Source organism: Cibotium barometz, chromosome 28, assembly GCF_041138505.1.
Source record: "Cibotium barometz isolate CiBa-2024 chromosome 28, ASM4113850v1, whole genome shotgun sequence".
Taxonomy (NCBI): Eukaryota; Viridiplantae; Streptophyta; class Polypodiopsida; order Cyatheales; family Cibotiaceae; genus Cibotium; species Cibotium barometz.
Window position 1 is genome coordinate 37,372,015 of NC_141073.1, and position 72,089 is coordinate 37,444,103.

General features: G+C 41.2%; 1 protein-coding gene across 1 annotated transcript; it reads right to left on the reverse strand.

Moving 5' to 3' along the window:
• Positions 1–13,108: 13,108 nt before the first annotated feature.
• Positions 13,109–31,192, reverse strand: LOC147622801 (agmatine coumaroyltransferase-2-like). The gene is made up of 2 exons (XM_086822446.1): positions 30,566–31,192; positions 13,109–14,337 (listed from the first exon to the last, which is right to left on the reverse strand). The coding sequence occupies exons 1-2, from the start codon at positions 30,959–30,961 to the stop codon at positions 13,435–13,437; spliced, it is 1,299 nt and encodes a 432-aa protein (XP_086678572.1). The 5' UTR covers positions 30,962–31,192; the 3' UTR covers positions 13,109–13,434.
• Positions 31,193–72,089: the final 40,897 nt, after the last annotated feature.

The following is a 72,089-nucleotide window of genomic DNA, read 5'->3' on the forward strand; positions in this document are numbered from 1 at the left end:
TTTCAAAAAGGGAAAATTTGAAATTCAAATGGGGGGAGCGGAGCGCTGGTGATGGCGAGAGGGGGAAATTTGAAATTCAAATTTCAAATGGGGGGTCTAGCGAGAGGGAGAGGGGGGGCTGGCGAGTCTGAGAGGCAGGGGGGTTGGCGATGGCGTGGAGACGAGAGGGGGGTGGGCATGGCTGCGAGAGGGAGAGGGGGGGTCTGGGCGTGGAGATGGCAATGGCGATGGCGTGGAGACGAGGGGGGGTCTGGGCGTGGCTGCGAGAGGCAGAGGGGGGGTGGGCGTGGGTGCGAGAGACGAGGGGGAGAGGGGGGTCTGGGCATCGCTGCGAGAGGCAAAGGGGGGGTGGGCGTGGCTGCGAGAGGGAGAGAGGGGGTCTGGGCATGGAGATGGCAATGGCGATGGCGTGGAGACGAGGGGGGGTCTGGGCGTGGCTACGAGAGGCAGAGGGGGGGTGGGCATGGTTGCGAGAGGGAGAGGGGGGGTCTGGGCGTGGTGGGCATGGCTGCGAGAGGGAGAGGGGGGGTCTGGGCGTGGAGATGGCAATGGCGATGGCGTGGAGACGAGGGGGGGTCTGGGCGTGGCTGCGAGAGGCAGAGGGGGGGTCTGGGCGTGGAGATGGCAATGGCAACCTGCGAGAGGGAGAGGGGGGGTCTGGGCGTGGCTGCGAGAGGGGTTTGGGCCTGGAGACGAGAGGGGGCTGGCGATGGTCTGAATTGATAGGCATAGGCTCCGATCAATTACTTCTTGGTCTGAATTAGGCTCCGATAAATTGATACTTCTTGTTCTTTGACATTCAACGGGGGCGCAGGCTTTGTCATGCATAAAGGAATTTCGATTTCGATTTCATTCCCCAAGCCCAGGCCCAGGCCCAGGCCCAGGTCTTTTGATTATAGTTAGTTTCACTTTTGTCTATATACCCTTCTTCACCCACACCCCACTTGTTCTCTGGGATTATTCTAGCTTCCCTTCTATTCCTACTTGCTTGTGTAATAGACAAGGCTCAAACTCAAGTTTGAGCCTTGAGCTTGAGCTTGAGATTTCTTCTTCTCTTCCCTCTTTCCCCATACACCCAAATATACTTTCTAGCTTCCCTCTCTATTCCTACTTGCTTGTGTAATAGACAAGGCTCAAACTCAAGTTTGAGCCTTGAGCTTGAGCTTGAGATTTCTTCTTTTCTTCCCTCTTTCCCCATACACCCAAATATACTTCCCTCTTTCCCCATACACCCAAATATACTTTCTAGCTTCCCTCTCTATTCCTACTTGCTTGTGTAATAGACAAGGCTCAAACTCAAGTTTGAGCCTTGAGCTTGAGCTTGAGATTTCTTCTTTTCTTCCCTCTTTCCCCATACACCCAAATATACTTTCAGCTTCCTACAACTTTACTTTCAGCTTCCTAGAAGCGAACTAGCATCCGCGGGTGAGGCTCAAACTTTTGTTGGAGGTGAGATTCAAACTTTGGTTAGAGCCTAAACTCATGTTGAGATTGAATTACATTTATAGTTCTGTGTACTACCGTAAAAACATCGCTTTAATCTTTCTTATTGAGATCTTGATTTTCTCAGGGATTGGAGGGTCTAAAACAAGGTGCTTCAGTGTTTCTCATTGATGGTTCTGCAAAGGAAGGCACGCGGGGTTATTCATTCCATTGATGCATCTCAAACATGACATTGTGGTTTTCAATTCATTGGTGAGACATGTGCAGCAATACATGTTCAACAAAGCTTTGATGACACATTTCTCATTCCATTTGCCACAATGGATGCAAGAACAATGTCTCAAGCAGTTGGAAGCATCATCAAATGGCCATTGGTCAACCTTGTTATGGACAAAGACATTACTAATACCAAAGAGGATAATTTTGCGGAACTTCTTGTTGATCAAGAAGATCACTTTATAGATAGGGAGAGCTGAAAAGAGAAAAGTGTCATCCTCTAGGATGACAACAGATCTACAAAACTTGGCAATGGAGTAGGTATTGCTGGTCCACCCATACGAGGCTATAAATTATAGAGAACTAGGGGAGAGTAGCTTGGGTGTCATTATAGAAGGATCTTTGCATCCCAGTTCAACTTGTGTTTCAGGTCTGAATTTGGTTAGTTTGCCGATCAGGCAACTCACATTTAAGAATGGTGAACCATTAGTGAAGGACACAGAATCTTCTTCTATTGATGAGGGTATTCAAGATCACTTCATGCAAAAAAATATTGACAGCCTAAACAATTCAAGTGATGAAAAAGAGGATGATGATGTAGAGAGCAATGATGGCGATAGTTCTGATGAGACAGACACCATGATGCCATGATCACTGACTATGATATCATTGAAGGGACAAATAAGAAAAGGAGCTATGTCCATAGGGTAAGGGTAATGAAAAATTACGATAAAACCCATGGAGCTAGCAAAAAATGTGATGTTGCAAACATTCACAATGTCGCAACCATTGATTGTTGCGAGAAGCGATGTTGTCAATTTGGAGATAGATCCAAAATCATGCAAGCTAGGGTACACTTTTGGGGACCAAAGCTATAGTACACGATACACATTTGTACAAGATTGCATGGGCATGGCCTATAGACAAGGTCAAGATGACGAGTGCTTTGAGTTCACATTTGATGGGAAGAAGGTTTGTAGTAAAGCATGGTATGTAATGCATGGCATTAGTAAGTCAACGTTCTATAGGCTCAGAAAGAAGTTCTTGAATGGTGCATGTAATGTCAGTCATGGCAACAGTGGGATAATACGGAAGGGCATGACACATGTTGAGATGGCAAAATCAATCATACAGGGCTTCATAGATAATAATGCCGATCAAATGCCACATAGGTCAAGGACAACTATGCATGGAGCTCGCGAGACCCAACGTGTTCTACCAGCAATGTACAAACAGGTGGACATATTGCGTGAAGTGAATGACACACTTGTCTCATTCGAATACCGGCCACTGTCACAACCATCATTCTCTCAAGATTGTGGAACACAGAGTTCAAGACAGTTAGTTTATCAAAAACCAGCACCTTCTCAAAATGCGACATTTGTATGGCAATCAAGGTCAAGTTGGAATCAACAAAAAATCAAGAGGAGCGTGCTAGATACATGGCACAAAGAAGGGCACACATGTTGCAGCAAATGAGTTGTAGAAATCTATACTATGCTTGGAGGAGCTCTTCCGAAATGAACCCAAATAGGTATTTGTGTATTATACATGATAAGATGGACCAGAGCACGACTGCCATACCACAAATTAAACCAGTTCCTAAATCTCTCAATGGGGTTGAGAGGCTTCCAGTATCCTTAAGAGGAATGCTCACTCATGGTGGACATGGACAAACAGCTTATGGTCACTTTGCCTTGGGGTTATGGCCAAGTGATCCCAACTTCACAATTTCATCTCTCTCAAAATGTTTAAGAAACTTAGAAAGAGGAGAGCAACACATGTATGGTGACTTGAGCTCACAAAACTCAGATGCAGAACCACGAACAGATCTTTTGTATTGTGTTTTGTCTACTATGGCCCTGTATTAGCATATGGAAGTGCTAAAGGAGAGAAACGCATATTGTAAGCAGAGCATTGAGGATGCACATGCAGAGACACATGTAGAAACAAATGTGGATACAGAGGAAAATTGTTCTTCACATATGCAGTCAGTCTTTCATATGGAAGTGCTAAAGGAGAGAAACGCATATTGCAAGCAGAGCATTGAGGATGCAGATGCAGAGACACATGTAGAAACAAATGTGGATACAGAGGAAAATTGTTCTTCACATATGCAATCAATCTTTCATATGGAAGTGCTAAAGGAGAGAAACGCATATTGCAAGCAGAGCATTAAGGATGTAGATGCAGAGACACATGTAGAAACAAATGTGGATACAGAGGGAAATTGTTCTTCACATATGCAGTCAGTCTTTCATATGGAAGTGCTAAAGGAGAGAAACGCATATTGCAGGCAGAGCATTAAGGATGCAAATGCAGAGACACATGTAGAAACAAATGTGGATACAGAGGGAAATTGTTCTTCACATATGCAGTCAGTCTTTCGTACTAACACACATGTGCAGGATAGGGGCAATGTCAATGCCTCAAGTTTAATGCCATCAAATTCAAGGACATTTTTCAAGAGATTGCCAAGGACGTTGTTGTTGCAACTTGACAATTGTGGTTCTGAAAATAAGAATCGTTATGTATTTGCCACCCTTTAAGTATGTTAAGGAAAATGAGAAGGTTGTGGAGGGCTTAAAAAACATGTCAATTGGTGAAAAGAGCACTTGCAAGAGAAAGGAGACCAAAGTGATTATGCTAAGTGGATCAATCCGGTCCTTGCCTATTGGGAGAATCTTATGCTAAACATGCAGACCCCTAGTGCAAGGGAAGACATTGGATTTCATGACTTTTGGCCAAGGAGTGTATGCAAAAAGGCTGAGCCTCTTAACCTTCAAGTGGAGGATGATGTAGATGAAAGGTTTGATGTAAATGAGGACCATTATTGTGGTCCAATGCGCAACAGACCTGCTGAAGAGTTCAACCCGACTCTTGATGTGTCTAAAGGAGATTTTGTGCTTGTACAACCTTGTGATGCAAATTACCCAATATGGTTGGGAGTGACAACAAGTGATGTTGATCAAAACAACAACTCGATAAACTACCTACAAGTTCAGATACAATATTGGGCACCAATTTCAAAGAAGAAGAATGCAAGTGATGTGGAGGTTTATAAGGATTGCTGGCAACTAGCTTCGTAATCTTTTAGCAATGTTGTATGAAGCTACCAAACTCATAGTTCAATCATTATTCAGATTGTAAGGCTTTCTTAAGCTTTTAAATTTATGGTTCACCCATTGTTCAAGAATTTTGATTCAATACAGATGGTGATCTTTTAAATTCTATCACCTAGTCTTTCTTACAACTTAAAGTTACATTGAATATCCTTTCTTTGTTAAAGTTTCTGTGTTTGATGGTCAACTGGAGGCTATGTGATATAAACAAACTTAATTCTTGGTGTGCATGTGTGTGTGTGTGTGTGTGTGCAGGCAAATTTACATCCCACCAACATTCATATATACTTGTTACAAATGTACAATAGTACATAACTCATATCGCATTATTCAAATGCTTGTTGAGAACATCCAATAATAAATCTTGCATATCGCACAGTAAACATTGTATTGGATCTAACAAAGAATTGTCCCAAAATTGTGCATATTTCCCAAAATTCCTAAATTTGAGTTCTCTATAGAACCATTCAATGGCATATACTAGTTACGTGTCTCATGTCAAACACATCATCCCTACTCACTCGCATCTCACTCATGGTGGGGTTATATGGTGGGTAATAACATCTATATCCTTTCTTCTCAAGGGAATAACTAATGCATCTTATACATTTTTTAACCTTGGGATTCAACTCACTTCTCACCTCATCCAAGCAATGCACCCAAAAACTTTCAAGTGTGCCCATGCATCATGCCCATAAACTATCTCCAGTGTGGGCGTCTTCGGAAACTTCTATAATATGCCTATTTTTCATTTCTACAATCCCATTTTTGCTATGGGATGTACCTACATGTGTTTACTACTTTTTTATCCCATGTGTTTATTGCTTCTTTATCTCACACTATCTCAAATAGTTAGTAAATTTATTGGAGAAATATTCTCCCCCACCATATTAGCTTAGATATTATATATGCATGACTTTGAATTTCTCTACCATATCTTTGAAGCCCCCTAAAAGTGATGCTCTGAAAGTGAGTAAACACTTTACTTTTCAAATAGTCACTAAATTCCTTTGGAGAAATCTTCTGCACTACCATCTTAGCTTAGGTATTTTATGTGCATGCCTTTGACTTTCTCTACCATAGCTTTTAAGTCCTGAAAGTGAGGCTCTAGAAGTGAGTAAACACTTTACTTTTTAAATAGTCACTAAATTCATCGGAGAGATGTTCTCCCCTGCCATATTAGATTAGGTACTTTATGTCCATGCCTTTGACTTTCTCTACTATATCTTTGAAGCCCTAAAAGTGAGTAAACATTTTACTTTTTAAAAAGTCACTTAATTCATTAGAGAAATATTCTCCTCCACCATCTTAACTTAGGTATTTTATATGCATGCCTTTAACTTTCTCTACCATAGCTTTGAAGCCTTGAAAGTGAGTAAGCAATTTACTTTTCTATTTCATGAAAGATAATCACACTTTCGTAGTGTGGTCACATTAATCACACTTTCCTAGTGTGGTTACACTTTGGCAAAGCCTGTAATAATACTTGGGCATGTATATTCTTCAACCATTGAATATTGACATGCCCATCATAGGATCTTTTAAGCCCATCTAAAAGTGACCAACATCAAGTCATCATTAGATGTCCAAATTTGATCATAGCCTTTTTTAAGCCCATTGAAAGTGACCGACATCAAGTCATCATTAGATGTCCAAAATTCATCATAGGAACTTTTAAGCCCATCTAAAAGTGACCAACATCAAGTCATCATTAGATGTCCAAATTTGATCATAGCCTTTTTTAAGCCCACTGAAAGTGACCAACATCAAGTCATCATTAGATGTCCAAATTTGATCATAGCCTTTTTTAAGCCCATTGAAAGTGACCGACATCAAGTCATCATTAGATGTCCAAAATTCATCATAGGATCTTTTAAGCCCATCTAAAAGTGACCAACATCAAGTCATCATTATCAACTAGTGCTACAATAGAGGGGAGGACACCTATAAGCCCTTTAATCTTCGGTGTGAGTGATCATTGATACATAGCTTATTCCTTTGCACACTATACTGTTTTGCTTTAACTGCACCTACCTAGCCTTGGAACATGTTATATAACCTAACCAAGGTATCCCATTCATCTTTAAGTTTCATTGCATTCTCTATATGACTAATCATATAATCATACACACTAATAGAGAGCTAATAGATAACCTTGCTAGCCCTCTCACGGCATGCCTTAAAGAGAGTCACAGAGCGGGCAGAACTGGGTGTGCAGGTAGAAAGAGAGCGGGCAGATCATGGTGGGCAGAGAATGCCGGAGCATACGTGGAACAGGCAGAGAATATCATGGTTAGGGGAAGAGCTGAAGAGCGTGGGCAGCAACTAGTTGATGAAGAGCAGGCAGCCTTGTTGATGAAGAGCGACTTGTGGTTAGGGGAAGGGCAGCCTTCCAAGGAGAAAGAGAGAGAGAGGCTTCTCTTTCTTGGCCTCCCTCATCTCAATCCCTTGGAAGAGCAAGGAGGAAGGGAGCTGGCTCTGATACCACATGAAGGAATAATGGAGCAAGCTAACTCTAGGTGCAGAAAGGAAAGATGGCAAACATACTGAAATGGAAATGAAAGGAAATGAAAGCAATGTAAAAGTACTCACGTGTAGACCAAGAGAGGTTGACTTGATTGATGTGACACACAAGAAAGTACATCACTCTTATAGAGTGAACACACACACACTCAAGTACCATATGCTTATGGGATAACACCCAAAGTGACACGTGGCACTCTCTCACACAAAGACTCACAAATACACACTCTTTGACTATGATTTCCTCAAATGTACAAACATATCAACTTTCACCTTAGGCATGCTTACATCCGAAGTAAACATTTTGCCCACTCTTTTGCACTTTCCAACTAAATGACATTTGTTTTTGAAGTCCTCAACATAACAGCCCTCAGGGTTGATTCATACCTACAAACCTCGCTCAACTATCTACTCAACAGAAACCAAATTCTTTATAATGTTAGGAACATGAAGTACACTAGTGAAGTACCTCATCTTGCCATCCTGGATAGCCAATGGCACATTCCCAATGTAAGTAATAGGATGAGCCATGTCATCCTCTGTCTCTACATAATCTTGTTTTTCTAAATTTTTGACAACTCTAAACCACTCACCACCATGACAAGTCATGTGGTTAGTATAAACATTCTGCCCACTCTTTTGCACTTTGCAACCAAATGACATTTGTTTTGAAAGTCCTCGACATAATAGTCCTCATGGCTAAAGCATACCTACAAACCTTGCTCAACCATTTGCTCAACCGAAACCAAATTCTTTGTAATGTTAGGCACATGAAGTACACTAGCCAAGTACCTCATCTTGCCATCCTACGTAGCCAATGGCACATTCCCAATGTAAGAAACAGGATAAGTCATGGCATCCCCTATCTCTACATAACCTCATTTTTCTAAATTTTTGACAACTCTAAATCACTCACCATGACAAGTCATGTGGTTAGAGGATTGCGAATCCACATACCATACATCATCATCATTTGTGGATACATTTGCAGTCACTGAATTTAACATGTGTTGCATAGAAAACACCTACTCACATCTATCTTCAACGTGCTTGCTTGAAGATGCATAATTGTTTTGTTGCAACTTGCCACTTCTTATGTTCTCTACTTCTTGTGACATTTTGTTGCAAAGTGATCTAGTTTGCCACAATAATAGCAATCCTTTGGACCTGATCCCAATTGATGTCTTTGCCAATTACATCAGCCTCTCCGGCTCCCCCTTGCATGAGACTGGCCCTCTTCCACTTGGTTGTGAACCATTGGACTGTTGTCCATAATTTTGATTTTTAAAACGGCCACCACCTTGGCTGCCTTGACCATAACCTCTACCTGATTTTGAGTAGAAGAACTGTTCTGAAGTGTTCTTGTTTTGAGAGAAAGAGTCTTCACCCAAAGTTTTCTCTTCTATGATTAACATAGACACTAAATCCCGAAAGTTGGGAACATTCTCTCTTACAATAATAGAGGTCTTGAATTGCTTGTATTATTTTCCAAGCCCATTCAAACAGACGCTCACCAAGTCATCGTCTTCCATTGAGACATTAATAGATCAAAGGGATTTAACAATTCCCTTAGTCTTCAATGCATACTCATTGATAGACATGTTCTTCTTCTCCACTATATATAGCTCCTATTGTAGCTACAACTTCCTTGCCTTCATGTTTGTTTGAAATATCTTTACCATGTTTTTCCATGCAACTGTTCGAGTGTTGGCATCATGTATGTGCCCTATCATATCGTCTATTATTACACAGACTGTGAAAGCCAATACATGACTTTTCTTGCACCCTTGTTCCAGTCTTAAATGTCTTTATCTCTGCAGGAGTTGTATTCGTTTCAGGAAACTCTAGAGGCTCCTCATTGTCTCCTTCAACATAGTCCCAAAATCCATTTCCCATCAAGAAATTGATCATTTTGAACTTCCACACATGAAAATTGTGCTTGTCAGGCTTCTCGTTGACATTCTGGTTAATGTTATCAAACATATTTACTTATAACAACAAAAAATCTGAAAAAAGGCAGTCTTTGTATGGCACCTCCAACACAACAGTATATGTGTTATAGCTCCTGTAGTCGTACTTCTACACAACCTATATGTCAGAACGCACATGTACATACACCCACAATTACAATACATGTGCAATCTCTATCTGGACACCCAAAATGCACTACTGCACTGTAATAACCAAATTTCAGATAAAAACAGTTCTAAACCAAAACTTCCCAAAAGTGCCCGATAACACCTTGCAGGTGGCCGAAATGCACCCAAAATGCGAATTTGGCTGTAAAACCTGAGTACAAAGTACTTTACAACACAATCACCTCCACGCCTCTGAAGATAGCTCCTCAATTGGAGATGTGTAGCTCTCATAACTACCTAGGGAGAGGGTGTCGTACCTAAACAAGAAGAGAAAGAGATGATAATGCTCTTACCCATGTATCGCTAGCTTCCTTTGCTTCCCGCTTAGCTCCTTAGCTTGAACTAGGCTCTAATACCATGAAATGATTGGGGGAGGAGAGAGAGCTTGAGCTCTTGCAAAGCATACACACACTCACCCAACAATGGATAACACACACACACAATGATAGAAGGCTGAAGTCTTCTTCTTCTTCTTCTTACTCTCAAAAGAAGGCTACAAAAGATAAGTGAAAAGCCAACATAGTACTAGAGTACTATGTACAAGTGGTCCATAATGTGAACACACTAAATAGGTGAGCTGGCAAGATAAGTACGCCATAACTCGGTTGGACTAGATAGGTGTAGTCCAACTGTAGAATCACTGGCGAAGATCCGTCGTGTCAGCTACCAAACATGCCAATGGTGTAAATGTGGAATCGCCACCCAGGCACATCATGAGTGTCAGCTCGTATTGAGCTTGATATCTCAACACAGGAATCCAGTGTTTCATGCACGGACCAAACACATAGAGGTCCATTATCACTTCTTTAGAGCGTGTGTGTACTTGTAAGAGCTCAAGCTCTCTCTCCTCTCTCAATCTTTTCATGTAAGCATAATGATGGGCTATATATCCATCATCTCTCAACTATCAATAGGGTATTTAACTCTCATAGACCTACGTATACCCGTCAATGCCAAGTGTTCTCAAAACCATCATGGTTCTCCTTGCACCAAGAGTAACCACTGACAGAATGCCAAGCTCCTTATCAAGGCTATACTCGTAGTCACTAAAGTCACCATCCATATATGAGTGACCTGCTGAAAGATTAGACACAAAAGGTTGATTCACCTTTTCCTTCCTTTTGTGTGATACATGTATATTTACATTCTATCCTCAACCTACTTAACCATGGATTAACCCTAGATCCATTGCTAGAGGACTCTCCAGGTCTATTAAGCACCTGTGATGTTGCTCTATATGTGGGATATCATCATTACGTCTTACATCTACATCTTTCGTTGTCTTTACTAGTGCATAGCAACTACTTATCTAACAACACCTTTGCTTGCTTGCATCACAAGTGCTAGGATTATAACATCTATAACATTTCTGTTTCAAAGCATAACCAATGAAGATGCACTTCTCTACCTTTGGATCTAACTTTGTTCTCACTTCATTATGAACATGCACATATGTAATACATGTAAACACTTTTAAGTGAGACATATCTGGTTTTATGCATGTGAACTTCTGCTCAAGTATTATATCATGACCAACTGTAGTAGGAATCTTGTTCATAACGTAAATAGTAGTAGTTATTACTTCTACCCGAAAATAATTTGACATATTCGTTTCAAACATCAAGGCATGTGTCACTTTTACAATGTGCCTATTTTTCTTTTCTGTAACACCATTTTGTTGCGGAGTCTTGATTCCCTGCTTTCTCAAGAAATTATTGAACTTATTAGAAAAATACTCTTCCCCACCATCCAATCTTAGGCATTTTATTTGCATATCTTTTTTCTTCTCAGCCAGGTCACTTTTCTTCTTCATGTAATAAATTCACACTGCCCTAGTGTGATCTCATAAATGAATATAACATAATACCTACACCCTGCAATTGTTGTAGTCTTAGTTGGTCCCTATACATCCAAATGTGTAACATCCAATAACCTTGCACTGACATATTTGTCATGTGGGAAAGCATGTTTGACTTATTTTACCAATCTAACATGCTTCACATACTTATGCATACCATCAACCTTAAACTTCGACAAACCTACAACAATGTTTTGGACCTACATAGACTTCAACCATTGTATATTCATATGACCAATGTCCTTGTTCCATATGTCAATATCTAATGACACATATCCTATGGACAAACAAGGCTACTTTCACCTCATACATGTTAACATTCAAAGTAAACATCCTACCATTTCTATTACCCTTTGCAACCAAACAACATTGATTTTTAAACTCTTCCACAAAACACCCTTGAAGATTGAACCTCAATTGCAGATCCTCTCAATCATTTATCCAATAGAAACCAAGTTCTTTGTAATATTTAGAACATAAAGTATATTTTCTAAGTACTTAATTTTGTTATCCTACCACATAAATAGTGGCACTTTACCAACATGTGTAATGGAATGTGAAGTATCATCACTCGTTTCCACATAACTTGGTTTTTCAATTTCCTGTATGTCTCACCTTGCAAGGCTGTGATCAAACACATCATGTTGTTATCTTGCAAAGCCTCACGAGAGAGTGACATGTCCTAGTGTGCATCTTCATGATCCCTCTCTGACGCACTATCCAACCCCAACATGGAGGACTCAACAAAGTTATTCTGGCCTAATGCATCAATCATCCTTCTGTGAAGATGACTCAACAACCTCATCACGATAACCCAATACATCATCATTTTCGAATACATTGTTTGTGGGTGATGCATGATCATGTGGCCCAACATTCTCAGCACAAGAGCGACCATGAGAGATGACTCGCCAGTCCTGGGGGAACCCTCGCTAAGAGCGAGCCTTAGGCCGTGTCACCTAAGAGTTGTGTGCACATCTCCTACAATAGGTCGATATCCATAGCAAAGTGTCCCTACTTGTGACAAACTTGACATTGGTTAGGCCTACGTTGCTTCGTCAGACCGTTAGGTCTCAAAAGCAACAGAAAGTCCTGAATAAGCTCACTGTCGAGAGCAAGCACCATGACCCTAGGAGCAACGTCTACCAACACTGCAAGTTACCCAATCACAGGCCTAGAGACGGGATGGATGTGACCGGAAGATGCTGGCAATGAGGGTCGTTTTGGTGTCTTTTTCTCAGATTCTGTAAAATTAATGGTTCGCCCGCCTATGATGCTAATCTGAGCAAAAAAAGCCCGAACACCAGGAACAAGATTCCGACGCTGAGGCTAAACGGGAAAAGAAGGGGAAGGCCAGGCAGCAGGCGGAGGTAGGGCAACAAGTAGGAAGAAGAGGCGGGCAAGGCGCAACAGAGAGGGTAATGGCAAGCAGGACAAGGGGGGTTGCAGGCAGGCAACAAAGGGGGAAGCCACGGCGCACAGAGGAGGGGGGGCGGGCAGCAAAGGAGTGGAGGAGACGGGCAGAAGACAGCGCAGCAGGGCGCACGAAGGAGGGAAAGGAAAGGGCGCAGCCTCAGCAGCCGGGGAAGCTCACGACCAGCATCTGCTTTAACTCGCTTGTCACTGTTTTTGAATATTTCTAAACACCGGTCACCCTCTTCACGGGGATAAAGTTGAGAAAAAAAAATTCTGATCTCATGGCACTCATCTAGATCCAATGGCTAGGTTCACATTTATATGTACAAAGATAAAGCAATCAATGATCCCATAACAATGGATTGAAGTTGTGAACAGACTGCTAAAACCCATGAGTAAAGCATCATACCTTTCCATTCTCCATATAAGCATTATTCCTTTCCAATCTCAATGTAAGCACATCTCCAATTGGAGAACATTCTTTACATATCCAATCACCACGCATGGGTCTCTAGAAAAGAAAAATTATGCCATTCACCCAACCAGAAATCAAACCCTTCCCAATAAAGGAATGAGCATTGATATCTTTATTTTTTACAGGGATTAACTGTCTGCATAATGCGTTTCTGAAAGCTATTGCTGATCAGAAAATCTCAGCTTGAAAGGATATTCTTACACAGATCAACTATCCAAGTTAAAGCATATAGATTCGCGCAGATCAACTATCCAAGTTAAAGCATATAGATTCGAGCTTTTCCATGTCGGGGGCAAAGAGACCCAGAACAACATCGACGCTACCATCTTTCTTGTGAGTGGGGGCAAGAATCACAAGGCCTTCAAAGGGAATGAAGGGGTTTCCAGCAAACACGGGGGTGCCCCACCCAAAGTCTAGATTGTATAAAGGCAGCGTCACCCAGCTAGTCACACTCAAATTCGGCGTCAACACTGTCCTATTGGTTCTAGCTATTTGCACAGGATTCTTCTGCTGGAGTTCGATGAAGTCCAGGGCAGAGCGAACATAATCACTGCTTACATTTTTTATGGCATCATGCACAAGGGTGGCAGCAAACGAGAGAGGTTTATCTAATAAACCCTTGATTGTGGTATGGGGGCATGTATGGCACATCACATTACCAAAATACCCTTTAGGGAGTGGAGGATTGAGCCGTTTTCTTGCGTTCACGGCCACAAGAGCCCTTGTTTCTCCCTCTTCATTTTCTAGTCCCCGAGCTCTTGTGATGCACTTCCATAAATGTGCCAGCAGGCTCTCAAAAGTCGTGTAGACTACACCTTCTGCAGCACCCTTCACAGCTTCTGCCTTGATCTTCTTGAGTAGCTCAGCACTGAAATGCAGCTTCTTTATAGCCAAATCTGGGTATTCTGTGGTTATTGATCCATCTGGCTTTGGAGGTGGCTTCTTGTATTCGATGTGATCAAATACAGGCTGTGGAGGATCCCTTGCCATTAAGGCAGAGCGATCATGCAAGGGAGAGAATGGTATTGGCAGCCCTCGCACAGTCAGGGCCCAAGCATCCATGAATTCACTTGCAGCTTCTCCATCTGCCACCTGGTGATGCCGTGCTACACCCAAGGTCATTCCCCCGCATGTAAATCTTGTCAACTGCAAAAGGCAAAATAAATGTGAATCTCCTCTACTGCAAAAGACCAAACTACCAGACATTCTCAATGATATCACGCATAAAAAAGAACAATACAGATAAAGGCATTTTGCTCCCAAAATGGCCATATTGCTGACCTATACAAGCATAAACAACTCTACAACAAAACACAACTTCTTGTACCAACTGTGTACAGGCTGAAAAAATCATGTCAACAGGGACTCAACAACTCAAACCTCTCTTATGAGGCTCCTCCCAATAGCAAGGAAATAGGATGCTTGCTGCTCCGGGTGTGCTTGAAGCTGAAAAGACTGAGTGCTACAATGAAGACTGGGATCACGTTTTATAGATGTGCTTTTCTAGCTGATTTCCCCACACTGTCTTGGACTGATGCCTTTCAAATTAACTTTGTGGGATTCAAAGACTATTTGCACTTTAATTTTGAGAATGTCAGCAGCCATGACATGGCAACGTACCAGAAAGACTATTAGTTAATAGGGCTAGCCGAATTACTAAAGATATCACAGTCGAATGAAACAGATCACAGAGAGGATCGTTTTCTAATCCAATTCTGCTTGATTCTGACGAGTGTGGACCCAAAAAACAACACAAAATGCACAAACAAGAATAAAAGAAAAAGAGGAAAGCAAGGCCAAAATTATTATGACGTGCACTAGTAGATGGAGACGTTTTTGTAACATCTAGATGAGTTGATCACAAGAGTTCTCGGTAAAATGTTTTATTATGAGTGCTTATGCAAGAGGGATATCATGTGGTTTGTACTTCATCCGGAGGTGCTAGACCAATGACACATACTGCATTATGAGGTGCTTGGTCTGAAGGTGTTTTTTAGCATGAAAAGACAAAGGGTGTAATGTTAGCTTCAAAACATGACCCAGATCTTCATTAAAATTCTCAAGGTACAAGTCAGAGCTACCTTCAGTTTGTCAATTCTTTTGTACAATACACATTTGGAAGTTGTACAACTGTTCAAGGGGCCTCAGGACTCTTCAAGCATTATAAGCCCCAAGTGTGGCTCCTCCCCCTTTCTCCCTCGATGTAGTCTCCCTCCAAGAGTGGCCAGCCAAGGAGAAAGCTCCCCTCTTTGTTTCATGTTTTTTGATTTTGTATAAGGGTTTCTCAATTTCTTGACCTCCTTTGAGGGTTGCAGTCTGTGTAGAGAAGATGCCTTTTTCCAACTAATAGGACCTTTTCTTGAGAAAAAAAAGATCTACAACCGAGGACAACTGCAGTCTTAGAGAGGGAGAGTATACTGCACCTTCACAATACAATCAGAATTAGTACAGCCCATGGCCATGATTAGGCAGCCTCCAAGGAAAGAGCCGGAAAGGGCATGTTACGTACCTAGTGCTAATCCTCGAGATTAGTAGCCTAATCCGGAAGGGTTAGGGGAGCCCTACAATTAGGAGAACGCAAGCTAATACAGGTGGCTAGGGTTATTATTAATAAATCCATGTGTACTAGCAATTTATAGCAAGATGGTTATTTATAGCAGCAGTGGGCACTATATAAGTGAAACATAGATTACTGTTGTCATAACCTCACTATTGTTAGAGTTCGACCAAGACTCCAGCCACGCAAAAGTGGCAGAGCATAGATTGGCATGCCGAAGGCCTCTATGGGGTAGACTGGCATGGATCTGTGGGAGTCAGATCTTAGCGGTGGCTCGAAGCATAGAACCTGTAGTTGGGAGGTAAGCTAGCCTGCACCCCTCTTAGGGGATTTGTACTAATCACTTATGTTTTGTGTTTACGAGATCCATGGGGTTGGAACACTTGGTATCAGAGTGATCTACGTGCGGAAGGTATCGCGACGCACGAAAGGAGGTCTCAGTAAGCTTTTCTGTTTCGCTATCCATGGATTCACAAGAACCAAGTATTCTCTACACTTTTGTGCTAAGGTTGATTTGATGCATACTTGTTGAAGGTATATCTCTCTACGCTATGCGTAAGTTTTCATCTCAAGAATTTTTAGGGTTCTGCTGACATGTTTGGTTGTGGAGTGGGGGAAGATGTGAGAATCGCATGTTTAGATGTCCAAAGAATCCATACGAAGCCCTAATTTCTCTCGGGTTTAACTCCCATATGGGTTGTGTTTTTTGCTTAGCTATCTATCCTTGACACGTACTATCTACATGGGCCAAGGGGCTGAGTTTAGTGTCCTGAAACTGTGGTTACAACCTGCACACAATGGTTATGTGTGCAGCAGACTGGTATGATGTGAAAAACATGACATGCCAGCTTCCTACAGGGCAGCAATAGGGCAGATGATGCACGGTAGAGAGTCAGAGAGTTTGAGACCACGGCGGCCAGCAAAGAGAGCGGTCAAATCAGGTGTGCACATGTACATGGGCACGTGGACTGCAGAGAGCTGTTAGAACAGGTCGCCAAGGAGAGGAAAGTACGAGTTGCTAAGTTTGATGCAGTTTCTAAAACTGAAAGCATGTGTGCTGTTTTTTTACAAAAACCTTCTAAATAGAGCATGTACATGTGCACGTGGACTGCAGAGCTGTTAGAACATGCCTCCAGGGAGAGGAAAGCACGAGTTCCTAAGTTTGATGCGATTTCTAAAACCGAAAGCATGAGTGCTGTTTTTTTTAGAAAAAACCTTCTAAATAGAGCAACTTTTGCCATTTTTGGGGTTCTAGAAGGGAGACGCCTGTTTTTTTAAAAGAGAAAAGTAATACGAGCTTCTTCTTTTTTTTTTCAAGCTAGAGGTTGACTCCTTTGTTCAAGCATGGAACAAACATGCTGGGAGGCAGATTTCGCAACCCTCCTTTTGTACACGGAATAGGGGTAAGTTTTTCCTCACCACTATTTTCATATTTTCACGCGTAAAGTGTGTTTGTTCCTCCTCCTTTTTAGTGATTCCCAGATTCAGCACGTATTTTATTATGACATAGCAGTAGAAAGACCCCTTTTGAGAATAAGATAGGCACTTGGGTTCATCAATTTTGGATACGACTGGAGCACTTGTTTACTATGGCAACTTCTTTCACCTCTCAGGCATCTGTGTGAGAGAAGGAACAAACACACAAGGGGAAAGCAAGCATTGGTAGACATTATGTTTTTATAGCATAGGCCAATGGGGTTTGCTTCTAGAGAATATAGTGTGTTTCCCTGCCCCACCGGCTTCCTACCCCATCGCGCAAGGCGTTAATCCTTCGCCGTTGTACTTTGTGGGGTCATGGTTTGGGGAGTGACTTGATCCAAGTAGAGTTCGTTTTTTGGAGTGGAACAGTTTAAGTCTTCCTTGATGATTCCTTCCAGAAACCTCTGGGCTGTTTTCCCTCGTCACGGGGTTCTATGGGCTATACACACCCACGACGGGCAGCCATAGGTGGAAGGACAGTTGTTTGAGCATGTAGCTAAAAGTCGATTTCTTGATAGCTTCTTGATTTGTATGCACTCGTAATGCCTTAGCTAAACAACTTGGACCAGAATTCTCCTTGGTTACCTGGACTCATGGTAGACCAATCTCAAGGAGTAGATCAGACCATTGCAGGGGCGATCTGAGGGAGGGGACCCTGCAGGATGCTAACACGACAACAGCACACAAAAATGCAGGCAACAGTATGGGCAGCAAGGCCAAGACCAATGTTTGGGAAAGGGTAACCTTAGCTTATCCTTCAGCCGGTTGAAAATCCAAAAATGGCCAATTGAGAGCTGCTTCAAAAAGAATGAGCTGGTACAAAAATAACGTAAATTTTTTACAAGTAATTTTCCGGCTTGATGAGTAATGAAGAGGAAACGTGTATGTTTACTAAGAAAATGTTAGTGGGTGGACACTGTGGACAATGGGCAGACAGCTATCGGGTTGGGCAGGCAGATCTGTGTACTCACCAATATGGAAGGCCAACAGCAGCTGAAGAGCCTAAAGCAGCTGAACAGCCCACAGCAGCTGAATGGCAAACACTGAAAAGTCATGAGGGCTGTGGGCTGTAAATAGGCTCGTCAAACCCTAATTGAGAATCAATTAATCAATCATGAAGCCTCCTACAAGAGTTCTAGTAGCCAGAGTGGGCCTATGCATGGGTTGAAGGCAGGATCGGGCAGAAGATAGCAATGTTTGGTGAACGCAGGACATCCTAGGACAAAGGATCCCTTTTTTGATGGGCCTCGAGCATATTGTGAGCCCTAGTCCAAGAGACGAGTCACCACACACCATCTAGGTTAATAGGGTTACGTCCAGTCGCACCTGTGGCACAAGTCTATGTAACCCTCTTTGCAAGATGTAATGTTTGTACACGTCAAACAAAACACTTATTAGACCCATGGTCAAGTGTCTGGGAAGGCTAGGTAAGGTGTAAAGTCCTTGTCCAAGTCCCGGGCAAATGTGTCATGCCATGTGTGAAAACCATTAAGTTTAATGATGACTAACAATGATTAAAAGTGGGGCCATGGTGCTGTGACCAACCCATGGGCACCCGGCTGAAGGGACCAAGAAGGGCCATGAAGGTGTGTGCCCATTGTCACATGCACACCCAATTGGTGTACATGTGGCATGGCATTCATGGCATTCTTAGCATTAAGTGAGCATTAAGCATGGCATTCAAACATTAAGCAAGCATTGTGGGCAGCCGACTGGGCTACATACAGTCGTGGGTTTTTTACTACAGCCGACAAGGCCTATTCAGCACCCGCCCAGGGAATCCAGTGCAGCCGACTGGTATTATTCAGTCATGGGATTTCTCTAGCAGCCGACTGTTCATCAAAGGTAGTCGTGGAGATATTCTGCAGGCCAACAGCCCTAGGCACAGCCCGATCGGCAGTAAATTCACAGATAAAAGCTGTTAGAAGTCATCTCCTGTCTTTATCAGACACCAGGGCCTCTGTTCTGGGTGTGCCCGCCCTGTATAGGTGTTTTCTCATTTTTCCTCACTCCCCGTATTTTTTCCCTATTTTTCCCATGGTGTGGGAGGCAGTTTTCTGCACCCCGGCTGATCCAGATGGTGGCTGACTGCTGGTCGGATGATCTGGTTGCTGGCCGACTTCCCTGTGTGGTCCCCAACCTCTCCTGCATACTGGCCGACTATGCGCAGCTGGCCGACTGCTGGAGGGCTGGTCGTGGACATGTAGGCCAAGTCGGCTGTTTTTTGCACAGGCCGACTGCATGTATGGGGCCATATAAAATGGCCCCATGGCCCCCACATCATTGTATCCACTTTTCAGATTCGGGATCTTGTGTATAGAGGAGAGTTACATGCCTATCTCTCTCCTTCTCTTGTGCTGTCTATTTTCTGCACTCTACTTGCTCTTGTGGTCTCACATTTGGTTATCATCTCCGCTGCGTATTTTGACATGGTATCAGAGCCCTAGGCTCTTGAAAGATCTTGGGAGTTTTCTGAGCAAGAGGGGGATTGTTGCGTTGCTGATTGGTGAACTGTTAGGGACTGTTCGGGAAGAGAAGTAGCAAGAGGAAGGCGGGCTAAGTTGCTGGACAGCCACTTGCAGGTTTAAAGTTTTTTTTCCCCACCCACCCACCCTTTTCAATTACATCCCCGCGATGGCAGATTTGTTAAAGCTGGCTGAGAAGCATGTGAAGATCCCATCTCTCCCCACGTTCCCAGTGGACTGTTAGTTGGACGAGAACAATTACGGCATCTGGAAGGTTATGATGGAGTCTGTGCTGGAGTCATATAACCTTGCTGATTTCATCGTTATCGGGGTTCCACGGCCAGAAGTAGAGGAAGGGGAGTTACTGTCAAACGAAGAAGGACCGTGAGGCACAGACACAGATGTGGGATCGTGTCAACGCCAAGGTCCGGTCATTTATCTTCCTCAACTGCACACCGCAAGTAATCAATCACGTTAAGCATATGACGCTGGCCAGAGACATATGGCAGCACTTGGCTACTCTTTATAACAAGGTATCACCCATGAAGAGGATTTCCTTGGAAGTGCAGATGCGGGTTATGAACCCTGCAAAGTCCTCAACGATCCCGGAGCACATTAACAAGCTGCAGGCCCTTCAACAGGAAGTCCTCCAGGCTGGGAAGGAGATATAATCAGAAGATATGGCCATTACTTTGCTGTCCCACTTGCCTGCTCAGTATTCCGCTTTCTACTCCTCTTTGATTACTAGTGGCAGACTGTCACGTGCATCCCGCACTTGGATGCCACGTGGACATTCTGTACAGAAGGTGCAGGACCTGGGATGGTGAACTGGTCCCATGTGAGCCCAGTCCGGGACGAGTCAGCCAGGGATCCATCTCAGTCGTCCGAGGTCAGGTGTGCATTGTCCTGCACATGAGTCCAAGGTCAGGTGTGCATTGTCCTGCACATGAAGCAGTGCCAGTCCGCGCTGTGAGTCTCCCTCTGGAATGATGTCAGATGTGCTGAGTATCTGGTTTGCAACTGGATGCCAGGCCTCTGTAGGCATGTAGTTTGCATGTAGAGATGGGGCCAGCCCATAGGGCTACCCCAGTGTAGGTATTTGCATGTGCATACTTAGATGGGCATGGAGGAGGTGTAGAACCACCCCCAAGGGGCCAGGAGGGCCCAAGACTTTGCCCACCAGCCAAGGCAAGGGCTGGAGGGGCAGTCGGCCAGCTCCAGAGCCTCTGGACAGGCAGCCGACAGAGGGTAAAAGCCCTAGACAGTAGGCAGCCAGGTGTAGGGGCAGTCCCCACACCTATGCGCAGCCTGCCCAGCAGCCAGGAGGCTGTCCCAGAGTCAGGCGCAGGCTGGACAGCCATCAGACAAGTGTGAAAACACTTTATTAAAGTGTGACCACAATTATTACAAGACTCAGTCGTGGGCTGTCCTGAAGCCAGCCGACTGGATGCAAGAGGGGGTATAAATACCCCAGCCCATAATCCCATTAATCATCTCACAATTCACCAAGAGCCTCAAGCATTCAAGGGCCAGGACAGCCAAGGGTTTGCTAAAGCTAAGGGGTGAAGGACTGAAGGTCAAGGGCAGGTTTTCCAGCCAAGAAAAGGTCAAGTACTTTGTATTTGTTTCAGATTTACATCATTCTAATAAAGCAAATACACCATCCGTGGTGGGGGCCCTACAGAGGGTAATTGGGACCCAATACTGTGTCCTTCTCCATCTCCCCCTTCTCTCTCTATTTTTCTGCACATCGTCTTTCAGTTGTGCGTTAATTCCGTCGCGAAAAGAGTGCTGTTTTCTGAGTTTTGAAGTACCGATCCTTCTCCGAAGCTTCCGCATATTACAGTGGTATCAGAGCCTACTTCAAGGACGAAGATTCAGCAAAGAAAACCAGAAAATTTTTCGCTCGTGTAGTTGGTTTTTAGACACCGGTGGACTACCCCTTTCGGAGTGACTCCTGTCCCTCGAAGGACGGTTGGTTTTTAGCCTCCGGAAGCCTCCGGAAGTCTCCCACACAGATAGTGGATGGTCAGATTGCGTTCCGGAAAGGAACTGCATATTCCCGCTATGGCGAGCTTTGGCGACGAGAGAGAACCAAAACCATGGGACCAGAGTGCACCAGGCAGCCCAGCTAGGGCACCCGGCTTGAGTGTACAAGACATGTTCCAGCAGATGATGCGAGCAATCGCAGACCAGACAACCAAGTTGGACGAGCAGAAGGCGCGGATTTTGGCTCTGGAGGAGCGTTCTCGCTCTCCAGCGTCGCGTTTTCCATCTCCTCCTCCCTCTCCTTCCGTAGCCCAGATACCAGATCCTCGTCACAGGGACCCTCTCGAGGGGTCACAGCCGCAGTCAAGCTCCTTGCTTGAGAGGCAGATACGGGCATTGGAGATTCGACAACGAGAAGACGAAGCCATGCGACGAGTGGAACACGAGCATTACCTCCGAGCTTTGGACGCCAGATTGACACCGGCGGCGCCCTCGAATCATTTTCCCGAGAAAATGAACTTCAGTAAGTATAATGGTAAACTCGATCCCACTACTCTGTATTCATGGTTACATCAATTTGAAGCTTACTTTGCCGCAGTTAGGAAATCAGATATTGACAAAGTGATCTTAGCCAGTTGGTATTTGGAAGGTGAGGCCATTCCTTGGTGGACTCAGTGGGCTCACGCCCACACCAGATCAGGTATGGCAACTTATGGGTGGGACGAGTTCGTCCGTGACCTTAAGCAGCGGTTTTTACCGCCCCACTACCTTGAGCGACTCGAAGACGAGTTCAGGGGAGCGCGTCAGAACGCGCAACCAGTCCTTCAGTTTGCCAATAGAATTTCGACCTTGTGTCTACAATTAGGCTTATCTGATGCGGACAAGAAAGGGCAGTTTTTGTATGGCCTGGACACGCACATCCAATGGGAGGTGCGTATGTTTAGACCAGCCACCTTTGAGAACGCACTCTCGCTTGCGCAGAGTGCAGAAATGAAACACAATGGTGGCAAGCCCAAGACTTCCCAGCCGGCTTCTCCCAAGGCTAACACCTCGGGGGGCAAAAGCCAGAACCAGACGGGATCTTCCCCAGGACAGAGCCCGGGAGCCTCTGGCTCCAAGAACTCGAACAATGCGTCCAAGCTTACTCCAGACCAGAAAGCGGAGGCAGGCAAGACAGGTGGCAAGTTGAGTGCTGAGGAGCTTGCTCAGTACAGGAAGGAGGGTAGATGTTACTGTTGTCACACAAAAGGACATACTTCTCGGGATTGTCCGAAGAAGCCTCCAAAGCCCGCCGCCGCCTCCACAGCTTCCGTGGTGAGCACAGCTCCCACACAGACCCCAGCGGCTACCCCTAGTTCTTCAACCCCCGGTGCTTCAGTTGGAGCAATTATTAGCCGGGAGCTCGAAGATAAGCAGAAGGGCGCCCATGACCAGGAGTATGAACGCAACGAATTGCTCAAGTCCTTTGGCTACATAGGTGGCCAGAGAGTCGTTGTCTTGTTTGACAGCGGCAGTACGGAGGATGTGATCACGGAAGAGGCCGCTAGGCGTGCCCGTTTCGAGCTGACTCCGGTGGACAAACAAGTTGAGGGATTTAGCACAGGTATGACAACGAGCGTCAAGTATGAAGCTCTAGGTGCTAAGTTAGTCATTCAGGGCATAGAGTTTGTGCGTGACTTTATGGTTGCCCCTCTTGTAGGAGCAGACATAATTTTGGGTATCCAGTGGTTTCACAAGTTCCTTCCTGATGTCAAGTGGGACAAGCACACGTTCCAGATTGATCGGAATGTGTCAAACACCCCTGTGACCATTAAGTGTGAGCCAGGTATTCCAAACTTTCCGCTCATAAGCCACTTGCAGGCTAAGCGAGCAGTCAGGAAAGGCGCACAATGTGCGATGATTTACGTCCAGACAGCCCAGACGGTGGCCAGTGCTTCCGAGAAGTACTCGGTTCTCCATGAAAAGTTCCAGAAGATTTTTCTTCGGGACAGTCTCCCTCCCCAGCTTCCCCCGTCCAGACCGGAGGATCACAAGATTGATCTCCTCCCAGGCTCGGAACCCCCGAGCAAGTTTCCGTATCGCCTTTCTAAGGCAATGGAATCGGAGTTGGACCGCCAACTCCAAGAATTGTTGCAAGCTGGCTTCATCCGCCCCAGCGTGTCGCCGTTTGCAGCACCGATCTTATTTGTCAAGAAGAAAGATGGGTCTTCTCGGTTGTGTGTCGATTATCGTGCACTCAACAAGCTGACGATCAAGAGCAGATTCCCGATGCCTCGAATTGACTATATTCTCGAGAGGCTGAATGGAGCTAAGGTATTCTCTAAATTGGATTTAAAGAGTGGGTACCACCAGGTTCGGATTGTTGAGGGGGACATCCCCAAGACAGCTTTCCGTACAGAACAGGCCCACTATGAATTTGTGGTCATGCCATTTGGTTTGACGAACGCCCCAGCTACATTTAACCGCATGATGATGCGTATTTTCCGGGAGTTGATTGGAGTGTGTGTGTTCATATTTCTGGACGACATACTCATATTTTCAGCTACAGTTGAGCAGCATGACATTGATGTGGAGAAAGTCCTTAAGTTGCTGGAAAGCAACGAGCTCTATGTCAATGAAAAGAAGTCAGAATTTTATCTGTTCCAGGTGCATTACTTGGGATATATAATCAGTGCCGAAGGCATTCGACTTGATCCGGCTAAAGTGGCCGAGATTGTTCACTGGGAAGTACCTCAGACTGCTTATGACATTAGATCATTTGTGGGTATATGCCAGGCATATTCCACCCACATTGACAAGTTTTCTGATCTCTCGGCAGACCTCACCGATCTGCTAAAGGGAGTGAAAACAAGGAGGCAAAAGATTCGAATGACTCCACGAGCGTTGGAGGCATTCCAGAACCTCAAGGTGGCTTTGTCAGAAGCGCCTTGTTTAGCCCTTGCCTCGTGGGACGAACCATTTCAGGTGATCACCGATGCGAGTAACATCGCAATTGGAGGTGTATTGCAATAGAATGGTCATCCAGTAGCTTACATGTCTCGTAAGTTACTGCCCGCCGAAAAGAATTACTCAGTCTACGATCGTGAACTCCTAGCAGTCATTCAGGCCTTGAAACATTGGAAACATTTCTTGTATGGCCGTGACTTCGAGGTTCGCACTGACCATCAGGCATTGCGCTGGATTCAGACGATGCCAAGTGCACAGTGGAGTGATCGACAGCACCGCTGGAGTCAGATATTCCAGCAGTTCGGTGGTATGATTGAGTACCTTCCAGGAAAGGCCAATCCAGTGGCCGATGCTTTGAGCAGGAAGGGACAAGTATCTGCGATTCAGACCACTAGACTGGACCTTGTTGGTACAGGACTAGAAGACATGAAGCACACGTACGCGGATTCCGAGGAATTCGGTACACAGTGGGAACAGGCATTGGATGCCACAGGACCATGCCATTTTCTGATACGCGATGGTTGGCTTTACTACAAAGGCCGACTGTGTGTCATGAAATCATTCCGGGCAGCTCTTCTCCATGATGCCCATGACGCCATTACAGGTGGTCATAGGGGCATGAATTCGACTCTGGAGAAGTTAGAACGGCAATACTATTGGCCAAAGATGAGGCGTGATGTGTTTACTTATGTACAACGCTGTGACATTTGTCAAAAGGTGAAAGCTCCTCGTGGAAAGAAGATAGGGTTGTTACAGCCTTTGCCAATTCCTGAGGGTCCTTTCCAAGACATTTCGATGGACTTTGTCACAAATCTGCCTCCCAGTCCGAGTAAGCGTAATACACAGTGTTTGACTATTGTTGACAGGTTCAGCAAATTTGTGATGCTTATTCCTTGCAGGGCCAATGTGACCGCCGAGGATGTTGCCCAGCTATTCATTTGGCATTGGTACCCAATTGGTGGGATTCCTAGGACCATAGTGTCAGACCGAGATGCCAAGTTTACCAGTCATTTTTGGAGGGCATTGTTTGATAATTTTGGTACTAAGTTGAATTTTTCCAGTGCATTCCACCCACAGACAGATGGCCAGACAGAGATATACAACCAGTTGGCCTTTGATGTGCTGAAGTGTTATGTCCACGATCAGCAAGGTAAGTGGGAATCGTTTTTGCCTTTAGTTCAAGCTGTTCTGAATGACTCTTTTTCTTCAGCTATTGGCAGGACTCCATATGAGGCAGCGTTTGGAAGGCCTTTCCAGTCGTTGTTAACCAGGACGTCGTCTTCAGTACCGGAGGCGAACAGAGTGACGGAGTCTTACCAGGAGATCCTAGAGTCCGTTAAAGACAGATTGGCTAAAGCGCAAGAGGCCTACACTCGACAGGCCAATAAAGACCGAAGGGACATGAAGTTTTCGGAAGGAGATTGGGTATATCTTCGGATTATGAAGCAAAGATTGAAGTAGGTGGGCAAGCGATGCCCAAAGTTGTCTTTCAGGAGCTTCGGACCATTCCCCATCCGGAAAAAGATTAATGAGGTGTCTATGCAGTTAAAGCTACCTCCGAGTTGGACTATGCACGATGTATTTCATGTCAGTTGGTTAAAGCCATATGCAGGTCCACCCCCTTCAGAGGTCAAAGACGAAGCGGAACCAGACATCATTGATGAAGCAGAAGTAATGGTTCCAGAACAGATCCTTCTGCACCGTTTCAAGCATGGCTCAGGCCGAAGACTACGACAGTTCCTCACGAAGTTTCAGGACCGAGGAACTCATGAAGCGGTATGGCTCGACAAGGAATTTTTCGAAGACTATCCGGCTTTATTGACGGATTATTTGGAGGCTATGCAGCTTCCGTCAAGTTAAGCAGAAGGGGATGTCACGTGCATCCCGCACTTGGATGCCACGTGGACATTCTGTACAGAAGGTGCAGGACCTGGGATGGTGAACTGGTCCCATGTGAGCCCAGTCCGGGACGAGTCAGCCAGGGATCCATCTCAGTCGTCCGAGGTCAGGTGTGCATTGTCCTGCACATGAGTCCAAGGTCAGGTGTGCATTGTCCTGCACATGAAGCAGTGCCAGTCCGCGCTGTGAGTCTCCCTCTGGAATGATGTCAGATGTGCTGAGTATCTGGTTTGCAACTGGATGCCAGGCCTCTGTAGGCATGTAGTTTGCATGTAGAGATGGGGCCAGCCCATAGGGCTACCCCAGTGTAGGTATTTGCATGTGCATACTTAGATGGGCATGGGGGAGGTGTAGAACCACCCCCAAGGGGCCAGGAGGGCCCAAGACTTTGCCCACCAGCCAAGGCAAGGGCTGGAGGGGCAGTCGGCCAGCTCCAGAGCCTCTGGACAGGCAGCCGACAGAGGGTAAAAGCCCTAGACAGTAGGCAGCCAGGTGTAGGGGCAGTCCCCACACCTATGCGCAGCCTGCCCAGCAGCCAGGAGGCTGTCCCAGAGTCAGGCGCAGGCTGGACAGCCATCAGACAAGTGTGAAAACACTTTATTAAAGTGTGACCACAATTATTACAAGACTCAGTCGTGGGCTGTCCTGAAGCCAGCCGACTGGATGCAAGAGGGGGTATAAATACCCCAGCCCATAATCCCATTAATCATCTCACAATTCACCAAGAGCCTCAAGCATTCAAGGGCCAGGACAGCCAAGGGTTTGCTAAAGCTAAGGGGTGAAGGACTGAAGGTCAAGGGCAGGTTTTCCAGCCAAGAAAAGGTCAAGTACTTTGTATTTGTTTCAGATTTACATCATTCTAATAAAGCAAATACACCATCCGTGGTGGGGGCCCTACAGAGGGTAATTGGGACCCAATACTGTGTCCTTCTCCATCTCCCCCTTCTCTCTCTATTTTTCTGCACATCGTCTTTCAGTTGTGCGTTAATTCCGTCGCGAAAAGAGTGCTGTTTTCTGAGTTTTGAAGTACCGATCCTTCTCCGAAGCTTCCGCATATTACACAGACTCAGCACCATTACCTGGGAGGAGCTTGTGCCCATGGTCTTGGACCAGGAGGAACGTTTCACGAACCCTCCTCACAGCGGAGGTTCGGAGGCCTTAACTGGCCAACGGCCGAAAGGCCGGAATAACAACAAGGACAAAGGGAAGGCTTCACCGGAGAAGTCTTCTGAGAAGAAGCCTGACACAGAACGAGAAAAACTGAAGGCCGAGCGGTCCTGCAATGATTGTGGCAAGAAAGGCCACTATTGGAGGAAGTGTCCTAAGCGGACTGGGAAGAGTGCTGATTCTTCAGCCTCAGCTGCAAAGACTCCTGCATTTGTGCACTTAGAGATGATGGACTCCGATGCTTCATCGTCTTCGAGCGAGGCGGCAATTGGCTTCACCGCGAAGGATACCCGGGAATGGATTCTTGACAGTGGTGCTTCGAGGCACATGACTCTGTCCCGTGACTTCTTTTTGGATCTGAAACGACAGTCAGGTCACATTTTCATTGGCGACAACTCCACCATTCCGATACACAGTGAGGGCCGGATGGAGATTATTTCCGACGGCAAGGGGGGCAAGCATGCCTCCCGTGTTCTTTACGTCCCTGCTCTTGGTTTTCATCTTCTATCAGTGCATGAAGTATGCAAGACTGGCTTTCGGGTGGAATTTGAGGAGCATTCAGTTGCTCTATGGGACCGTGAGACTGGCCAGGTTGTTTGGGAAGGCGGTGTGGAGAATGGTATCTACAAGCTCTCTGCACTCTCCTCATTGACAGATTCTCAGGTTGGAGATCTGTGGCACTTTCGTTTTGGCCACTTAAATGTGGATGCACTGTGGCGAGCTTTCCGGGACCAGATGGTGGTTGGCTTGCCAGATGTTGGCAGCAGGCAAGGACATTGCAGTTCTTGCATACGTGGTAAGCAGCACAGGGAATCCTTTCCGAAGCAGGCTTCCAGGCGGGCTTCAAAACCATTGGAGTTGATTCACACTGTCTTGTGTGGACCTCAACAGACACCATCATTGGGAGGATCTCTCTATTTTATGCTGCTTGTTGATGACTGTACCAGATTCACATGGGTCTACTTTCTCTCACAGAAGGACCAAGCTTTTGCACAGTTCAAGGATTGGCACATGATAGTGGAAAAAGAGTCTGGATTGCAGGTAAAGACTCTCAGGGCTGACAAATGGGGTGAATTCTCCTCGAATGTATTTCTCAGATTTTGTGCAGATCATGGCATCAAGAGGGAACTGGCCAATACAGGATCGCCTTCAAAGAATGGAGTTGTAGAACGCAAAAACAGGACCGTGGTGAAGATGGCGAGGACCGTGTTGGAGCATTGTGATCTTCCTCGTCCACTTTGGGGAGAGGCTGTGGCAACGGCTGTCCATACCCTCAACCGGTCTCCGACGACTTCAGTACCTAATATGACTCCGTTTGAGGCATACTTTGATAGGAAACCTGATGTCTCGCACTTCCGTGTTTTTGGGAGGGATGTGTATGTACATATTCCGAAGAAGCAGAGGGGGAAGCTTGACTCCAAATCCCGCAAGCTTATATTTGTGGGGTATAATTCTCTTTCCAAGGGATACAGATTGTATGATCCAGAGAGGAATGAGATTGTTGTCAGCCGGGATGTGGTCTTTGATGAGCATGTTCTAGTATCCATTGTCGAGGAGCCGCCACTTCTTGGAGATCTAGAAGAGTCTGATGATGATTCTCAGACTATTGCTCCAGTTGATCAACCTCAGTCTGTATAGAAGGTTGAGCCCGTAGCTGGAGTAGAGCCCCCGCAACGGCAAGCGGCTCCACGATCCGTTCGAGTACCCAGGTGGCTTCGGGAGTCAGGTGTCATGGAGCTACCCTGCTAGGCGAGATTGGGTTTCCGCAGAAGGAGCCCACAGTCATCCAGTGTGATAACCAGAGTTGTATAGCTATTGCTCGGAACCCGGTCTTCCATGCCCGGACCAAGCACATAGAGATACAGTATCACTTTGTACGTGAGAAGATCTTGGCTGGTGACATCTTGCTACTTTATTGTTCAACGGAGGACAATGCGGCGGACCTCTTCACGAAGTCTCTACCTCAGGCTACGCTCAGGCGGCACTCCAGCTCCCTAGGGTTGATTTCACAGCCAGGAGCTGAGAGGGGGTGTTAGAAGTCATCTCATGTCTCTAACAAACACCAAGGCCTCTGTTGTGGGTGTGCCCGCCCTGTATAGGTGTTCTCTCATTTTTCCTCACTCCCCGTATTTTTTTCCCATTTTTCCCTATTTTTCCCATGGTGTGGGAGGCAGTTTTCTGCACCCCAGCTGATCCAGATGGTGACCAACTGCTGGTCGGATGATCTGGTTGCTGGCCGACTTCCCTATGTGGTCCCCGACCTCTCCTGCATATTGACCGACTATGCGCAGCTAGCCGACTGCTGGAGTGGGCTGGTCGTGGACATGTAGGCCAAGTCGGCTGTTTTTTGCACAGCATGTATGGGGCCATATAAAATGGCCCCATGGCCCCACATCATTGTATCCAGTTTTCAGCAGCACAACAAGATTTCCGACGCTATTAGAGGTGTGCATCATGGGTGATTCACCACAGTAGGACATGCTGGACAATAGTAATGTTTGCTGCAGAAGACAGTAAGGCACTGGCTGCAATTTTTGGTTCTGTATACCATAGAGGTTATTTCTTACCTTTTTGACTCTTTCATCCACAGGACTGGATTAAGAGAGTTGGTGACCCATTTAAGTTCGTGCAATCCAGGAAATCAAGATTAAGCAGACTGTCAAGTCTGTTAAGTCTATGATCTCTTAGTTGGAATTTTCAAGCAAGGAACAAGGCGTGAGTGCTGCATGTAACTAGGTTCTAAGATGCTACATAATACAGCCTTTGCTTTGAAACTCCATGAAGCACACCTTCAGAGTGAGTTCATTGAAAGGGCTAGTAATATTGATTTTCACAGTGCAGAATATAAACACTCAATAAAAGTAACAAGTACCTGGATGAGCAATAGCTCTGGGACTCCTCTGTTGATGGGGATGAGGTCCAGGAGGAGGTGGGAAGGGTTGAAGGGCCACATATCATGTAGGGGTCCATGTGCCTGGGCTTCAATGAGGACAGCACCAGCATCGTTGAGCTCGATGGCCGGGCGCCCGGACTGATCCTTGGCAAGGCGGCCCGCCCACTCCCTGTACTCGCAAAGGATCTTGGAAAGGCCCGCTTCGAGAAGGGCGGTGGGCGGGGCGGGAGCCTGGAAGGCGTAAAGAACCTCTACATGAACGCGGGGAACCACCAGATCGGAGCTGCTGAGGGGCACTAGGACAGGAGGTCCATCGGCGGCAGGGGCAGGGGCTTCGGGCATCACTAGGCGTGTCGAGACGCGCTCGATCTTCATGGTTGGGTGCGGGCGGAAAAGCAAAGCGAGAGGGCAAAGGGGTGGGCGGAAAAGCAGAATACATGTCGTGAATATGTAGGTTTATCTGTGCAGGAGTTTGGTGGGGGAGCTTACCTACTCCTGCGTGTCGGCCACACTTCTGACTTGCCAACCGACGAACCATTTTGGTGCCGGGTCGGGCCTTTCTACCCACTACAACGCGGCCACGACCACGACACCCGACCCATCCTCATTCCTCAACTTTGAAAAATCACACATTTATTTTTAACCTTTGAAATTCTAGAAACCCCCTTTCCTTTTCTTCTTAAAAATCATCTTAATTAAGAATAAAAAAGGAAAGGGGGTCTCTAGAATTTCTCTCTCACATCTACTTTTTTTCTCTCTCATTACCCTCTCTTGCAACACCTGTAAGCTATACACAATTTCAATCCTACTTCTTTTTGTGAGAGTTTGTACTAAATTTTCTCTCTCTCATTACCCTCTCTTGCCACACCTGTAAGCTATACACAATTTCAATCCTACTTCTTTCTGTGAGAGTTTGTACTAAATTTGAGCTGCCACTCAAGTCGATACCGGCTCCGGGTTCAATCCCACGTCCTCTTTTTCCTACATCACCTTGACCTAACACATGCACCCTATTCAACGTTCACAGAAAACCTACAAACTATTGACAATGGACCCATAACATTTTTGTTTTCACCTCTAAATTTTATTTTCTCAAATTTTTAAAAAAAATACAAAATTGCAACGTCTCTAAATTTAGTGTCCAGGCATTACTTGTGGAGTGCTCCCTCCACCAAACGTCCTTCCTCTACTAGCTTGCCCTTTCAACCACATCATGAATATGCTCCATTACAATTAAAGCCAACTTTAAGACTCTTACTAGTGTATGTAAGGCCCTTTACACATGGCTTTTGCTACATCAATGATCACATGGATTTGACATGTAGGCCCTGCACAAAGTTCGAAGCAGTGTTCATGAAAGGTGTGCCTTACCTTCAGTTGATTAAAACTAAAAATGGCCGATTGAGATCTTTCGTAAATGGATTTGAATCGATTAAAAAAGATGCAATTATAAATTTTTCAAAAGTATGGCTAGTTTATTCAAATTTTAGCTTGGTGAAAATGGAAAAAAGTGTTTATATTTCATTAAAAAATGTTTCTCAAACACTACTTTGAAGCCCACATTTAATTGAGACTATGTATGACCAAAGTTGCACAACTTCTTTAATCATTGTATGTTTATTATTTCTCCTACATAATTATAAATCTATATCTATCTATACTACTATAAAGGAAATAGTAATATTGTCTAATGTAAGTGATATTATGAAAATTTATATCTATCTATAGTACTATAATGGAAATAGTGATATTATCTAATATAAGTGGGTGAGTTGAGTGATTTTTAAAGGGTTGGTGATGTCACACGTGTCATCTTATCCTACTATATATAATAAAAAAGTAAAAGTGTGGTCATGGATTCAATCTACACCATGATTTCAAGATTGAAAGAAAATGTTACTTTTATTTTTTGTGGTGACCATGTATTCAATTTACACAAAGAAATCTTACTCTTTCTTTTATTTTGTGGTGACCATGTATTCAATTTACACAAAGAAAATCTTACACTTTCTACGGTGCCTTTTTCCCGCTGTCACTTTTAATTTCTTTTTTTGGATTAGACTTGGTCATGGACCCCCCAGTTAGGTGAGCATAAAGAAAAACCTTACGTTTGTGAGTTTGTTGGATTTGTTGGAGCCTTTAAAATGTAACGTGTTTAGGGTTTTATCTCTCTAACTTTGTTTAAATTAGGGGTGGGGACACCAATGCTAGAGCTAGGACCTCTACCCATAGGGACATATTTTTGAATTGAGCTCATTCCTCTCCCCACTCCACCAAGGGGTGGGTTAAAAGGGTGTGTGAGTAAAAAATCATCGCAAAAGAAAAAAAGAACTCAATCATAAGTGGTAGTCCTAGTGGGTGAGATATTCTCAATTGTTGTGTGCACACTCTAAGGGCTACACAATGTGGATGAGTGTCTCTACTCATTTTTGAAATATTCATAAGTGTAACCACAACCCCGTAAATAAAGGGCCTATTTAGTGGCACTTACATGAAAACCAATGTTGGCCTCGTTTTAAAAACTTTTTTACATTAGATTGATAGGAAAAGTATGGCAAAGATTGTTATTCCCTCAGAACTCCAAGCTTTTGCATTTAGACCTTTCAAGGAATGACCAATTTTGTGATGGAGGGAGGAGTAGGGAGAAGCAAGACCTATGCATAAGAACTTGCTTTATAAAGTCTTGTAGGTGTATGTCAATAAAAATGTGCCACTTTGGATGAATCCCTCTACCCCATAACCCATCCTAGCATCAAACTCATGGCCCAGCACTACTCATGAAGGTATTTGATGCTCATTTGGAATGGTTTAAGTTGTTATCTTTTACACATTATGTGCATTTTTAAATACATGAGAGAATATTCCATTGGACTTCATAAAATTTCAAGCAAAACACACTTCTTCAAGTAGCATATGTGCTCTTCTTAGGGTCTTGCATTTTGAGGGGTTGAATATCTTAGTATATCTTTAAGGTACTCTTCTATGAGATAAACTTGTGATTGAAAAGTCTCTCTCTCTCTCTCTCTCTCTCTCTCTCTCAAACTCATGGCCCAGCACTACTCATGAAGGTATTTGATGCTCATTTGGAATGGTTTAAGTTGTTATCTTTTACACATTATGTGCATTTTTAAATACATGAGAGAATATTCCATTGGACTTTATAAAATTTCAAGCAAAACACACTTCTTCAAGTAGCATATGTGCTCTTCTTAGGGTCTTGCATTTTGAGGGGTTGAATATCTTAGTATATCTTTAAGGTACTCTTCTATGAGATAAACTTGTGATTGAAAAGTCTCTCTCTCTCTCTCTCTCTCTCTCTCTCTCTCTCTCTCTCTCTCTCTCTCTCTCCACCCAAACTTATGTTGGACATTGCATGATTTCATGAACAAGTGAAATACCATATTTGTATGGGAGATATTCTCTCCAAGATGCCTCGTAAGAACATTGGGGTGAAACCCTCTTTCACACACTCTTTTAGGTATTTGCATTGGTAGACTCGAATCCATGCACTTGATTTTGCATAATAAGTAAATATTTATAGGGCATGGTCGGTTCAATTTTTCATACATAGTGGGTTTATGATTAATGTACAAAAGAGACCAAAATCGTCATCTCTATGTTGGTGCTCTACCAAAAGTAGCCCATAAAAGTGATCAACACCTTCAAATATGCATCAAGATACCCTTGAGCCACGAATGGCAATTGCGTGTAGTCCCTTGGATAGAGGTATACAAGCATGCCATGTGTTATGGAATCTATGCAATGCAGGCCAAGTTCTCTTGACCTAGTATGTGGGAAACAAAGTAACATGCTCTTTTAGAACACGTATCTTATGTTACTATCCACACATGTTCCCTTCAAATATTTAAAGCATGTCAAAGAATCCACATTTTTCTCTCACAAAAGGGGAGAACCATTAAATTTTCCAACTTTATTATACAGGTGCTATACCATTGTTCAAGTCGCGATCTTACCTTAGCCTTTACTGAATCATGTGTGGTTGGATCTTGCCTTCGAGCTGCATTGCAACTCCCGAATGTGGGTGCACTAGCTCATCTGTTGGCGTATCCTCACTCCATTGTTGAAGGAAATCAATGTGGGAAGAGATTTGAGCCACTCATAATATGAGAAATCATTGCATTGCTTCATTACCAAATGTGAGTGCTACATGGGCTTATATAGCCTTTGGATCCAATCTTGGATGACATCACTGATGATGTAGATGAGCTAGATGCTTCTCCTAAAGATGCTCCATGACTCCTTTGATGTAGGGATGCCCCTTGACATGTGGAGTGATGCTACCCACTTTGATTTTATCTTAAGCTAACATTTTATCCTATGCACATTTGATTTATGGCTAAGGGACAAGTTGGGCTTATATTTCTAACACCCCGAGTCCCTTAAGCCAAACTTGGCACTCTAGTAAAAATTTTAAGCCTAACAACATCCCCCCTTGATACATTAGAGTCTCAACCATACAATAACAAGGTTTGAGTACTCTTTACAAACAACAAGGGAAAGAAAACAACTAAGGCTTTTTGACCATACAAGAATGGACAATGACAACCTTTTTACAAAGAATAGGAATCATCATCATCTCTAGGTCCAACAAAACCGGAGACTTCTACAAAGTGATTTTCTTCAACAGTCAAAACTTAGCTGAGGGAAAACATCCATTTAGGAGCTACTATCATTTCTACCAGTATATGCAAACACGAAGTCATACTATTAGCTCAAAAGGAAACATGGCCTAGCAGAAAGATCATTCCAATCCTGCTATCATGCAGAGCATAATGTTAAATAGTATATCAATAGGCATAGTCTTTAGAGAGCCTCCCATGCAAACAGATTAAAGGCAAAGTATCATATAACCCAATGGCAAAAAACAATCTAGACAAAGGTAGAGCTAGAAATCTATCAAGAAAGTAGTAAACCAAAGCTGAAAATAGGATAAAAGTCATATGTCCCAAAACAATACCCAAGTTGTAACAGGAGAGGAGACTCAAAATCTCACAGTTAGATAGACCAGAGGAGAACTCAATCTTCCTCCTAGAAACTGCGCAGAGTTGAAAACATTAAAAGTATAATGCCAACATGTCAAGTAGCAAAAATGCTACAAGATGTATTCGGCTAGGACTAATGCACATCAAGTTTGAGCAGAAGGATAGGCAATCCAAACACCCAAAGCTTATAGGTGTATATTTTTGTTTAGCAGCTAAAAAGATCACTTTAGATGCACTGTAGTAGTAGCAAAAAAACTAGCTAGGCTAAGCAAAGTTATAAGGGATCTAAGAGTGAATGCTGTAAATAGGTATACCAAATCAATCGTATTAACCAACATAAGATTGATGTTGCTAACAAACCTCAAAAACCAAGAGTTCACAGTGTAACTGAGCAACTAGAGCATAGCAGTTTTATGTTACCTAGGGAAAGAGAAAAAATGGCATTTCACCAAGAGAGATGCAATACCCCAAGTAAAAGCCACCGTATTAGGCCAAGAGGTATGAACAGAAGTTATCAAAACCCAGCTTGTATGAGCAGCTAATAGTAAACCCAGTAAATTTTAGAACCAACACAGCTAGTAGACAAAGTACATCAAGCCCCTGCACTAAACCAGCCTCTGACATGCTTTTATCAGACCCAGAGGATGAGTCAGCAATCATATTTATCTGCATAATATTGCACCAACCAGCAACTTGGAGAGTAGTCTACTTAGTGTATCATTACAAGATACACATTTATAAAAACATGGTGAATTAACAAATGAAGCCAGGTTGGCTTGCAGAAGATCAAGATCTTACATCATTAAAATCATGTAGTGAAAAGTGTAAGCAACATATGTGCAGCCTAAGAAGTTTATCCCTTCATTAGGATAGAAGATTCTAACTAACAACATTTGCAAAAAAGTGTTGAGCCCCCAATTTAGCAAATCACTATCAAGAAAATAAAATCCCTGTCCAATCAAGAGATATATATCCATATATCCAGATGGGATATATTCAGTTTTTTTTAAAACCCATATTTTCATTATTTCAGAGAACTAGAAATAACATAACTGTATGTGCATCAGATGCTGGTTCCAAAGGAATAGGTGCAGAGAACCATTTAACATGGAAGCAAAATTATATGAGAAAAAAAACAGGCACCTGGTTAAAAGGTCTCCCACACCGGATGCAAGAAGGAGAGTCATGACACAAAGCAAGGACCAGACTAAGTGAGTGAACAGGTCACTCACCTTTCTCTATATATGGGAAGAGGAGCTCTTGGGAGGTTGCCCCCACTAATTGCGCCGGTCCACAACCACCATGACCTCCACAAAGAGCCAAATCTCCAAATAAAGAGCCTCAGCACCATAGCGGTGAAGTGCAAGACTCCAAGCAGAGCCCCTATCATGGCTAGGGCCCCCGCAGAAATCATGGTACATAACCCCGACTTTAATCAAGAAAGAAACAAAGCCCATTGTCATTTACTGCAAGCCACAAAAGAGGTTTCATAGTGCCAAAAGAGTCCACATTATTTTTGTCCTCCCTAGCAAGGCAGTCAATGCTATAGTACTCCCCTTATTTTTTTAAAAAAAATCATTAGGAGAGCTCATCCATCCAAAAAGAAATTTTTTATTTGGTAAAATTAAGTGAGAAAGATATTCCATAAGAGATGTGTGTGTGTGTGTGTGTGTGTATGAGAGAGAGAGAGAAAGTTGTATATTAACATCTTTAAAAGACCAAAATGACCTATGAGACTAACATTTACATCATGTCCACCGAATACATCATTATGTACTGAAAATAAAACTAAAATAAAATATCTATGAAAAAAATAACAAAGAGCCTCAAGCTCTCACATCAATCAAGAATATGGGTGGTTGGAGGATCAGGATGCCCAGTTTTGTCCACTCAGGCACCCTGTAAAATAGTGAAAAAACGGGCATTTGTTTACCTTTAGCTAACAAAGGAATTTCCTTCAATTTCTTTTGTTGGAACATCACATGCAAAATTGGGAATATATTTGCATAATCTGATTAAGCATTTTGATAGTCAAAAGTCCTCATTTCCTTAGGTACAAAGTCAATGTATACACATTGTCCCAAATTTGGACTGATTCCATAAAATGTTAATATCTTCTATATATAAACTCATATGAGATTTCCACTTTGGGCCTTAGATCTTCACATAATATAGTGCTTAACTTGCTTTTTTGAGAAAATTTTAAGCTATTTGTCTATTTTCTTTAAATATTTCAATGTCTTTAAAGTGTTATTATATATGCCACTTTTTGCACCCACAATAACTACCACTTAAAATCTCAATCTTGTAGATGACTAGTCAGACATTAGTAGAATGTGGTAGTTTGTTAAAATTACAAATCCAATGGTAGATGACTAGTCAGACATTAGTAGAATGTGGTAGTTTGTTAAAATTACAAATCCAATGGTTGGATTTTTAATGATCTCTTTTCTAAAATTCTTCTAGGCTACCAAAGGCCTCCAAATATTTATAATCCAATTAGTAAAATTACATTTTTGATGTAAATCATCTAAAACCTATAGGAACTAGTGTACTTGTAATGGTGCATCTATGAAAAAAAATTAGATTACTCTAAGTATAAAAAGATCAATTTTTAATCATTTCATCATATTTTTTTAATTAATTAGACTAATTTATATTAATTTAAGTTATATTGGGTTAATTTGTGTGCATGTGTATTTTCTATTAGTTGATTAATCTCATTTGATGTACCTTGCCTCCCTAAATCTTCTCTTCAAGCATTGTCCTAGTCCAAATTAAACTGGACAAAACTGGACACCCTGATCTTGCAACAACCCATATCTTGCATAGGGCGCTGCAACATGGTACCCAATGTAGGGAGGTTGAAAGGGCGGGAGAAATTCCTTTAGTGATGGGAAATGATGGCTTTGATCCTTTGAGATGACGTGAAAGTGGGTAGCTAGTATGTTGAGGGCATTGGGCTTTGCATAGCTCGATGTCTCTATTTGATGTCACTCCTCTCTACCAGGCTTCTACATCAATATGGAAGTCAGGAGAGAGAGAGAGAGAGAGAGAGAGAGAGAGAGAGAGAGAGAGAGAGAGAGAGAGAAAGAGCTATTAATTCACCTCCATAGCCATAGCATAACTTGGTAAATAAAATAAGAAGAACATCAAAAGCAAACTATGCATGACATAAGAGTGGTTTCAATATCCCTCCATGCATGAGTGGGCACGCTTCCTCATGCATGTATTTATTTATTAGCAAAAAGAAACTACTCAAAAATAGCTTGATACATTCCACTTTGGGCTATTAATATCAAAAAGTAACTTGGTCTCCAAGCTTGGCTATTTACATTCAAATTATAGCAATTTAATTAAATGAAACTAGGGGCAGGCAACCATCGACGCACACCAAAACCCGACGGCCACGCACCGACCAAAATCCATTGCACCCATGCTACTTCGTGCAGTGATCTGCTCACCAAAAACACAAGACACCTTAAATCTCACTTATCCACCCATCATGATGCGACCACTGCTCCGTGCTATCGTGCGTAGCCAGTCACGAATGTGAAACGAATGAGTGTACCATAAATACCACATAAAATATCAAATAACTCCATAATTAACTCCACAATTCACATTTCCATAACATACCATGGGGTTAAAAAGAAACTGTCCTCAGTTTTGTGAAATAAACAAAAGTAAGGGTGGCCAACCTCATGCTATAGTGTTGCCTCAGTCGGCGAATAGGCACTAAATCAATGTGTTACCTTAGTTGGCAAATTGGCACTAAACTAACATGTTTCCTCAATCGGTGAATTTGCACTAAATGAATGTGCTGCCTTAGTCGAAAAATCGGCACTAAATGAATGTTCTGCCTCAGCAACGAATTAGCACCAAAACATATGGAAGAACTATGACACTGCCTCAGTCGGCGAATCAGTGTCCATAAAAGAATCAATGTGAAAGTGAGTGGTATGCTAGAATAAAGTTTTGGTAGTGTGAGGTAAGTGATGTTTCAAGAATCCACTATTATTCTTCAATAAAATGATTCTTATACTTCACCTACACAATGCAGTGTATGGGTGGTTGTTTGGTCATGGTGGTCAATAATACTTTCAGGTACTAGAATTTCAAAGTCAGCATCAAGGAGAGGAGTGTCATCAATAACAGGGTTAATAGGAGTGGGGTCTTTAAAGGGTCTCAATAAACTAATGTGGAATGAGTTATGTATCTTCCAGTGAGTGGGAATGCCCAAGCAGAATGCATTTTCATTGATTTGTCAGATAATCGTGAACGGTCCATAAAATCTAGGAGCTAACTTGATCTTAGGATGCTTGGCAATATTCTTTAAGCATATTTTCTCTATACGAAGCCAAACTAGATCATTTTCTTTGAATTTCATTGCTTGTCATTTCTTGTTGGCTTAAGCGGTGTATTTCAATTATGCTTGCTTAATAGATTTAGTGACTTCAGCTAGAATAGTAGCGTGGTCAGCTAAAGTGTCAGATAGAACATCACTAGTTATGGTAAGTTTCTTACCATAGACAATTTCAAAGGGAGCTTGACCAGTAGCCGAATGGGGGGTATTGTTGTAAGCAAATCGAAGTAAAGGAAAATATTGATCCCAATTAGAGGGTCGGTCAATAGTGTTGTATCGAAGAAGATCCATAATAGTGTTGTTGATAGATTTAGTCTGGCTATTGCTTTCTGGATGGAAAGCGGATGTAAAGTCCATTTTAGAACCTAAGTTTTTGAATAAAGCAACCCAAAAATGATTGCCAAAATGGCCATCTTGATCAGAGAGAATGACTTTGGGAAAGCCATGGTGAGGGAAGATAATCTTAATGAATAGCTTAGCAGCCTGAGGGGCAGACATGGTCTTCTTGCAAGGCACAAAGTATGCTTGTTTGCTAAATCTATCAAACTATGGTCCATATCATGTCATTATGACAGGACGTAGTCGGCAAACCAGTAATAAAGTTCATTGAAATCTCTTCCTAGATCTTTGGGAATAGGTAGGGGCATTAAAATAACCAAAGATTTACCATGATGGCATTTAATTCTTTAACAAACAATACAATCAGACACAAATTTTTCGATTCCATGTTTCATGTCAGGCCAAAAGAAATATCCTTTACATGTAACTAATGTGGATTGAATTCCTCTATGTCCCATATATGTAGGAGCATGCATCTCAATTATGGCTAGTTCTCTAAATGGTGCAGTGATGCAAAGTCTCTTTTGAAAGAACAAAAATCCATTTGCATAAGAGTAATCATTTAGTTGCAAAGAATTGTTAGCATGTATGGCATTCCATACAGGTGAAAAAATTAGGATCATCAACATATGAGTCAATCATAGCATCGAAAGATTGCACTTGAATAGCAGACACATTATGCAAATAAGCATGCTTAAGCTCATCAAATGAGTTAGAATTGCAAATAGAACTTTGGTTATCATAAGAGGTTTGCGACTTAGAGTATCTGCAACTACATTAATGCAGTCTGGTTGATATTGGAACATAGGATGAAAATTTTGGATAAAAGAAGCCCATTTAATGTCGCGATCCAATATTAAAGATTGGGTCAACAAGTGCTTGATAGCCTATTGATCCATCTTTATTAGTACCTTAGATCCCATGAGATAATGCTTCCAAATGTTGAGGGCATGGTCAACAGCCAAAAGTTCCTTGTCATAAGTACTATACTTGGCCTCATTGGGTTTGAGCTTGCGGCTCTCATAAGCTATGGGATGTTCATCTTGCATGAGGACTATGCCTATGCCAGATCCACTAGCATCTGTGACAACTAAAAAGAAAGGACGATTAAAGTCTGGGAGTTGTAGGATAGGTGCATGGGTTAATAAGTACTTCAAAGTTTTGAAGGACTTCCACTAACTGTCACCCCTTCAAAGTTTTGAAGGACTTCCACTAACTGTCACCCCATCAAAAAATTATCTTCTTACGAAGCAAGATAGTCAATAGGAGAGCAATGAGAGAGAAATTCTTTACGAACTTGTGGTAAAAAACTGCTAGACCCAGAAAAGATCTAACTTCATGGGCGTTTTTAGGAGTAGGCTAGTCTTGAATGGTCTAGACTTTCTTAGGGTCTATTTGAATACTACTGGCCGATACAATATGGCCTAGATATTCTATCTCGGTTTGAAAGAAAGAACATTTGTTAGGGTTAGCATATAATTGATTTTCCCGTAACAAATCAAAGATAATACGTAAGTGATCTTTATGTTCTTTTTCAGAGTGACTGTAAACTAGAACATTATCAAAGAAAACAATCACAAAGTTTTGATAATCTATAAAAATTTTCTTCATCATGTGTGCACATGTGGTAGGAGCATTAGTGAGATCGAAGGGCATGACAACAAACTCATAATGTCCTGATTGTGTACGGAAAGCAATCTTGAAGATATCAGCAGGATCCATACGGATTTGATGATACCCAAACTTTAAGTTAATTTTACTAAATACACTTGCACCTTTCAATTTATCTAATAGGTCATCAATTCTAGGGATTGGGCAGTGGTTCTTAATAGTCACTTTATTTAGTGCTCTATAGTCTTTGCACATTCTAAAGGTTTTATTATTTTTCTGCACAAGCCAGACAAGCGCACCAAACGGGGAGCTACTAGGGCGAATGAGACCTTTGTCAAGCAATTCAACTACTTGATGTTGCACTTCTTGTTGGTGCAAAGGGCCGTGCCTATATGGTGCTTTGTGAGGCGGTTGAATGCCTGGAAGAAGTTCTACGATATGATCTAAGTCACCACGAGAAGGGGGTAGATGGGGAGGATAGTCATCCGCAAAACAATTGTTAAATGAAGTAAGAAATCTTTGTTGTTGTGGTGGTGAGAGAGAAGTTTCTTTCTTTTCCACTTCATTAACATAAATCATCTATGCTGTCTCATGTTTCCTTAATGCACGATGTGCTTGTGTGTGAGAGATGAGTGGAAACATTTCAAGAGAAGAGTGACTAGATAAAGAAAAACATTGATTATTGAAATTGAAAGCCATAGTGTGTATGATCATCAATCTGTGGATTGTGTTGGTGTCTAAATGGAATACCAACAAATGATATCTGTGGAGTGCAGAGGTGCAATAAGGAAAATTTTATTTTCCTTATAAGGACCAATAGAAATTTCAAGATCTTTTATTTCACGTGTGCCATTGTACTTGGTTCCTTGAAAAGCAGATTTAACTTTATAAGCAGAAGGAGAAGTTTCAAGTTAGAGTTTCCTAACAAGTTTTTCAGAGATGAAGTCATGTGAACTACCATCGTCGTGTAAAACACATACTTCATAACCATTTATATGACCTTTCATTCACAATAAAGCATGTAGCGAGGGAGGCATACCTGGTTCAATAGATTCTGTGTTGCTCACCTCGGATTGAAGAGCGTCTTCACTCCAATTTGGAGCGAAATCGAGATCATAAATAGCGCTATCCTCTTCAATATAGTGGAGTTTTGCCGATGAAGGGTTGTCCTTTGGAAGCTTAGCATGACACTGAGACTGTTTATGGCATTTATAACAAAATATGGGGTATTTGTTCTACGAATCAACATGTGGTGCGTGCATACTATTGTGGCTAAGTTGGGGCTTTGAATTTACATCATTTGGCTTGGAATTAGCCACATTAGATACATTTTTATTTGGAAAAGTGGGTGCACAAGTGTTGTTAAAAGTGTTAGTGCGTGGAGTAACAAAAGATTTACGAGTGTTTGTTACCCAAGAAGATTGTTTATTTTGAATTGCTGGTTGTGTGGTTGGCAAAATTGAGTAGCCTTTTGAGAGGAGCAAATCATTTGGGCAATAGATTGAAACTCTTTCTCCACTTCGTGAGCAAAAGAAATTGCTTCGTCAAGCAAAGAGGGCTTCAAAGTGTTGATTTTTACTTGTATACCACGTTCAAGACCATCTTCGTATTTGCGTTGAAGTGAATCTTCACGCACGTCTTCGAGCATGCGAAGGAGTAAGAGACATTGCCAAAAACGCTTAATATATTAATGCACATTTTCACCTTCAATCCATGAGAAATTTGACCATGCGTGGCACACGTGAAGATGAAACTGAAGTGGTAAGAATGATTCTTTGCATTCATGTGGTTGGTGGCGCACTTGATTTTGTCAGCTCAAAAAATTTTTCTTCGGCAAAGTAGTCATCAAATTAACTCAACCATGAAAAAATGTTTTTTCCATCTTTGCGACCATTGAAGCGAGAAAAAGTAAAAGAGCGACGACTTATCTTTTGTTCTTTGCAGGTTTGTTGAGCGCGTCGAACGCAGCTCACAAAATTTTAGCAATTCGGTCGTCCTCTGTGTCCGTATCCCACAGAGTCGCTTGTCGCGGTCTTGTAATTAGCGTTTAACATCTTGAAGTTGTTGTTGCAACAAATAAATTTGTTGTTCCAGAGTAGCATCAGGCAAAGGGGTATCCATGTCGGAGTTGTGTTGCAACGAGTCGTTGCTTTGATGACGGCATGTGGGTGCAAGCGTTAGATGAGGTGCTCCTCGTTCTCCAATTTTCTTTCAAATAGAGAGAGAGAGAGAGAGAGAGAGAGAGAGAGAGAGAGAGAGAGAGAGAGAGAGATAATATACCTCTCCTTTCCAAAGTTGTATAGAGAAGATAGAGATATATACTTCTCTGGGCATTTTTTTAAAGAATATATATATATATATATATATATATATATACACATTTTTTTCTCTCAAAAAATTTGTTTGACGGCTATGTTGCTTTTGCAAAAAATGGCACAAAACACCGGCTGCTGCTGTCGTCGGTGTCCTATGACGTTGGTGTGGTTGCTGTTGATGTGATATCTTGAAGAAGAGAAAGAGAGTTTGCGTGCTGATGTTGACGCTCTCCTTCAAACTGCTGCCCGCACTGTTTGTTGCTGATTGGCCTGTGCACCGGTGATGGTATGATGCTGAGTGAACTGCCTCCTGTCTGTGCATAGCCCTCGTTGGGCTCACGTTAAATATTGAGGTGCCTACATATATGGCACCCTTGCGGGCTCGGTCACCCTTGCGGGCTCGGTCACCCGGTCAATGGACGGTGATGGGCCCATTTGTAGACATACGTCCATAAGGTGTTATGGACATGTGTGTATATCACAAGTGTGCGCGCGATGTAGTGGATAGGAGCTTCCCCTCCCTTGGCAGGGACCTGGGTTCGAATCCCACCAAATACATTAACATAGGGACAGTTTTGAAACAATATGATACTAGTGTTCAACCAATAAGATATCGGTTGGTGAACCAGGTGCATACACCTAGGAACCTATAACTACAAATCAGTTTCAAACCAAATATTTAACTTTCTACGATGGTTTTGTATTTCAAGTTGAACTATATTTGTTGTTTAAGGAAATGCATCCATAGGTACCAGTTCATCAACGAGCTTTCGAGAAATTAAAGCCATACTTTGTGTGCAAGCTTACGGATCGATACACTTGCTGCATAACACATGTTCAGATGTCATTCTTAATAGATGCCTTGAACCACATTAGAGGATATACTTTTGGGTTGCATGGCAAAGCATGTCAATGTGATTGTCATTTGTAATGTGGGTTCTCAGCCTAGGTGGGTACAAGGCTATAGAGAAGTCCTACAAGAGCATCACAATTGCATGGGAGTCCATCCTATGTCCCAAAGTTGAAGGTACTATTTTTCATGCTTTGAAGTGTCTAATGGAGAGTTGCACTATTTGTGGTCCTTCAAAACATAGTAGTTTGTCTAACAGCTTAATCTGCATATGTTGGTCGGCTTGTCACCGTGAAGATCTTTCAGGACATAGAATGTGAAACCACTAATGATGGCAAGACAAAGAAGAGGAAAGAGTTAATACAGAAGGAAATGTCATGCAAGGCATTGAATAAAATGTTCAATGATTAGATTGGAAAGTTTATCAAACATAATTTTGTGTACAGGTGGCAAGCTGAGTAATACAAAGAATGCTTGTCCAATTTTTTTGAAGATGTGGTAATATCTATTGTAGACTTTGGTGAGAATTACTATTTTAAGGAGCAAAATGAGATACAACCGATGCACTGGTGTTCAAGCCAAGTGTCCATATTTGTGCATATTGCATACTTTCGCATTGCAGGTGACATCCACAAAACAATACACTTTTATATCTCTGATGATAAGAAGCATGATACCCATTTTGTGCAACATTGTTTCATGCTATGACATCATTGGGTTTAGTCTGATGGTGCTTTGTCTCAATTCAAAGCAAAAAGGCCTTTGTACTTTGTATCCAGGTACACTGTCATCATAGGGTTGCAAATGACTTGGAATTACTTTGGCTCTGGTCATGGAAAGGGAGAGCACGATGGTGCAGGGGATGTGGTGAAGAGAGCACTAACTTATGAACAACTCAAGCCTAATGGTTCTAAGCTCCAATGTACAGTTGATGTCGTAAAGTTTTTTCAAGAAATGCTCACCATTGGAGCCGAGTCCACAAATGCATCACAAGCTCGGTATGTTAGTAGGGTCTTTTGGGAGATCAAGTTGGGTGATATAGATAGAGACGAGGCATGGAATGTCAAGGCTATAACAAACACAAGATCCCTACATTCAGTCTTTGCATACTCTCAGCACGATTCAAAAGCATTGAGTTATTATGTTATTGTAGTAGTTGTATGGAATGCTTATGACATAGATGCAGTAATTGTAGTAATTGTATGGAATGCTTATGACATAGATGCAGTAATCAGTCTCATATTCATAGCTGGGGCTACATTGTCCTTGAACCATTGGTAGATAGCACTGAAGAAGACAATGTTGACATTGATGTTAACATCGCAAACATTGAGGAGACCACCTACAAAGGGCACCATGATACCCTTAGTGATGTCCTACTTGTAGGAGACAGTTTTATGGTGATAGCTGAAAAGGAGAATGTGGGCTTGTACATCTTGAAATACACAAAGGAGAAAGAGCTATGCAAAGAGACCTACAAAGGATAGATGGGGGAATGCCATTGCATGAGGTTGTTTTATTGTGAAAGGGTTCTTCTATGCACCTGAAGACGAGCAAACCTACTACGAGTTGTGGGATGACAAGTTGGAGGCCTTGATAGCAATGCATCTTGTACGAGCAATCAAATTTCCACTTGAGGTACATGAAGCTGTGTACAATAGTATGCCATTCAATTTTTAGCATACTTGTTAGATACAAAGCTATGTAGTAAATGTTGAGAGTCTTTATATCCCAAGCTCATCTACATCTTCATCGGCAGTACATCATGAGCTTGAGAGGGGCTGTTGAGATTCAAGCTCGATGTCAGTGTGAGCCAGCTATGCTATGTGCTGGCAGATTAGGTAGGAACATGTGTGAGACATAAATGACCGCGTGTCCAGCTGGTCATAGTGTGTGGACATTAGCTAGGGTTAGTAGAGTGTGGACACAACTCATTGTGTGTTGTGTGGATTATGGATTAGTGCATTATGCTTTGTGTGAGAGTGGACATGGCTTCCCTCTATGGTTAGGGTTTGCAATATACATTAGGGTTTGCTCCTATGTGTGTGTCTCCTCCTCCTCTAAAGCCTCTCTGCGAGTAGAAAGCCTGATTTCTGCCATCATCATGGCTAGTAGATGCATCCAGAAATGAATCACTGAGCTTGATTTCCTCAACCAACAAGAGTGAAACCAACTCATCGAAGTCGGGTAAACCTGTACTCCTCACTGAGATAGATGTATCAAAGGATTTGTATTCCTTGCCAAGACCACGCAAGGTAATATCCACCAAATCATCATCAGGCATGGGGGCATTTATTGTGGCCAATGCATCTGCAAACTTCTTGATTTCTTGCACATAATCATGTATGCTCCTTTTATTCCTTTTTACATTGTGTATCTGTTGTCGCAATTGAGACTTGCGAGCACTCGTATCTGTGTCAAACATCTTGACCAAAGTATCCCATGCATCTTTGGGATTCTCAGCATCCTGAATGTGTATGAGCATAGCATCAGAAATGCATATAGACAAATAATGCAGCACTTTGAATGCTCTCTCTGACCATTGCTTATGAGCAATAAGCTGCTGCTGTGTAGGTTGCCGAGGTAGCTCAGGCTCTGGCTCAGCACCTGTAATGAGATTCCAAAATCCTTTTCCTTTCAAGAAACTCTTTATCCTGTACTTCCATGCCTGGAAGTTCTTCCTATCCAGCTTTTCACCAACAATCTGAACTGGATTATCCGACATGTTGCTTAATGCGTACACCTTCCGCACACTTCAAATCTGTAAATGAGCCTTCCTCAGCTCAACCACACTCCAATGAATGTTCCAGATACTCCAAGATAGCCAACAAACTCCAAATTTGATGTAGAAAATCAACCTGTAATCATCCAAGATGAACTGACTCACCCAGTGCGGGATACCCTAAATTGACACACCTTCCAAGGCTCCAAATCGCAATGTAATGGTGCAATTAAGTATGGGAAACTTGCATTGACACCTAATGAACCTCAATGTTGAGTATCAACACCATCTGACATGTGTACATATCAATTTTTGAAAACCCTTCTCTGTTTTTGGAAAAACCAGAAAAACCAGTAGAAAATTTGCTCTAATTCCTTCAATATTTGTCCAAATTGGGCAACCAGGCATTCATTAGCTTAGCATTAGTGTCCATCGACTCCATGTAAGAGGAATTTGTCCAATTGTAAAACACCAAGGATTAATTGCTCAATTAAAAATGCTCTGTTTCTCTGCAACCAGTGGACAGCCTGTTTTAATAAGCTCATTCCCAGCTCAATTAAGCATCATTGACCAAACAAATCACATAGCCCTCTTCTCTAAAGTGTAAAGCATCCAATTGCTAAAGAAATTGTGGAAGATGTCAAGTACCAAGTGAGAAATTGATCTCCTCGTAGGCAAAAAACCAGAAAAATGCTCTGTTTCCTCTGTTCTGGCTGCGCCGCCTGCAATTAGGGGATTTGGGAGTTGTTTAAGTGTTAATTGAAGATGGTTATAAGTCCCCAAGACACCTAGGCATGTGTGTGACCCATCAATGCTTTGATTTTTACCAAAAATGTGTTCCAAATGCTTCAATTTTTGACTCCTCTTTCTCTGTTTTGTGTGAGCTCAAAAAACCAGTAATTTCACTCAATAATGCATGTAAATTGCTCCAAATTTTGTTCAAGGCTTGCAAATGGGTTGCCAATACATCCCTCTTTGTCAAATACATATGTCTTTTGCCAGAATCACACGTATTTCCACCATACATCAATGTTCCCAAGCTTTAATGGAAAGCTTCAAAAACCAGAATTTTGCTTTGCTTTGATTTGCTCTATTTTGCTTTGCTTTTATCTGTATCACCTGCAATCCACTCAAGGATGTTTAGAGGACCTTACCCGGTAAGCCAAGCTTTCAGATCTGATAGTATTTGGTGTGCTCCAAGCTTCACAGCTTCAATGGCAAGCTTCACAGCTTCTCTTCACAGCTTCTTCTTCTCCCTCTTCTCTTCACTCACTCATAAACCCTAATAAACAGCACAAGGCTCTGATACCATGTTGAAAGAACGGTAGAGGAGGAGGAGACACACACACACAGGAGCAAACCCTAATGTATATTGCAAACCCTAACCATAGAGGGAAGCCATGTCCACTCTCACACAAAGCATAATGCACTAATCCATAATCCACACAACACACAATGAGTTGTGTCCACACTCTACTAACCCTAGCTAATGTCCACACACTATGACCAGCTGGACACGCGGTCATTTATGTCTCACACATGTTCCTACCTAATCTGCCACAGCACATAGCATAGCTGGCTCACACTGACATCGAGCTTGAATCTCAACAGTAAAACAATATGCCATCCAATTGTGTGCATACTTGACATGTTTCTAATAAAAAAATAAGATAATAATATTTAATATCAATGGAATTTCAGCTGACGTATTCATATATTCCTGAAAATATACATGTTTGTCACTTTGTGTATATATACATGGGGTAATTTCAGGGGTGGTGGCGGCTAGGTGTCTGTGATGAATGTGAACGTGAATGTGAATGTGTCTGTGATTGGGTTGGCCTTGGATGAAGGCTATCTTCCACTCTTGACATTTCTTCCACACTCTTTCCTCTGCTTGCATGCTGGCCTCTTATTCTTGCCTTCAGGCCTCTAGCTCAACCGGTCTCCTAGATTCCAGCCATTCATCCACCCCAGCTGTGCATCTTTCAAATTCGTTTTGATAGTCGCTTGGTGCACGTGAACTTCCCTTTGGTATTGTTCTTCTTGCTGATGCCTACACTCTTTGGCTTCCCTTGCAAAATCTCCTGCCCGTCTTATCTCTTCATCTGCACGATCATGCACCGCAAAAATAATTATTTGTATGGCTTATATCTTGAATTGTTTAATATGCAATTATTATATTTGTGCAAATTAAGTTCATGTACATAAAGAAAAATGTTTTGTTAGAAACCTCATAGCTATGTTAGATGATGGAGATGTAGATTATAAACACCACTTATATCAGGAATATTAAAATTTTTTTAGCAAAATAAATACGTTAAGGCACATCCTCCATCCATAGCTGACATTTGTAGGCTGGACTGACACCTTTATCCTCCGATATCTCATGGTCTCCATAAGATTTAGCTTCAATAATAGGTGTTCCAAAACTGATATAATCTTTTGAGCACATCTGAAGGGTCGATAAAATAAGCATTAGTTTATCCCACTTCAATAAATCTATCTATATGATTATGGAAAAGGGAAATGTCAATAGGGACTTACTCTCTAATGTGACCATGATATATTCGGAGACAAAGTTTGTAACATGCATTTTGTGCAATGTCGTAAAGAAGCAAATTCTAATGTGCGTTGAAAAAACAAACAGGACATAGGTGTTATAAAAAAAACACATACAAATTACCTAATATATGTTGTCATTCCATAACTTAACACGAGACTTACTCTTCGTTATAAGCCATGACAATAATTCACTCCAGATCAAGGTTGACCCCTTGAAACCAGGCCATTAGGTCAAAAAATATTGTACCCTCATTTTGCAATTGCCCTGATATGAGAGGGTCTATAACATATGTACTATTTTATATCTCTTCTGGGAGAAGCGAGAGACAATACCTGCAGGCAACATTGAATAGAAAATAGAATTAGGACTTGTGAGAAAATAGAAATAAGATTTGGGAAAAATAGAATTAAAATTAGAAAATAGAATACATCACAATCATGTCAACATACCATAGTGATACATTCATGACTGTGTCTGTGACTTCCAGTATCCCGCCATATTGCAAAACACGTAAATCAGCTGCATCTAAGTTGGTAACAAGTCTGCTTCCCCTAATTATAAATGCTATATTAACGGGTGCAATATTCTCCAACTCCCTTAATTCTCTAATATTTGTTGCTTCAATGATGTTAATTCCTCTATGAATTATGTTGGATTCTTGGCTTACATCATCATCTGCTAGATCATCAGAAAAATTATCACCATCAGTGGGGGCAGAATCAGACGATTGTGACTATGCAACAATAGCCTTCGGTTGTGCTTGTGGTTGTGCCTCCGGTTCTGGTTGTGCAGCATCTGGTTGTTGCGGTTGGTCTTTTCTCTGAGTCTGAGAGCGGGTGTCCCTGTCGTGACCAGCATGGGCATTTTTAACTGGCCTTGCACGAGGATGGAGGGGAGGGACCATCAGGATCTCCAGCATGCGACGATCGCTAATAGAAACAGGTGCTAATAGAAACAGGTGCTAATAAACAGTCATATCTCTACCTCAATCTACGGAGTGTATCAAAATCCCTAGGCATTATTGTAGCATATGGGCATGGGCAGCAAGGAAATATGCATCTTTAAAAAAATCAATGAGCTAGTCTTCAGTAATTTCTTGGAGACACAAAATGGCAGATGCTCGCCACGCATGCCAATACTCCAGTGTTCACAAATTTCACAGCGAACAAGCCTTTGAAATGGTAGCCTCGCTATTGCAGGTTGCATATGTCACTCAATCTGTTGAAGCTCTCACAGAACTGCCAGGTGGGCTTGATATCTTCTCCTTCTACCTTGCACCTAAAGTGACTCTATAAGCCTTTCACTTGTATCTACCCTTCGAGTAGTTCTCTTGGTACATGCTATCTAATAAATAAACTCAGTAAGATGACAATCGAAAAATTGTTCAAAGCAACATGACCCGAAGGAGGGCAGTTAGTACCAAGCAATATGAGGCTAGCAGGATTCCATAGAGTCTCTTATCGCTTGTGGTACTGATCCTATGAGTAAAATGACACAAGGGGTCAGTACCAAGCGAAATGGGGTCTGCAGGATGTCACAAGTCTTATATTGCTTGGTACTGATCCCATGAAAAAAAAGACCGTAGAAGGTCATTAGTACCAAGCAACATGGGGCCAACAGGATGCCAGCGAGCCTCCTATCAATTGGTACTGACCTCGTTATTAGCAAAATGATCGTAATGGTTCAGTACCAAGCAAAATGGGGCCTGAAGGATACCAATGAGACTCGCATTACTTGGTAGTGACCCTGCAAGAAAAATGACCGCAAAAGATGGTTAGTACTAAGCAATATGGGGTCTATAGGATGCCAACAAGACTCATGTCGCTTGGTACTGACCTTGTGAGAGAAACGTGTCCCAAAGGAAGTCAGTACCAAGCGATATGGAGCCAACACAATGCCCACGAGCCTCATGTTGCTTGGTACTGACCTCGTGAGCAAAGTGATTGCAAGGGGGACAATCCCAAGCAAAATGGTGCTTGCCAACGAGACTCGCGTCGCTTGGTACTGACCCCGTGATAAAAATGACCACAAAAGGGGGTCATTAGAAACTGATATAGGGCCTGTAGGATGCCAACGAGACTCTTGTTGCTTGGTACTGACCTCATGCGCATTATGTCCCAAGGGAAGTTAGTACCAAGCAACATGGGGCCAGCATGATGCCCACAAGCCTCCTATCGCTTGGTACTGGCCCCGTGAGCAAAGTGACTGCAAGGGGGACAATACCAAGTGACATGGTGCCTACCAACGAGACTTGCGTCACTTGGTACTGACCCTGTGAGAAAAACCCCTGAGTGGATAGGTGGTGAGCGTTTTGGTTTGCCAATGATACCATAGGTACACCGATGAAGGAATGATTGGAAATAGGAAATAAGGATTCAACCGGAGATTTTGAGGATTATGATCAGTGACACAATGGTTTCATTAAAAGATTGTTTTTTAAAGATAGCTGATTATGTGAAAAAGGTAATTTCATATTGGGTGTGTAAGTGGTGTGACTAGTTTTAAGTTTGCATAAATATCCGGCTAGGGGGCCTGGAAACTCTTTTCCCTGGTACCCGAGACAAAAACCTAACCAAATTCTTAATTAGATCCCATCACTACAGTGGTTGGGCAGTTGGCTAACCCCCACGGGACTGAATTGGACTGCTGGATCCCTAAATTGAGACTCAATTTTGTTATGGTACAATAGATGAAGTAAATCCCGGACAAAAATTGTTCTATGGAAAAGAATCAACAACTGTGCCTCTCAATGAGGAAAAAAGCGGTGGTCTATATGATCCAAGTGCAATCTTTTTTTTGATCTGACTATGGGACTTACGGGTTCGGTCAGATCAGTTCAGTTAGTGCTTTTGACTACATTAGAGAAAAATTTATCCTGGAGGAATCGCCCGTGCTTTCCGGGCAAGGGAAGTTTTTCTGGGTTCGGTTTTGGAAGAACTGATGGATTAGTCTCTTGTCTGGATATCCGTGTGCGAGGCCCCGGCGAGTGTGGGATCCTGCCCCATGCAAGATGTCCTACTTCCGCTGCTAGTACTCCTGAATTTGTTGCGCGGTGGGAACAGGGATCTTACAGAAGGAAAAATATCTAGAAATGAGGAAACTGTCAAATAAAGTTGAAAAGAATAGTTCACAGACCATGTACACTAACATACTAAAGTGAAAGCATACAATTGAAAGGGAAATGAGGAATATGATGATTAGGTGCAAAGAAATTTTTGATACTGAGTACACATGTTGCACTAGGGCCACCAATCCATCACGCCTTGTTTCCTTGAATCCTAATAGACACCCCTTCCAATGGTGCTCAACTACATCTCGACGTTGAACTCAATGTGGTCTAGTGGCATTGGACTGCAAATACACCCAATCTCCCTTTTAAAATTATTTTTCAACCCAAGCACCATGTGCATCCCTCGTATTGTGCAAGACTAGAGCCTCAACCTCATCCCTTGGCCTTCTCCTCGATAAAGATGCACTGCCCTCCTCCATGGTGTGTTCTTCTAGAAAGGTTTTAGGGGAGAGAGAGAGAGAGAGAGAGAGAGAGAGAGAGAGAGAGAGAGAGAGAGAGAGAGAGAAGGTTGCACAGTATAGATTTGAGGTCGGTGGGAAGAGGGAGGTAGAAGATTTAAATTTGTGTGTGTATGCACACGCAGGTCATAGAGATAGAGAAGGTTACAAATCTGAGCACAAAAGAGAGAAGGAAGAGAGAGAGGGAAAAATATTGCATAGTAGAGAGAGAATGAGCTATAGAGATTACAGATTTGAGGTTTGGGGTGATGATGTTGTTGGGAACAATAATGTGTAGAGAGAGAAATCTAAGGTGAAAAAAGAAGTTTTTTGATATAATATGGTTTGGGTTGGGTTTTGAAAGGGAAAATGCACTTTTGATTTATTTATTTTTTTAGAAAATCTATTTTTTAGGGTTTTTTGACCCACGAGATTGATGGGGCTGAAATTGGTGGAGCCCCCTACTTTTTAGAAGTTACTCCCTTACTTTCTGCACCCTCCTACTTTTTGGACTCCACCTCCCTAATTTATGAAGGCCACTCCCTACTTTTTGAACCCCACAAATGTAGTAATGAGAGAGACAAGCCTAGTTCCCCCTACTTTTGAAGGAGACCAAATGTGCACACTCTTCTCTTCCTATTGGTCCATTGCTAATGAAGGTCATTAGCAAAGGGCCCAAAAGATGTCCAAAGTTTCCTGATGCAAGCATGTACTAATCACATGACTCATTCTAGGATGCCAAAGAAGAAGGGTTTTTATGATCAGGGTGAGTGTCACCCGTCAGGCAAGAAGGAAGCTCTCAACCACATAAACCTTGTCAAAATGAAGATTTAATGATTTGAGGTAGTTATGTATGGAAACTTTAATGATTCATCTGCCAAAAAAGAATTTCACACACGTGAGGGTTTGTTCAAAAAAAAGCGTCCTTATACTGATCGTGCTAATTCCCTTTTTAACTTGCTATTCTTAAAAATGGCGACAGAGAACACTTGCTTTGCAAATAAGAACATTAATCCTAAATTGGAGATTCCAATTAATACAACGTCGACACATGGAGACACTCAAGTACTCATCAGTAAACAATAGTAGAAATGACGCACAAAGAAGAAGAAGAAGAATAGTTAAAAGAATCTCAATACTTTGAGTCTAATTTATACATACATCTAGTTTTGTTCTGTTTATGATTGCAGCATATATACTGTATAATCATACACCGTACTTTATAATTGATTAGGGCTGGGAGGAAGTGGGCTTGATGAGGAGGTGGGCTTCATCTTCTTCGGTGGTCTTCCTTCTTCTTTGTCTTCTTCTTCAACTTCATCTTCTAGGAGATCTATTCTTGGTAGTTACACCTCTGGAGGCAAGAGTTCTGGAGGAACACATGAGCTCTTTCTTGTCCTCATTAGATATTTTTTGCCATAAGAAGGCAATGTTTCTGGTTCATTTATTCCTTCCACAATCTAGCTTGGGCTGTGTATTACACGTAGTAGGGGCATCTTAGTGCTTGACATCCATGCCCCTGACCAAATACCCGCAATGCAAACTGTTTCTCCACCATTACCACTTTCTCAGCATTCAAATGCACATCATATCCACCACAAAACCTGGAGAGTACTTTCAATGCAAATAAAGGAAATTTTGCATTGTCTTTTGAGAACTCTTTATGAAATATAATGATATGCACATCAAAATTGTAACCATCATGATTCAAGTCAACTTAGTATCAATTATAAGCAAGTGTCATAAAGTGTACGTACCTTTTGTGATGATTCAAATGTCTATATATTTAGTGAGACCATGACTTGTTAATTCTGAACAACTAGCACCGAATGATCTTGAGCCTCCTTCTCTCTTCACGAAATCGTCATCATATACAAAAACCTGGAAGCAATGTAATACGTTTAATTGATAAAATACACATAAAATAGATACTAGTAGCTTAAGAAATTTTTGGTACTATTACCTGTTGATTTTCATCACCTTCATGCATTTTGCTTGTCCACAATTACTGTCTTCATGTACGGTAACTGCTATATATTTTACCATATCTGGCAAACCAAGACGGTCTGCAATTACTCCAACCTCCTCCTCGGAAGGCAATTGGGTTTCATATGTCCTTGCTTCATTGAACATGCCTAGGCAGATACTCAAAGTCCTGGACTGCAAAATCAACTAGGAGGTGTTTGTCAACTCCTTGCTCTACCCACCCCATGTCTGCTTCACTAAAATTTGCTAAAGCAGCTAAGCAATAATCTTCACAAATATTAAAATAATGCATAATGTATGTTAATAATAAATAATCACATTGGTCTGCCCCATAGGCAAAGAAGGAAGTGACAAGTCCCCATGTTCATTCTCATTAGGTGAACTGGCCTCCAATGGAATTATACTCATAGGTATTGCATGGACACCAACAAGGGATGTACTAAAGGAAAACATTTCCTTTTCGGCCTCTGTCCTCTCCTCTGCTGGTGGATCACTAGCCACCTCTTCTTCAACTCCATCATCCTCAATTAGCACTTAACTACTTGGTAAATCCATTGTCTGGGACTCAAAGCCTACAGTAAGGAGATGCGAAAACAAAGAAATCCATAATTGTATTGTAGAAGACGACACTTCTTTGAGTGTAATGGGCATTTCTTCTCCACTCTACTACCGCAGTTGGGGATCTTTTCAAGACAACAATTGAGCCTTATTTTCATGACTTTGTCTGTTGTTTCAAAATTAGATTGATGAACATATCGTTCACCATCAGACATCACGATGTTGCCAGAAACTATCTATTCATAATTCTACTCCCAATCACCGAGAAAAATCTTAGAAATCTTGATAATGTTCTCAAAAAAAAATCTACATTGAACATTAAAAACAATTCAGGAGCATGGTGGTGGGGCATGTGCCTTGTATAGGAACATATATAGCTTTTTTGCGCGACTCTTCCACCTCATCATCCGATTCCAAGAAAATGTCCAACTCATTGGCCGACATGCCTAAAAAACATTTCAATCAATTAGGACAAGCACGCTTAATATATAAGGGGTCAGTACCAAGCGATAAGGGGCTTAAGCGATGCATGCAAGCACCTTGTTGCTTGGTACTAACCACATAACAAAAGAAAACAAAAGGGGGTCAGTATTAAAAGTAATTAGGGGCTTACGCGATACCTATGAGTTCCCTACCGCTTGTTCTAACCCCTTGTGTATAAAAGGATAGAAATGGGGGTAAATACGAGACCATTTGGATCATGGGGTCAGTACCAAGAGGTAGGGGTCTTACGCAATGTCCATGAGCCCCTTACTGCTTTGTATTGACCCAGATAACAAAATGAAAGACCGCAAAACAAAATAAAACAAAAGGGGATCAGTATCAAAAGCGATTAGGGGCTTACGCGATGCTTACGAGTTCCCTACCACTTGGTACTAACCCCTTGTGTATAAAAGAAGAGACATTTGAGTAAATACGGGGCTATATGGATCATGGGGTCAATACCAAGCAGTAGGGGGCTTACACGATGTCCACGAGCCCCTTACTAGTTCGTATTGACCCAGATAACAAAATGAAAGACCCCAAAACAAAAGGGCACGTGGATCATGGGGTTAATACCAAGCAGTAGGGGACTTACGCAATGTCCGTGAGCCCCCTACAGATTTGTACTTACCTTGCTAACAAAATGAAAGACCCCAAAACAATGGGGGGGTCATTATCAAGCGATTAGGGGCTTACGCGATGCCTTCAAATTCCCTACCACTTGGTACTGATCCCTTGTGTATAAAAGGAGAGACATGGGGGTAAATTCAAGGCCATATGGATGTTGCTACTACTGGTGATGATACACAACATCCTATTACTTATGTTGGTAGTGTGCAATTGAGAATGCATGATGGCAGAATGAAAACCATGTCTAAGTTGTTGTATGTGCCATCTATTACAAAGAGTTTGGCACCCAATGGTATAAACAAGCATAAATGTAAAAAGAGCTTGTGTTTAAGAGCCTATCTTTAGTGGTTGAGAAGGAATAACGGCTCAAAAAGGGCAAGGGACCTAGAATACAAGAAAATGAGGTAATCTTGAGAGCAATGCTAAAATGATTATACATATAAGCCACAAGCCTTATGCATAAGAGACTTATGCATGAGTCATGTGTGTGCATAAGAGCCTCATAAGTTGATGAGGCATACTCTATGTGCATACATAAAGAGAGCATGCATAAAGTATGCGTAAACCTATGAGACATTCTCTATGCATGCATAAAGAGAGCATGAATACCCTATGCATGCATAAAGTATGCATAAGCCTATGAGACATTCTCTATGCATGCATAAAGAGAGCATGCATACTAACCCTAAACCCCAACACCCAAGGGTGCAAACAAGAAAAGCATAAATAGCAAAAGAGCTTGTGTGTAAGAGCGTACCTTGAGTGTTTGAGAAGAGCTAATAGATCAAAAAAGGTGAGAGACCTTTAATATAAGAAAATGAGATTATTATTAGAACAATGCTAATCCTAATCCATAGAGCTTGTATAACATTATGCATGCTCTTAGCATGCATTATGCATAAAGCCTAATGTATAAAAGCGGCATTAGGCTTTAAGCATTAGGCATTAAGCCTAATGCATAAAAGCTTTGGGCATAAGGCTTCATTATGCATAAAGCCTAATGCATAAAAGCTTTCTGCATAAGGCTTCATTATGCAAAAAAGCTTTGTGCATAAGGCTTCATTATGCATAAAGCCTAATTCATAAAAGCTTTGTACATAAGGCTTTATGCTTAATCCACCTAAAGCATAAAAGACTTTATGCATTAGGCATGCATGCGTAAACCTTAATGCATAAAGCTATATGCATAATGCTTTTATGCTGCTTAAGCATGCATAAAAGGCTTAAAAAAGAAAAGTACGCATAAAAGCATTATGCACGGTCTCATTATACATAAAAATCATGGTCTCATTATGTATAAAAACCATTATGCATAAAGCCTAATGCATAATGGACTCTATTGTGTATTCTATGCATAATACTCTATGTATAATACTATCGCATAGTCTTATGTATAAGAGACTATACAATAGTATTATGCATGAGTCTAGATGCGTCTAGGAGTTGTTGAGTGAGTGAGAGGAAGATAAATTATGGTTTGGAGCTTTTCATTGATGTTATACAACATTGTGGAGCTATGGAGCACACTCAAGTGAAGAAGATCTGAAGCTTGGCCCAACCAATGAGAGTAACCCTAGACCTAGCTCTTGCAGATTACAGGTGTTTGAGCCATAGTTGAAGTGAAGTGTGGCTGCCCCAAGCAAGTGAAGGAAACTACAGATTTAGGCTTTTCATTGAAGCTTGAGTGCACATAGGTGGATGTAAGCAAGATTTAAGGGTTAAGGGTTATGAATGTATGGAAATGTCTAGCAAAATCAATGGGATTGATGTATGCAAGTGTATTGGTGATTTGAAGCAAAACAAGTTGCATTAAGGAAGTTGCACTTTGTTTGTGACTATCATTGTTGAAGCTTTGCTGCATCCATTGGAGAGGTGTTGAACCTATGTATCTCGTGCTGAACCTATGCAACTCATGTTTGAGTGGTGGTACACATCATGTTTATTGAGTATAAGATCTTTTGCACACAAGATATTTGGTGTATGTAATCATTGGAAGGAAAGCAAGTGAAAAATTTGATTAAACAAAGCGCAACTGTTTGTTAGTGGAGATAGGTCAGAATAGAGCTGCAATATATCATCTAAATACCTTAATTACATGCCAAAAAATCTTGCTAAGCACTGTATTGAGTGGTGAAGTGCTGGAGCACAGTGCTATAGTGGAAGACAAGCTGGCCGTACTCTCCCTTAAAGCTAGCATATAAATCTGCTAGGCTCTGTGTGCTGCATACAAGCTCATAATTTGAGCTACTTTGACACACTAAATATCATTATCACTTTGCTAATTAACCTTTCAAAGCATGCCAATGATTACTTGAGGAGAGTACCACGAGCAAAAACGTGGCTGCGCCACTTGCTGATGGGTGGTTGCAAGATCAGGGTGCCCAATTTTGTCCACTCAGGCACCCTGTAAATAGTAAAAAAACAGGCATTTGTTTACCTTTAGTGGCTAATCTCTCTTAGTAAATGAAAGAATTTCGTTTCAAGTTCTTTTGTTGGAACATCATATTCAAAGTTGGAAATATAGTTGCATAATTTGATTAAGCATTAGATAGTCAAAAGTCCTCATTTTCTTAGGTACAAAGTCAATGTATACACCCTGTCCCAAATTTGAACTGATTCCATAAAATGCTAATATCTTTTACATATAAACTCATATGAGATTCCCACTTTGTATCTTAGATCTTCACATAATATGGAGCTTAACTTGATTTTTCGAGAAAATTTTAAGATATTTGTCTATTTTCTTTAAATATTTCAAGGTCTTTAAAGTGTTATAATATACGCCACTTTTTGTACCTACAATAGCTACCACCTAAAATCCTCAATCTTGTAGATCAAAAGAGTGGGTAGATACTGAGACATTAGTAGAATGTGGTGGTTAGTAAAAATTGCAAATCCAATGGTTGGATTTTTAATGATCTCTTTTTCAAAATTCTTCCAGACTATCAGAAGGCCTGCAAATATTAATAATCTAATTTAGTAAAATTACATTTTTGATGTGAATCATATAAAACCTATAGGGACTAGTGTGCTTGTAATGGTGCATCTATGGAAAAATAAATTGGATCACTCTAAGTATGGAAAGATCAAATTTTAATCATTTCATCATATTTTTAATTAATTTTGATTAATTAGACTAATTTATATTAATTTAAGTTATATTGAGTTAATTTAAGGGCAAGTGTATTTTCTATTATTTGCTTGATCTCATTTTAAGTACCTTGCCCCCTAAAACTTTCTCTCCAAGCATTATCCCAGTCCAGCATAAACTGGATAAAACTGGACACCCTGATCTTGCAACAACCCTGATTAGCCTTTTGAAGATTTTCAGCCTCTCACCTTGTGTGTTCTCTATTAGGGTTTTGTGAGTGTGTGTGTGTGTGAAGCATGCCATTGATTACTATGGTCATGTATGAATGCGAACATCCACTATAATCATCATAGCATGTAGTTGCTCACTTGGTTGAAGATTTCAAATTTGAAGTATTGAGCAAAGACGCAGAGCATGGAAAACAGTGCGTTGCCTTTGGAAAATTGAAGCAAGTTTAGAGCTCAATGTGCACATGGGAGCATGTATGATGCCAATACAAGTATCTAGACATGTGGTTGATGTTGAATGTATATGAGGTCGAGTCAGTCAATGTACATTGGGCATTATCCTTGAGGTGAGTAGTGTGCAATGTCCCACATCACATTGTGTTGATTTATTAGTGTGCCTACTCACTACTGCAGCAGCCTGAACCATTTTCGATGCCTGGTATCGACGGTTTTCACGCCGTCGAAATACCCGTCAATATAAATACCCATCAAAATTTGATGTCAAAATAACTGTTGGAGACAAATGTCGAAATAAGCGTTGAAAACAGCGTCGAAATAAAGATCGAAATAAGTGTCAAAAAAAGCGCGTCAAAATCTAAATTTTTATATTCTTTATTTTGGACTTCTTTAAAAAAATAAGTGTGCAAAAAAAGAAAACATTGACAAAAACCAAGTATTTCTTGGTAAATAAAATTGAAATAAGATGTTATAGCTCATCATCGACTCTCTCATCCTCAACTAGATCCATGGCTCCGAATACATCTATTTCCAGAAATACCTCTCCATTTGCATCTTCATCAATAGGTGTAGCCTTAGTATTGTCCTCTTCTATTTCATGCATTAGAGGTGATTATGTTGAAAGTTGTTCTTATATTTCTTCTTCAAATTCTAGATTAGTTGTTGTGTTTGCTTCTAGTTCAAGTGCTAGCAATTGTTTAATTACTATATCTTCATTTGATCCTTCTTCTAATTGTTCAACTGGATCAATATCTGTTTCTTGTGCTTCTTGAGTGGATTCCTCAACCCCTACTTCATTAGAAATTTCCATATCTTCAAATATTTGTTTAGTGCATGGATCAATTTGGATTACAAACAACCACCCATGATCTATTGGGTCCACCTTGGGTCCACCTTGAAGACGACCTGCTCACAATGCTCTGGTGGCACAAATGTGTCCCTTTGGTTTGTCCATATCTTTGTGGAGTCTGTTTGAATAAATCCGCTCTTATCTGTGTGCATGGTTGCTTGTGGTCCTTGACTCACTACCTTGAACCATTTCACATAAAAAATGAACATAGAAAACTTTCTGAACCCAACCTTAATAATGTCTTGTATCGTTCCACAGTTCTCAAGCATGCCAAGTTCACTACTTAGATCACTTACACTTGAACGACTTTCTTGCATGAAATTTTCTTTGACACCACAATCAAATGTTGTTCTCTTCTTATCTATTCACTCCACTCAAAAGTGATGACCACGTGACTAAAGTGTACCAAATTTGCGATACTGCAAGCAAAAGAAGGAACTTAAGCGACCGTCAAAATAGGCGTCGATATAACCGTCAAAAATATTATCTATCGATGCACATTTTGATGCTTTTTTTGATGGTCATATCGATGCCTATTTTGACGGTTGTTTCGATGACTATTTCGGCACGTGGGGATTTTTAACAGAACCGTGGTGTCCCACTATTAGCATTTTCAAAAACTGGTTTTTTCTTGCTCTCTTCAAAAAATTAGAGGTTCTCTTCTCTCCCTTCCCCCATCCCTTTCTTGTTTCAATTTTTTTTATGTGTGTCTCTAATATGCACCTTCTAATTGTGTCCCCTCCCTTCCCCCATCCCTTTCTTATTTCACTTTTTTTAAATGTGTGTGTCTCTAATATGCAACTTCTAAATTATATGTTTGTTTTGCAACTTCTAATTTGCTAAGATTCCAGGTAGACCTTCACCTAAATTAGCTTATTTTTATTTGTTCATTTGCTTTGCTTTTGATAATTGCACCCTTGGGTGGTGAGGTTTAGAATTAGCTTAGGTTTACGAATGCATGCCTCTAGTTTAAGGCTTATGCATAAGCTTAAGCATTATGCTCAAGCTCTATGCATAAGGCTTAAGCTTAGGCAAAGAGATTGAAGCTTATGCATAGTGCTTCAAGTTTATGCAAACAGATTGCTTATTTTCTTTGCCTTCCCAAGCTTTATTAATGGTATGATTTTCTTATTGCTTTTCTTGCACTTGTGTGTATTTGCAAGTTTTTCTATCTTTACACAATCTCTTTACTTCCAAGTATGGACCGTAAATCCTTATTGCTTTTGTTTTTTTTTCTTTCTATTTTTACTTGTGTACAAGAGGCCCGAGATGGGGAGGTGGGTAGATAAAGCATGTTGTATAGGCTTCTTTCCTTGTGTATAAAGTTTATGAAATAAGCTCATACTACATAGAGCTTGCATAGGCTTCTTGCAAGCTCTATGCATAGGCTTCTTGCAAGCTTTCATGAAGCTTATGCATAGAGAATGCATAGAGCTTGCATAGGCTTCTTACAAGATCTATCCAGAGGCTTCTTGCAAGCTTACATGAAGCTTATGCATAGACCTTACATAGGATTCTTGCAAGCTCTATGCATAGGCTTCTTGTTGCAAGCTTATGCATAGAGTTTGCGTAGGCTTCTTGCATAAGCCCTTATGCAATAGGATTATGCATAAGTCCTTATGAAATAGGCTTAGGATTAAGGCTTATGCATAAGCCCTTATGCAATAAGATTATGCAGAATCCTTATGCATAGGCTTACGGATAAGCCCTTATGCATTAGGCTTAGGGTTTAGGGTTTATGCATAGGCCTAGGGTTTAGGGTTTATGCAATAGGCTTAGGGTTTAGGCTTATGCATATAGGCTTACGCATAAGCCCTTATGCAATATAGGCTTACGCATAAGCCCTTATGCAATAGGCTTATGCATAAGCCTTATCCATAGGCTTATGGATAAGCCCTTATGCATTAGGCTTAGGGTTTAGGGTTTATGCATAGACTTAGTATTTAGAGTTTATGCAATAGGCATAGGGTTTAGGCTTATGCATAAGCCCTTATGCATATAGGCTTATGCATAAGCCCTTATGCATTAGGCTTAGGGTTTAGGGTTTATGCAATAGGCTTAGGGTTTAGGCTTATGCATATAGACTTATGCATAAGACCTTGTGCAATAGGCATATGCATAAGCCTTATGCATATGCTAGAGGTCTCAGGCTCTCTACCCAAACCTTAACTCTACGACTGTATCGGCATCAAGCTTACCCCAAAGCTTACCTTAAACTAAGCCATTTTTCGATCCCAATTTGCGAGTACTTCACCCGATTGGGGCACCCACTCATCAATGGTTGTCAGCCTTAGCCGAAAAGGCTCTTACCCAAAGAGTATCATGGATCCATCCATGCCGGCCTTTATCAAGCTCTATAAACTCCATGATTATCAATGCTAGCCAGAAAGGGTTAGTCTCCGGAGAATTCTACGGAATCACTTCCATACTGGCCTTTTCAAACAGTTTTTGGAAGGTAGTTTAGTAATCCTAAGTTAGTTGCTATGTTGTGCTGGGTCATCCTCTAACCAACTTATGGGTTCTTTTTTATTATCATGGTGTGAAACCTTTAATTACATTCTTTGAGTTAACTCCTTAGTTCCTAGTTTTTTTTAATGGAAGGAAGACAATGTTTTCAAGAAAACAATTCGAGGTCTCAAGTAGTTTCTTGTTTTGTCTCGTCGCAAGTTTCAAGTTTACCCCGATCCTACTCACATCCCCGTTTTGGCATCCACGGGGCATCTCCGGGAGGCAATATCCCTGCAGTCTTGGTCAAGCAATCCACAGGGTATCTCCACGGAAGCTTTCCCCTGACCCCTTCCCCGATAGTGCAAACAAACTTGAAATCAATCAAGATAGCAAAAAAATAATGAGACACATATTGTCGAGTTCAAATGGGTGAATTACTATAAAAGAAGAACTTTGAGAGAGTGCATCTTTATGGTTTTGAGAAGTTAATTTATGATTTTCAAAGAGTGTTCTCAACTTATGGTTCGATCAATGTTTCTTATGCGTCAAGTGTGCAAATCTTTAATTACTTTCTTGATTGTGTGAGTCTTGCGTGCAATGTGCAAACATGGACTCAATTGAGGGGTATTGGCAAAATTGGATCCCATTTTTTGTCTTCAGTGTCACAATTTGGTGGTGTAGCTTGAACATAGCTCATGATACGAGCAAACCACTTTATTGATCCTTTCTTTGTCATATCTACTGTCACTCCACTAGCCTTTCTTTTTCTTGTATTACTGCAGATGCCTCCCTTTTGCTGAGCCTTAGCACTTGGGTTGACTTTGGTGTGGCAACAATATATGCATGGGAACATAGTATTTGCACTCAACTTGCAATCCAATATACATTTTAATGTCTTCAAGTCACCACATCCATTCATTCACATCTATCTAATTCTCATCACATCCATCCATCCAATCATCATCTATCTGATTCACATCTTATCTCATCACATCTATTCACCTCATATTCTCATCACCTCTATTCACACCACATCCATCCATCCATTCTTCTTATCTATCTAATTTCCATCACATCTCATCACATCTATTCACCTCATATTCTCATCACTTCTATTCACATCACATCCATCCATCCATTCGCATCTATCTAATTCACATCACATCCATCCATCCAATCATCATCTATCTAATTCACATCTTATCTCATCACATCTATTCACCTCATATTCTCGTCACTTCTATTCACATCACATCTATCCAATCATCTATCTAATTCACATCTTATCTCATCACATCTATTCATCTCACATCTCATCACTTCTATTCACATCACACCCATCCATCCAATCATCTATCTGATTCACATCTTATCTCATCACATCTATTCGCCTCATATTCTCATCACTTCTATTCACAAAATTTAAACATAGAATTTAAGAGGATTCTAATTTTTGAGATAAAGATTCTTTACGTATCTATTTATGCATAATTCAATTTTAAGGAAAATAACACTTTTGAAATAAAATTAAATCCTTTATGCATCTTTCTATGCATAAATTCAATTTTAATGATGAGAATAACTCTTTTGAAATTAAAAAAAATCTTTTATGTATCTTTTTATGTATAAATTCAATTTTAATGAGAATAGAACTTTTGATATAAAAATAAATCTTTTATGCATCTTTCTATACATAAATTCAATTTTAATGAGAATAACACTTTTGAAATAAAAATAAATCTTTTATGCATCTTTCTGTGCATAAATTCAATTTTAATGAGAACGATACTTTTGAAATAAAATAAATCTTTATGCATGTTTCTATGCATAAATTCAATTTTAATGAGTGACACTTTTGAAATAAAAATAAATCTTTTATGCATCCTTCTATACACAAATTTAATTTTAATGAGAATGACACTTTTGAAATAAAAATAAATCTTTTATGCATCTTTTTATGCATAAATTCAATTTTAATGAGAATAACACTTTTGAAATAAAAATAAATCTTTTAGAATGCACAAACGGAGGGAATTACTCTTTTAGAATAACCTAATGATAAACTTTAGTTCCACAAAATTTAAGAAAATTTTACCATAACCTCCTTTGTATGGCTGACCATTTCTCAATTTTATCATTTAATTTATGACTTGAATTAATCCAATTTGAATTCTAATATCTCTAATCTACTCCAGTGTTCAAAAATCAAGAGAGTAAACAATGAAAAGAGTTTGATCAATCTTTTAATTAAACTTTCTAGGATTGAGAAGGGCTGAATTATAAAGAAGAGAAGGGGGTGGCCTTTCCATTAAGGCATAGCATCAGATTTTAATTCAACATTTACAAAGCATAAAATTTGAGAAAATCATAGATTTAAAAATTCACATGAGTAAAAATTAAGCTTACATGGAGCTTGTAAGCTTTCCTTTGGCTTGAGGTATTGAGGGTTCTACTTTTGTTTGCAGCAACAGTGGCCACCAAATTCACTTGGAGAGGATTAGGCCAAAAAATAATTGAATTATCAAGAAATTCAATGTTAAATAGCTCAGGACCAGAAGCAGAGTAACAGTGCATCAACACCATTAAGCTTTTACAAAGGGGGAGGCTTCTATTTATAGGAAAAAGTAAGCCTCTAACCAAGCAAACTGATTCTAGAATTTTTCAGATCGGTTTGGTCACTTTTTGACCATTTTTAGGTTAGTTTAGCTTACTTTTTGGATCTAGTTGAAACAGGAGAGAGGAGAGATGAAAATATCTCATTATTTGTGAGTTTAAAACTCATCCACACATGTGAAATAGGTGCCTCCTTCATGAGGGAAATTCCCTACACTGAGGTGTCAAAAATACATCCTTTCCTCTAAATATCTCTTCTTTTCCAACTAATAAACCTTGTCCTTAGTCAACTCTTCATCTTATGTGAGTATTTACTCATTTTTGGTGGATTTTATTTTATTCTTCAATTTATCTCCTCTCTACATTTGGATTAATCTTATTGGTCCATAGGAATCTTAATCTAAAATTTTCAGAAAATCTGGACCCTCAAGATAAGGTCCTTTTTACCTATTTTCAATTAATTTCAATTGCACATTGGAAAGTTCTTTTTGAACTTTTGTTTCAGAGGAAATCATTTTAAACACTAGGAGGATTTTTATATCTAAAAATATCTCAATTTTGAATTACCTCTCTCTAGACATTTTCTCTCTTTAGGCCAAAACACGGTAAAACAGGATCTTTCTTTTATTTCAGAGAGGGGAATAATTATAAGATTAAAAGGGAAGGTTCTTACACCTGTACACCTCAAAAGCTAGAGGGAGGAGTCTTACTTCCTACCCCACTTAAAAAACATGAGATGTCCTCATCTCACAAAATTAGATGATAACTCTTTTCCTTAAGATCCAACTGATTCTGGGGTTCCTTATAGTCTGGTGAACTCAACAGAATCCTGGGATAAAGATCCCTTATATAGAACTCATCATTAGATAACAATTCACTCAGACTATAACATTCAAATTCTAATCACGATAATGGTCCATTAGACTGAACTTTCTATCTGAACAGTCCTCCATGGAACCTTACAACAAGTGGTATCAGAGCTGATCTTAGTTCTTAGGATTTGTTTTTCAAAGGTTAACTAGAGCTACAGTTATACCCTCGGTATATATGGGTAGTCACAATCCTTGGAATTATAAGGTAAATACCACCCATCATGTCTAGGCCTCAAGCAAGTGAGGGATTCCATGCAATTGCGGTACTTCCATTTGAAGACCCAATTACTAATTTATGAATTTCAATCTGAATAACAATTTGTATGAATTTTATCATGCAATTACAATCTTTTACTGCTTCTTCATAAAATTTTGACATTTTTGGCTTCTCGATTGATCCTCATTAGCCAATTCGCTCTGATACCAGCTGTAAGATCCCTGTTCCCACCGCGCAACGAATTCAGAAGTGCCAGCAAACAACGGAAGTAGCACATCTTGCACGGGGCAGGGTCCCACACTCGGGGCATCGCTCACAGATATCCGGACAAGAGACTAATCCATCGGTTCTTCCAAAACCGAACCCGAAAAAACTTCCCTTTTGCCCGGAAAGCACGAGAGATTCCTCTAGGATAAATTTTTCTCTAACGTAGTCAAAAGCCTTAACTAACTGAACTGATTTGACCGAACCCGTAAGTCCCATAGTCAGATCAGGAAAAAGATTGCACTTGGATCATAGAGACCAACGGTTTTTTCCTCATTGAGAGACACAGCCATTGATTCTTTTCCATAGAACAATTTTTATCCGGGATTTACTTCATCTATCGTACCATAACAGAAGTGAGTCTCAATTTAGGGATCCATCAGTCCAATCCAGCCCCGTGGGGGTTAGCCAACCCCCCAACCACTGTAGTGATGGGATCCAATTAAGAATTTGGTTAGGTTTTGTCTCGAGTACCAGGGAAAAGAGTTCCTAGGCTCCCTAGCCGGATATTCATGCAAACTTAAAATTTGTCACACCACTTACACACCCAATATGAAATTGCCTTTTTCATAGAATCAGCTATCTTTAAAAAACAATCTTTTAATGAAACCATTATGTCACTGATCATAATCCTCAAAATCTCCGGTTGAATCCTTATTTCCAATCATTCCTTCATCGGTGTACCTATGGCATCATTGGCAACCAGAACGCTCACCACCTATCCACTCAGAGGTCTTTTCGATAGTTCCTAGCTCATAGTATCCGGCAATATATTCACATATCAAAAATGGGATCTCCGTTGTTGAAGATCAGCAAGATCAACCAACGGATCCATATAAAAAAGCCATGGACTCATCCGTTGAGGACCAGCAAGGTCAATCAACCAGATCCATGCCCGAATTCAGAAAACAACTCTTACTTCTTGTTCCAATATCTTCCACGACGCACGTGTGGGTGTCATCGGCGACCCAGAGCCCGAGCACAGCACCGTATGGTTAGCACCCTCTAGAATCCTTCGCAGGTGACCTAGCGCTTCACTCATAGGCCGCTTCCTTGGTCCATCATCCACCGTACCGGAAGCTCACCATTTTAATCAAACAACCGAGGCTGGTCAAGACCTCAGCCGACCTTGCTACGCGAGACGTCGTCCAATGACTCTCCGTCAGCTGTGTTGCAACTTTATCAGATTAGGTCTCCACGACCTCCTTCACAAGACGGTCAAAATGCTTCTGCAGCATTCTTGACATAAAACAGTCATTTAAAAACAATTCAAAAATACAGTTTCTATAACAAACTCTTGTCTTTCCACATTACTCCACATCAAACCACATTAATTAATTCCACAACCATTTCATAAGTATTCCTATTCTCATCTAATCACATCATTTTCATCTCATCACATATTTCCTCAATTTATCCTCATCAGATCTCATCCACTCGCATCTACCCATATCCACATCTCATCACATCACATTCATTCACATCTCATCACATCACATTCACTCACATCTCATCTATTCAGACCACATCACATTCACTCACATCACATCTCATTCATTTTACCTCACATCTCATTCATTCACATCTATCCCGATTCACATCCCATCCCATCACATTCATTCATATTCATCACATTCATTCTTATCACCATTATATCACATTACTTCTATCCACATCATATCTCATTCATACACATCTCATCTCATTCCTCCACATCCATCCAATCGTTCACATGTACGACTACTCGCATCTATTCATACATTCATATCTATCAATTCACATCCACATATATTCATGTCATATCTCATCTCTTTACATCACATCACATTCTTTCACATACACATCTATATCCATTTTTTCACATACATCCACATCCATTCTTCTCATACACATTCACATCCATTCTTCACATACACATCCTTATCCATTCTTTCACATACTCATTCACATCCATTCTTCACATACACATTCACTCACATCTCATATCATTTATTTCCATTCTGATTCAAATGACATGACATCTCATCCATTCATTCACATTTATCTGATTCACATTACATCTCATCACATCTATTCACCTCACATCTCATCACCCCTATTCACCTCACATCTTATCACCTCTATTCACCTCACATCCATCACCTCTATTCACATCACATCCATCCATCCATTCATTTCTATCTATTTGATTCACATCACATCCATCCATCCATTCATTCCTATCTATCTGATTCACATCACATCTCATCACATCTATTCACCTCACATCTCATCACCTCTATTCACATCACATCCATCCATCCATTCACATCTATCTAATTCACATCACATCTCATCACATCTATTTACCTCTATTCACATCACACCCATCCATCCATCCATTCACATCTATCTAATTCTCATCACATCCATCCATCCAATCATCATCTATCTAATTCACATCTTATCTCATCACATCTATTCACCTCATATTCTCATCACCTCTATTCACACCACATCCATCCATCCATTCTTCTTATCTATCTAATTCCCATCACATCTCATCACATCTATTCACCTCATATTCTCATCACTTCTATTCACATCACATCCATCCATTTGCATCTATCTAATTCACATCACATCCATTTGCATCTATCTAATTCACATCACATCCATCCATCCATTTGCATCTATCTACTTCACATCACATCCATCCATCCAATCATCATCTATCTAATTCACATTTTATCTCATCACATCTATTCACCTCATATTCTCGTCACTTACTCACATCACATCTATCCAATCATCTATTTGATTCACATCTTATCTCATCACATCTATTCACCTCACATCTCATCACCTCTATTCACATCACACCCATCTATCCAATCATCAATTTGATTCACATCTTATCTCATCACATCTATTCGCCTCATATTCTCATCACTTCTATTCACAGAATTTAAACATAGAATTTAAGAGGATTCTAATTTTTGATATAAAGATTCTTTACGCATCTATTTATGCATAATTCAATTTTAAGAAAAATAACCACTTTTGAAATAAAATTAAATCCTTTATGCATCTTTCTATGCATAAATTCAGTTTTAATGAGAATAACTCTTTTGAAATAAAAATAAATCTTTTATGCATCTTTCTATGTATAAATTCAATTTTAATGAGAATAGAACTTTTGATATAAAAATAAATCTTTTATGCATCTTTCTAAGCATAAATTCAATTGTAACGAGAATGACACTTTTGAAATAAAAATAAATCTTTTATGCATCTTTCTATGCATAAATTCAATTTTAATGAGAATGACACTTTTGAAATAAAAATAATTCTTTTATGCATCTTTCTATGCATAAATTCAATTTTAATGAGAATAATACTTTTGAAATAAAAATAAATCTTTTAGAATGCACAAACGGAGGGAATCACTCTTTTAGAATAACCTAATGATAAAATTTAGTTTCATAAAATTTAAGAAAATTTTACCATAACCTCCTTTGTATGGCTGACCATTTCTCAATTTTATCATTTAATTTATGACTTGAATTAATCCAATTTGAATTCTAATATCTCTAATCTACTCCAGTGTTCAAAAATCAAGAGAGTAAACAATGAAAAGAGTTTGATCAATCTTTTAATTAAACTTTCTAGGATTGAGAAGGGCTGAATTATAAAGAAGAGAAGGGGGTGGCCTTTCCATTAAGGCATAGCATCAGATTTTAATTCAACATTTACAAAGCATAAAATT

What these genes read in the sequence shown, in the direction of transcription:
- LOC147622801 (XM_086822446.1), bottom strand. Translation starts at nt 30,961, where the DNA reads ATGAAGATCGAGCGCGTCTCGACACGCCTAGTGATGCCCGAAGCCCCT. An exon ending in CAGAGCTATTGCTCATCCAG is followed by an intron (nt 14,338 to 30,565) that starts GTACTTGTTACT and finishes TGCCTTTTGCAG; the next exon opens with TTGACAAGATTTACATGCGG.